Here is a 72,089-nt window from a genome sequence, read left to right on the forward strand (position 1 = left end):
CTTAGTATCTTTTATGAACTGTCTCCGCTCTTCAAGAGACTTTGCAGAGAATTTAGAGCAATCAGGAATTTGATGTTCACTGCTTCGACAGAATAGACTTTAGAGACTTTACTAGTGTGCTTTGGATTCTCATACTGTGTGATTATCTTTGTGTGGAAGACATTGGCTTTGTTCTTACTAACCTTGAGGTTATGTTTATCTGATCCGTGAATCCGTGACCGCATGGTTCCGTGTCCAGTATAGCAATCATAGACATAATAAATACATAGACGCCCTATTGGCCGCTTTGGAACGTTGCTGCGATACGTCAACGTGTCCGCCATTTTGCGGAGGGCAAGACTGCACTGTAATCAAATGCAAGTAAACAGGTGAGCTGTGGTTCCCTTTCAAGGGAACTCGCGTTGCGTCGAGAATGACGCTATGGGGAACGCTTTGCGTGATGACGTCTTGAAGCACATGTAAAATCAGTCCAATGGTGTGGCGGAACGTCAGAGGCGGGTGACGTCACGTACCAGGAAGCTATAAAAGCCGGCCTGAAACAGAAAACGAAAGCTTTCTGAGTCTTCAGTCGCGCTCTGTGTTGAATCTGTCCTTGTTATTTGGTGTTGTCTGTCGATATATATATATTCAGTATGGCGAGCAAGCAGCAGTTTAGAGTGTGTGTTCATCCTTGCCCGCGTTATATTACGGGAGGTGATACTCACACTCTTTGTGTTGTTTGTCTGGGAGAGGAGCATGCCCGGTCAGCACTCGAGGGTGGTGACTGTGAGCATTGCTGTGCGCTTCCATTGCGTACGCTCCGATCCCGCTTGGCTCGGTTCAATCCCGACCACGTTCCCCAGGGCTCGGGTCCCGCCGCGGCTGAGGATCGGCGGCGATCTCAGACCTGGGGTTCGCAAATGGATCTGTCAGTGGATGTTGAGACGGGCTCTGCCTTATCTCAGCCTCCTTCTGACAGATCCAGTGCCTCTCATCAGGGTGTGGAAGCACGCGCTGCGGTTTCTTCCCCCCCGATGGAGGTACCAGTACTGCAACTATCCAGCTCTGAGGAGTTGGATGTTGTGAGTATTGACGCTGATTCTGAGGATTCGCCACCTCAGTCTCACGCGTTTGAGGAACTGCTCGATGTAATCACTAGAGCAGTTGACAGACTTTCTATTGAGTGGCCAGAGGATAGGCAGGACGTTCGTTCGAAAAGCAAGCTCGACGAACGCTTCCTGCCATCTCGTGCGCAGCCCCAGCGCAGGAGCCTTCCGTTTTTCCCCGATCTCCACACCGAGGTGTCGAGATCGTGGGGAAAACCAGTGTCTTACAGAGTTTTTACACCACACACATCTCACTACTCTTCAATTTATAAATATAAAGAGTATGGTTATGGGGAGATGCCGAAGGTGGAGGAGACGCTTGCGAGCTATCTCTCTCCAGCAACGGCATCTTCCCTGAAGGCTCCTACACTTCCATCCAAGCCAGTTAAAATGACATCTTCCCTGGTTCATAAGTCGTATGCAGCCGCTGGTCAAGCTGCAGCGTGTCTGCATACGATGTCCATTATGCAGACTTATCAAGCTGAATTATTGGGGGATTTAGAGGAGGGCGGGGGAATTGGTCCTGACACGGTGGCTGAACTACGCAGAGCCACAGATCTGTCTCTCAGGGCCACCAAGGAGACCGCTAAATCAATTGGGCGGTCTATGGCAGCCCTGGTGGCCACTGAGAGGCATCTGTGGCTCAATCTAAGCGACATAAAAGATAAAGAGAAACATGTTCTCTTAGATGCTCCGGTCTCCACTGTTGGGTTATTTGGTGATGCTGTAAACAGTGCTGTAGCTAAGTCACAAGAAGCTGCAAAACAGACAGCTGCACTTCAGAAAATTCTCCCCCGCCGTTCTTTCGTTGAGGCTGCTGAGCGGGAGCAGCCTCACTCCTCTAAAAAGAGCGCTGAATATCGTGCCACTCAAAAACAGAGTGTGTCCTCTCGTGCTCCCCCACAAAAATCACGGGGACACGGAGGGCGCTCTCAAACCCAGCAGTCTTCGAGGGGTAAAACGGATCTGCGGACCGTTATTACCGCCAAGAAGGCTGCTGGGAAAAAGTCCTGATGTCCGTGGGCTCAGGACGAATGAGGGTAGTCCCCCCCGAAGCAGAGCGGTTAACACCTCTTTTTACGGTGCCCGTCTCTCTTCGGTACCCTCAGGGGACCGTTCTGCTAACTCTGCCGCCTCCGGTGTTACAGGGCGCAGCGGTCTCCGGCGAGCACATATCTCAAGGACCACCCGGAAACGTAGTGGCCTCGGGATGCCCGCCCCCTCTGAGGAGGGTGTTAGAGCAGTCTGTTCAGTCGTTCCCTGCCGGTGCGCCGTTACAGGGCGACGAACCGACTACTCAGCAACAACAAAATCCAGAAACCAGTCTCGAGAGGCTGGTACCTCTAGTAGAATCTTTGACAGCGTGGAAGCTACTGTCAAATGTTTCTCGTTGGGTCCTGCAGACCGTAGAAAAAGGGTATCAGATACAATTCAAGAAACGCCCACCTCGGTTTATGGGGGTCCTGCCCACAGTGGTGGGCCCCGAGCAGGTTCTGGTTATGGAACAGGAAGTAAACACTCTGTTAGAGAAAGGGGCCATAGAATATGTACCTCCCTCCAGCAGGGAAACCGGGTTTTACAGCCGGTACTTCATAGTTCCAAAGAAGGACGGGGGATTGCGTCCCATTTTAGATCTTCGAGTTCTGAACGAGTCAGTCATGCAGCTCAAGTTCAAAATGTTAACATTGAGACAGATCGTGCCACAGATCAGGTCCGAGGACTGGTTTGTCACGATAGATCTCAAGGACGCTTATTTCCACATTTCCATCCGTCCATGTCACTAGAAGTTCCTGAGGTTTGCTTTCGGGGGCAAAGCATACCAATATCGAGTTCTTCCATTCGGCCTAGCTTTATCACCCCGCACTTTCACGAAATGCGTGGATGCAGCTCTGGCGCCTCTGCGCCTCCAGGGCATTCGCATAATGAACTACATCAACGATTGGTTGATTTTAGCTCAGTCGCATCAGTTGGCGGTTCGACATCGAGATGTCGTTCTCGCCCATATGAAAGAGTTGGGGTTACGGTTGAACGCCAAGAACAGTGTGCTTTCTCCACTACAGAGGACCACTTTCTTAGGCGTGGTTTGGGATTCTGTGTCGATGCAGGCGCGCCTGTCACCGCCACGTATAGAATCCATCCTTGCAGCTGTGAAAAGTGTAAAGCTAGGCCAGCTACTCACTGTCAAACAGTTCCAGAGACTGTTGGGTCTCATGGCAGCAGCTTCCAACGTGATACCTTTTGGACTACTGCACATGAGGCCCCTGCAGTGGTGGCTCAGGACCAGGGGGTTTTCCTCGAGGGGCAACCCATTTCGCACAATCAAGGTCACGCGGCGATGCTTACGTGCCCTGGTTATGTGGAAGAAACCTTGGTTCCTGTCCCAGGGCCCAGTGTTGGGAGCTCCTTGTCGTCGCAAACTGCTAACGACAGATGCTTCCCTCACGGGTTGGGGAGCGATCCTGGAGGGTCGCTCATCTCAAGGTCTGTGGGAAGACCATCATCGTTCCTGGCATATCAATCGCCTAGAGATGTTAGCTGTCTTCCGGGCTCTGAGGAGCTTTATCACAGATCTCAGGGGACACCATGTGTTAGTACACACGGACAACACGTCGGTAGTCGCCTATATCAACCACCAAGGGGGTTTGCGCTCGCGCCCGTTATCCAACTTGGCACGCCATATCCTCTTGTGGTCCCAGGGGAAGTTACTGTCACTCAGGGCAGCTTACATCCCCGGGGTCCAGAATATAGGAGCAGACACTCTGTCGAGACAGGGGCCGAGGCCCGGGGAATGGAGGCTCCACCCCGAGGTGGTGGAGCTGATATGGAGGGAGTTTGGCCAAGCTCAAGTGGATCTGTTTGCGTCTCGAGAGACGTCTCACTGTCCACTTTGGTTCTCCCTCGCGCATCCAGCTCCTCTGGGACTGGATGCTATGGTACAGGCGTGGCCGAGGCTACGTCTGTACGCCTTTCCCCCAGTTGCTCTGCTCCCGGGAGTTCTGGAGAGAGTTCGCAGGGACCGGGTTTGCCTGCTTCTTATAGCCCCGCGCTGGCCGGGCAGAGTATGGTTTCCCGATCTTGTGTCCCTCCTCGACGGGCATCCTCTGGAGCTTCCTGTCAGGAGGGACCTTCTGTCCTAAGCAGGGGGCTCAATATTTCACCCCCGCCCAGAACTGTGGAACCTGTGGGCTTGGCCTCTGAGGGGGCCCAGCTCATAGAGTCAGGTCTCTCAACTGAGGTTGTTGAGACCATTCTACAGTCCAGAGCTCCCTCCACGAGGAAACTTTATGCCCTGAAGTGGAGAGTCTTCACTTCTTGGTGTAGTGACCGTCGGTTGGATCCAGTCAACTGCCCAATTGGTACAGTTCTGGAGTTCCTGCAGGACCGGTTCACTGCAGGTCTGACCCCGTCCACCTTAAAGGTTTATGTGGCGGCCATAGGTGCTTACCACATTCCTTTGGGTGGAATGTCTGTGGGGAAAGACCCTTTGGTATCTCGTTTCCTTCGTGGCACTTGGAGGCTGAGGCCTGCAGTTCGCTCTAGGGTGCCACCATGGGACTTGTCCATTGCATTACAAGGCTTGTCCCTGGCCCCCTTTGAGCCCATTGAGGAGGTTCCTGAGAAGTTTCTAACTCTGAAAGCTCTTTTCCTTCTTGCTATTTCTTCTCTCAAGAGAATAGGGGATCTGCAAGCATTGTCGGTTGCTCCGTCATGCTTAGAGTTTGCACCGGGTATGGTTAAAGCTTTTCTACATCCGAGACCGGGTTATATCCCCAAGGTCCCCACTAATGTGGCCAGACCTATTGTTCTGCAGGCCTTTTGTCCTCCTCCTTTTCAGAATGCGGACCAGGAGGCTAATAATTTGCTTTGCCCAGTTCGGGCGTTAGACGCTTACGTCCACAGAGCTGCCCTGTGGCGTAAAAGTGATCAGTTATTTGTATGCTTTGGGTCCCCTAACAAGGGAGGTCCGGTGTCTAAGCAAAGAATGAGCAAGTGGGTGGTCGAGGCTATCTCACTTGCTTATGAGGCGGCTGGGCAGCCTTCTCCTTTGGCTGTCCGGTCACACTCTACGAGGAGTATGGCGGCCTCTAAGGCCCTTATTTCAGGAGTGTCCTTACAGGACGTCTGTGATGCGGCAGGTTGGTCCTCACCGCACACCTTCGTCAGGTTCTACTCTTTGGATCTAGACTCTGCTCCAGGGTCTCATGTTCTGTCTTCCTAGTGCTGCTCTCCAGATTTCACACAGGACAGACACTTGTAGCTATGGAGGCGTTGGTATAGACGTTCCCCATAGCGTCATTCTCGACGCAACGCGAGTTCCCTTGAAAGGGAACGCCTCGGTTACGACTGTAACCTCGGTTCCCTGAAGAGGGAACGAGCGTTGCGTCGCCCTGCCATATCTCCTTCATGCCTGTCAGCCCGACTTCAGACTATACGAAGCTTTCGTTTTCTGTTTCAGGCCGGCTTTTATAGCTTCCTGGTACGTGACATCACCCGCCTCTGACGTTCCGCCACACCATTGGACTGATTTTACATGTGCTTCAAGACGTCATCACGCAAAGCGTTCCCCATAGCGTCATTCTCGACGCAACGCTCGTTCCCTCTTCAGGCGTTTTACCGAGGCGTTTTTCTGGATAAAAAAAAATAAAAAATTACATTTAGCAACCGATTTCAGTGGTTTGTATGTGGTGTACTAAAAGTTCCATCTCTAGTTATTTAAAATCTCGATAGTTACGTTTTTTTTTTAATAAGGAATGGCCACACTTTAGGTTTGTCATGTATTTGGCTTTTTATTATTGGATAAGAATTGTGAAGACCCCCATACTGAGATATAATTAAAATTTCACATTACATTAAATAAAGTTTTCTTATTGTGGAAAAAGCATTTTCTGTCTTTAATCCGATTTTAGCTTCTTTTGTGCTTAGAATTGAGCCATTGAGACAATAAAACAACTCAGCAAATCACACATGCAGGTGCTTTCTGTATTTTTATAGCACAAGTTTTTTTTTTTATAGATATTTACAGATAGATACTCCAAATATACAATAACAAAGTTAACTGATGGATCCTTTATACATATGATATGGACAGTACAACTACAGTGCAATGCAAATAGTAAATAAAAGATAAAGTGAGGGATTTAGTAAATAGTTTAGTGTATAGTCAATAAAATAAACAAACAGTATACAGCAAATAAAATAGTAGTAATAGACAATAATAAAAATAATAAATGATTAATTTCACTGCTATCCATCAATCATCTATAATCACTCATCCTTTGTAGGGTCACAGGGGATTAGAGCTAAAACCCTTTGAAAAGAACTGCTTTGCAGAGCTTTTTTCTGGAGTTGCCACTCTGTAGTGTCAGAGTGTTAAGTTTGGCAATGTGGTGCATCCTCAGTTTGTGAAAGACAGACACAACTAATGACAAGAGAGAAAAATGATGGTTGTCAATTCCAAACTGTGTTTCCTGTATGTGCTCCTTGAGAAAAAACACATCTTCAGAACCAATCTCAGCTCTGACAAACTGATTGATCAAAGAAACTCTTCCCGGTTTCCCACAGGATGACTGGCGAATAAACCGCTCTGCTGATCTGACCACCTTCACAGTACCTTCAGAAGGAATCATCAGCCCTCCATTGTTTTTCAGTGAAAGCAAGTGGTAGTTCTGATCAAAAGACGCAGGTACAGCATCTGCCACCAAGCTAGCACGGCACACATCACAGGGAAGCTTTCTCAAAATCTGACGCACCACAAAACCTGAAATGTACACAAGGGCATTGTCCACAAGGTTACCAAAGCGGGTTGGCAGGTAGCTGTGGTCACACACAAGTGCAGAAACGTTTACAAAAGGGGATGGAAGCTCCTCAGATTCATTTACTGTTAGAGATGACATTTCGACAGCTGATAGTGACACGGTCTCATCCTGTGGTGCCACATTCCCTGATGTGCTTGGAGAGACACCGCACTGGACCATGAGATGCCAGAAAATGCCCTGGAACTGGCCTGCAGTAGGATTGTTATTCCACCCCCCTAAAACACAAACATGAAAATTCACTGATAATGCCAAGATGTATATGAAAAATAATACGTATATATTGCCTCTTTTCAGATTATATATTTTTTATAATTTCTAAATTTCTGAAATCCCTACCTGATGCCCGAATTGAATTGAAGAGGAGCTCCAGGTGATCCTGGCTAAATCGGTAAGTGCAGATGTACCGCTGAAATCGTAACTGTTCAGGAATCATCAACATTAGGGTGTCAATATTGATGATGAACCCCATGACAGACAGGTACCTTAAAAATCAAATGTTTTGTCAGTATGACCATGGCAAAATCAAAATACTCTTAAGAGAGCACAATGTAATTATGTTCACTGAAAGTTGTAAATGGTATTGATAAGGCACAACAACATGGTGACATGCCATTGCGGTGACCAATAGATAGCTCTAATAATAGAAAATTCGCTCCTTTGACTTGTAGAGCAGATTAGTTAGAGAGACTGAGGGCAAATGATACAAAGTTATTTGTAAAATCCAAAAACTTTGGGGCTTTTAAGAAAACATTCAGGGACGATTCCCAAAAAGCCACACCATTGCAATGTCTCTAGTTGGTAATTATATTTTCCTAGTACATAAAAGACAGTGCGTATCGCAAAATTACTGCATGCTCCTTAAGAGTATAAATTAGTGTCAGGGTTAGGAACCTTTAAGTAAATGATTTACCTCTAGGCATTAAGCCAACTAGGAACAATTTCAGAACAGAACTGGAAAGGCTTAAAAATACATACAGGTGCTGGTCATAAAATTAGAATATCATCAAAAAGTTGATTTATTTCAAGAATTCAACTTTTCAGGTGAAAATAATATATTATATAGACTCATTACATGCAAAGTGAGATATTTCAAGTCTTTATTTGTTATAATTTTGATGGTTATGGCTTACAGCTTATGAAACGACTCGGTTCTCTCTAAATGAGGGAACGAGTGTTGCGTAAGCTAGCTTAAGCCATAATCATCAAAATTATAACAAATAAAGACTTGAAATATCTCACTTTGCATGTAATGAGTCTATATAATATATTATTTTCACCTGAAAAGTTGAATTCTTGAAATAAATCAACTTTTTGATGATATTCTAATTTTATGACCAGCACCTGTACATACCAATTTGCCACCTGAAAGAACTTAAAAAATACTGAACATACAGGTGAAACTCGAAAAATTTGAATGTCGTGCAAAAGTTCATTTATTTTGCCGCATTGAGGCAGTAATTCATGCAAAAGGGGCCCAAATCAAGTACTGAGTACATATGCATAATTATACTTGTCAGAGGGCTGACTTTTCTGTATTTTAAATCCTTTTTTTTATTGATTTCATGTAATATTCAAATTTTAAATAACCTCTTTGATTGATGAAGGGTTGTGCCATCTTTCATCACCAAACTGATCAAATATTCCCTGGCTCTCAACAAGAACTCTACTCTATCACTCCAATTCCAAGAACCCAGGGGACTTTTGAACCCTTTGGCACTTGGATTGCGGCTGTTCATTATGTCAAATAGCCTGTCAATAATCTAAAAGCAAATGTTTGCATTACAGTTTTTCTCAGTCGCTTTGGTGCATTTCTCACATCACTATTTACATTTGCACAACAGTTAGTTCAACCTCCACAACATTTAGTCATTTGTGCACATCATAGTAGCAGTTTCTCATTCCTTCCAACAAATTGCAAATGCTTTTGGACATTTGTTTTTGCATAGTATTACCTCAATGAATTCAGCCGTTGCTTCACAGTGTTTAAACTGTGAATAGCCAAGGTCTCTCAATGTGCGCAGAGCTACAGTGACTGAGCGACTTAGTGTCTGTGCAGCCAAAGACACCTTCATCTTCTGGGAATCAAAATTCACGTGCTTGCCCGTTACCTTGTTGGCTGCATGCAGTCCGTCTTTGACTTGAACTTCATTTAGTTGAACAATGAATGTCCAGTTGATCTGACCAGTGCTGCTGGTTATTGGACTGTAAGCCTGCAACATATTTCGAGCCAGCTTCAACATGTGGCAAGCATCCATCATAACAAACACCTTCTCACCAGTCACTGGATGTGCGAAAAAGGTTTTTAAGGGCACAAGAGAGTTTGCCTTTAACTGGCACCCAAGTTGGGTGCACATGCTAATATTTGAGGCATGTCCATCCATTGTGACACACACCACTCTTATTCCACGCTCATGCAGTTCCTCCAAGGCATGCACAATTAAGACCTTCTGTGTATTTGGTGACAGAGAGTTGGTCAGGTAGTAGGCAATTGGAGCCTTCCAATGGTCTTGAAGGCCAACACCATAAAAACAAGCGCTTCGGTGGCAACATCAGTTTCATTCATACCATCCCCCATATCCACAAATCCAGACATTTTCTGTGTATGAGGATTGTACTGAACATGTTTTTTGATAGCCATGGCATCCAACATGAGAGTCACACATCCATATTTAGCTGGGTTTTCCTCTTGTCGTCTTTTCAACATGTCCAACATCATCATGTTGAGGCCAGGTTTGGAATCTACAGAACTCATCCACCTTTGTAAAATGAAAAGTAGTTAAAGGACAAGTTCGGTATTTTACACTTAGAGCCCTGTTTACAGATCGTTTCTGATGAAATAGTGTTCACTGATATGCTCACACAAAAAATCGCCTAAAAGAAGCCTAAAATTCTCGGGCCAGCAGCATGTGTCCAAATTTTAATCTTAACCGTTCTATTTCATCAGAAACGATCTGTAAACAGGGCTTTAAGTGTAAAATACCTAACTTGTCCTTTAATTAATGTATTAAACCATTTTGTGCAATCAAATAAGAATACCTCTGTAATGTATGTGGATGTGGGAGCTGGAGATGGAGAGACTTTCTCAAATAGTTATAGGCTTTGGGCCATGTAAGTGAAGAGTGAGGGCAAACTCCCTCTGCTCCTTTGTGTACTCGTAGTACCGTTTTGACAAGAGGTCTATCGGAAGATCTGAAATTCAGTTATAACAGACTAACTAATAAGTGTTCTTGAAATAATAATGGAAATAATAATAATAATAACAATGGGAATGTGTACACATAAGATATGCATAAAGTTTTTTTTATACCAGAGTAGAAATTGAGCCTCTCTTTCAAGTCTTCATTTATGAGGTTCTTCCCCTTCAGATCCTCCAGAAGATCATGCACAGTGCTCTTTGCCCTCCGTTCTCGGTCCTTCACATTCCTCTTCTCTCGTTCCAGACTCTCCACTCTAGCCAAGGCTTCACAGAGTCGGGCCTTTAAATCAGTGGGAGATGCAGGCAATGCATATGTGTGGTCCTAGTAGAATGAAGGATGAAAATGTTTTGAGTAATGTTTATATCAACTGTAAGGGGGGTACAGTTTCTAGACCCAGGACCAGATATGATGAAAGAAGACCAGGAGTCGTGAAGTTCAATCAAATAAGTAAAAATTTACTGAAGAATAGTTTGCAGTTAAATTGGTAGAGCCAGCGTCAAAGTCTCACGAGGAGGTCGCAAGCTAACTCTACCTTACACAAAAATCATACACCAATTATACCCTTTCCAAGGGCATGCATTCCATAAACATTCACTTCTGATTGGCTAAGAGAACATTGTCTAAACAATAATCTGCAACAGATAGATAAGTGGGCATATCGTCGTTAATCAGGACCGTTGTCGCCCAACTCCGAGATGTAAGTTTGCAGTGACGTCTCCGGGTCTGAGAGCGTTGTCTTCATATCCATAAATCGTACATCACAGAGTTCAGAACCTGCACAGAATGTCAAACGCACACACAACACTAACGAACAACAGTCCTCTTCAAGGATAAAGAATGCCAATGTTCATTATCTAAAAAGCAGCACACCATAACAGACTGATAACACATTTCACTCCTTAGGGAAACAGGAACGACAGTCATCCTTTTTACTCCCTAGAGAAATGCACATGAGGAAATGCACTTAACAAACATCAGCTTATACTATGGATACATTGACCTTTAACTTGCAGGCCTAAGAAATTAAGAGTAAGAAAGTTGGATAAGCAACACCTGGGTGCAGAGTCCTTTAAATCACTCTCTAAATCCCAAGAGAGTTATCCTCAAAAGGCCCCTGGCTGTGAACACAACCCAAGGACACACTTTGGAATGCACCTACAAGAGACTGGTTAAACACTCACAGAGACTACATGAATACATGGATATACTTGATTATTGAGATTTTTAATAACAATAAAGTAATCATTAAAAAGGATATAGTTTTAACTGAAGAGACAAGGGATTCTGACCCCAACCCTTCACACCTGACACACATCCTCAGCTGGTTGGTGAATAGCTAGTACAATGTTATACTTGCTGGCTTGCATTCTTAAACATGCTGTGTTGAATATTCTTACCTGACTGACACACACAAACACAGACATACATACACATACATATGCAACAGGTATACAAAGTGTACTGTTACAGTGAGGAAAATAAGTATTTGAACACCCTGCTATTTTGCAAGTTCTCCCACTTGGAAATCATGGAGGGGTCTGAAATTGTCATCGTAGGTGCATGTCCACTGTGAGAGACATAATCTAAAAAAAAAAATCCAGAAATCACAAGATATGATTTTTTAACTATTTATTTGTATGATACAGCTGCAAATAAGTATTTGAACACCTGTCTATCAGCTAGAATTCTGACCCTCAAAGACCTGTTAGTCTGCCTTTAAAATGTCCACCTCCACTCCATTTATTATCCTAAATTAGATGCACCTGTTTGAGGTCGTTATCTGCATAAAGACACCTGTCCACCCCATACAATCAGTAAGAATCCAACTAATAACATGGCCAAGACCAAAGAGCTGTCCAAAGACACTAGAGACAAAATTGTACACTTCCACAAGGCTGGAAAGGGCTACGGGGAAATTGCCAAGCAGCTTGGTGAAAAAAGGTCCACTGTTGGAGCAATCATTAGAAAATGGAAGAAGCTAAACATGACTGTCAATCTCCCTCGGACTGGGGCTCCATGCAAGATCTCACCTCGTGGGGTCTCAATGATCCTAAGAAAGGTGAGAAATCAGCCCAGAACTACACGGGAGGAGCTGGTCAATGACCTGAAAAGAGCTGGGACCACCGTTTCCAAGGTTACTGTTGGTAATACAATAAGACTTTCATGGTTTGAAATCATGCATGGCACGGAAGGTTCCCCTGCTTAAACCAGCACATGTCAAGGCCCGTCTTAAGTTTGCCAATGACCATTTGGATGATCCAGAGGAGTCATGGGAGAAAGTCATGTGGTCAGATGAGACCAAAATATAACTTTTTGGTCATAATTCCACTAAACGTGTTTGGAGGAAGAAGAATGATGAGTACCATCCCAAGAACACCATCCCTACTGTGAAGCATGGGGGTGGTAGCATCATGCTTTGGGGGTGTTTTTCTGCACATGGGACAGGGCGACTGCACTGTATTAAGGAGAGGATGACCGGGGCCATGTATTGCGAGATTTTGGGGAACAACCTCCTTCCCTCAGTTAGAGCACTGAAGATGGGTCGAGGCTGGGTCTTCCAACATGACAATGACCCGAAGCACACAGCCAGGATAACCAAGGAGTGGCTCTGTAAGAAGCATATCAAGGTTCTGGCGTGGCCTAGCCAGTCTCCAGACCTAAACCCAATAGAGAATCTTTGGAGGGAGCTCAAACTCCGTGTTTCTCAGCGACAGCCCAGAAACCTGACTGATCTAGAGAAGATCTGTGTGGAGGAGTGGGCCAAAATCCCTCCTGCAGTGTGTGCAAACCTGGTGAAAAACTACAGGAAACGTTTGACCTCTGTAATTGCAAACAAAGGCTACTGTACCAAATATTAACATTGATTTTCTCAGGTGTTCAAATACTTATTTGCAGCTGTATCATACAAATAAATAGTTAAAAAATCATACATTGTGATTTCTGGATTTTTTTTTTTTTAGATTATGTCTCTCACAGTGGACATGCACCTACGATGACAATTTCAGACCCCTCCATGATTTCTAAGTGGGAGAACTTGCAAAATAGCAGGGTGTTCAAATACTTATTTTCCTCACTGTATATGCATGTATTGTTTTATAATTCACCCAAATTTGTTCTTTTGTTATATACCTGATGTGACTGTCTGATTGAAAATGTGAGTGCTTTCCTCTTTAATTGATGTGATGGCAGTAAATTGTGACAAAATTGTTATTCGTTTTCATCAAAATGTCATTTTTGGTGGGAGACAGAGAGGTTTGAATATAAACAGGGCCATAATGCTCACAGCATTAGGCAGAGGAGGATCAGTCTCTTGTAAATGCTGAGAACAGTCCACTAACAGGCTTTCCTCAGCTTTCATTGAGGCTTGTGTAGTCCTGGTTGCAACGGGCTAAAAAGGAAATACAAATATAAACAAATAACCATTTAATGGCAAGCTATTAAATCCTTATAATCTAGTGATGAAAAACCTACTCTTTGTAGATGAGTCGGGAAACTGAAGACTGATGGTTTAGCTCCATCCCTAATCCTGACAGTCTGACCTGTCCTGTCAAAGTGATCCGACTTGAAGTGCTCACTGCATAACACAGAGAAATCACTTGCGGAAAAACCTTGCCTTCGTGTAGCTACTTCCCACTCTCTCCTCAACTCTTTGTCTTTGGGAAACCTTCAATGTGTGAGAAAAGTGAGCTAGCCAACTATATAACTAACTAACGTTACAGTAAGATTCACAATATGTCAGTCGCCTACCCGAAACGAGTACTTGTCATAAAAGTCGGTTTTTAAGAAAATATAGATGATTTTTTAGATTTTCAGGAAATTTACTTTATAATATAAAACATAATATAAGCTAAAACTATACTATAAATCATGTCAACTCATGTCTCAACTTTCACAGCAAAGGTAACTAGCGGCATCCCAGTAACGTTAACTCCGGTGGCCAACTACGTTACTATTACTAATTATATAACGACCAAATACAGCCAGAAACAAATGTTCAGTCTTACTTGTGAAAAGTAATCCCCCGAGACCTGGTTCGATTGTGCGGCGATTTGTACAGCCCCAAGCAGCACATGAAGCAGGCATTTTTCTCAACTCCCGTTATGAGAGAAATAGGAATGTTGCCCCCCGCAAAATGGCGGCGCCGTTGACATACGCTCCAGCGGCCAATAGGGCGTCTATGTATTTATTATGTCTATGATAGCAATCTATACTGTATGTATGTGCGCTCTCTGTGCGCAAGCGATCTGTTCCCCTTTCCGGCAAGCTGCCTTTCAAAATAAAGGTCTCTATAGGTTAAATAACTAAGAGTGCAAAGTAAACTTCCAAAATATAGTAAACACAATATTTAGAATATTAAACTAATATTAAGAAATATAGAATTACGCTAATATCAGATTCATATATTAATGCCCAAAACTAATTCAAAGAACTGAGGGTTATTTACATAAAGAGAGACGATGGTATTGGTGCTGCAAGGAAAATGCAATAGATGAAAGGTTGCATTCCATGTGTGTTCTGTAAATTTTGTTTGTTTTTTTCTTGCTCCCCTCACTTGCTCTTCTCCACTGTTTCTATATTCTGCTCTTAGGTTTACAATCATTGGACAACTCAACTGTCAATCATAGATGTGACGACACGACACTCGACCAATACACTGATGTGCCGCCTGGATAAAAAGCCTTATTTGTCACTGCTTGAGTAGTGAGCCTAATCAGTGTCAGGGTTAACTCAATTCTGTGCCTTCAGTCGAGCTTTACCTTCTAGTCGGCGAATGTTCTTACAGCAATTTGCAAACAACTACAGTTAGAATCTTCATTTTTAGTTAGGCTAAGAGCGATCGCCACTTTTTGTATATTTGGTTTTAGTTAGCGTAGTTTATGTAAAGCATCGAATATGATGAAGATTTCAGTTTTGTTTCTACATTTTCTTTTTGGCTGTTAGTTTAGAGGGTGTGGGTCATCAGTTACGGGCATCATTTGGTTCTGATAGTTTCTTTGATTTGGCGACACTCTTGTTTTTTATGTTTGTATTCTATTTTATTTATTGTTTTGTAACTTGTCTATACTGCGTTTTTTCTTCTAATAAACTGTACTCAGTACTGCATGTTATTCCATTTCATTGGTTGCAGGACTCCGAACCGGAAACAAATATTCAAACAGGAACAAAATTAGTATTGTGGCACTTGCGTCTGTCATTATATTATTAACATTTTCCCAAAATCAAGCTCAAATTGAACTTTGAAGTTTTTCACCAGTGAATGTTGAAGATTTGTGTTTTGTCAGTCATTTACGGCCACATTTGAGGCAGTAAGATCAGCATTACGTTGATATTAACTTACAGGTTACAAAGGTTATTGACAAAAGGTTTTTGTAGCTATGTGGGCTCTCAGCTTTTCCTGTCATTTAATACATTTGTCCAAAATCTTGTGTTATAAAAGATGAAGTGTTATGCACAGGCTGTATTGGCTATGATTAGAGGCCAAATACCAGACTATAAACCAGGATCAGTTTGAGGATCCACTGCCTGAAGTTACAAGGTTTAGTCACAAGCTCTAGTATAAAGATATTTAGTATAAAGTTATGTTTAATTTCTGGTATAAAGTATAGGTAATTGTTTTTTTTAATAATGCTATTAATTGGTATTTTTTCTAATCAAAACATTTTTGGAACTGTAATATTAAAGAAGAAACGCATGAACAGAAATGTTAAAATGCTGATTCTGCTCGGAGTGAACCGATTGATTTCCCCCCGCATTTTTAAGCCCTGGTTGATTGTTTCTATCGATTTCACATGTTGTAGCAAATAGCAATTCCTATATCTCACTTAAATGTTTCACAATCATCCCTCTATAACATCAAGCACATAACAAAGAGGAAAACACAAAGGGGGTAAGAGTGCAAGTTTGAAATGTGGGACAAGGTACACTAAAAGCCACGGAACCATTGTAAATATTGAAGGAAACCATGATGACAAAGTACAGTTCATGCTGTACAAAAGGTCAACATGGACCACTGAACACCGCACATACACTAGGGTCAAAAAGCAGTCTTAACTACAAATCTTTGGCTTCTAATAGTTAATGTGTAGTTTAAAAAAATTATCCTGGTTAGTTTGAGTTTCATGTGACACCAAGGGTCTGTCCTAAAACACACACTTGCGGCATGGGCCTCTTAAGAGCATGTGCATGCGGCATGAAGTATGTTGTGTTGAGAAGCATACAATATTTGATGGTCAATTCCAGGGGTGTCATGCAAGCCAAAATTCTGGGGGGGGCACAATCTGAGACGTTGCAATTGTTTTCTGACGGGTGATATGGATCATGTTAGGAGGGGTCAGGGGGTTTCTCCCCCTGAAAATAAGTTAAAGTAAGTTTATGTAAAAGCTTTTGAAGTCTACTTCATTAAAGCATGTTTACACACACACTTACTGTACACTTAGGCCTACTACACATGATTTTAAAAACAGTACCATTGCAGTTTTTATGTTATGATTTTAAATTGGTATGTGACCTAAGAACGATCTTACATTAAAGGTACATAAAGGTGCTGAGGTCTGACTTTGTGGTGCTCTGAAGTTATTTTAATATTAATATGTGATGAAGGACTTTGAAAGAAGTTTGACAGATTTCAGATTTCAGTGCTGAATAAGGTTAACACTACCCCGTTTATTTGAAAATGGTTAATATTTGACAAATGTAAAAAAGTAATCAAATCAAATGTAATATGTAACATTACTTTAGTAAAATCATTGAAATACTGTAGTTACACTGCTCATTATTATATTTTAAATAAGGAACTTGTAAAGAGTAATTTATGAGCTAACAGAAAAGCTAGTAACTTGTAACTTGTACATTTAACCTATGAACCAGACAGAAGGGCTATAGCTAGCCATTGGATTTATCTGCCTGATCCGTGAAGAACCGTGAATAACAGTCTATGGAAGAAACATCAAGTCGATGCCTTGATAACGTTAGGTTGGATTTAGGTTGGATTTTGCAGTTAGCCTACAACAAATGCGCGTAGCGCTCTAGATTTGATATACACAGACACCATATTAGGAAAAAGGGGCGGGCTGATGCTGACCGATTTATTACACATCCAGAAGAATACATTTGAGTCGTCATAGGCTCTGGTATATTATGGAGCATAATAGCTAATTATAACATATTAATGTGGAACTGCACCACTAGGGGCTCTAGTGAGGAATTGTGTTTAGTAAAAGTGATGAAGAAGAATAAAGTTGGGTACGTGAGTTGTACACCGTATGGAGTGTGTTCTGTTAGAGTGTGAAAACACCACAAATTGGCGACGAGGATGAGCTCTTCAGTGCCGAGCCCGCAGGATCTCCCTTGTTAGGGTTAAATTTAATAAGACTGCTGAACCTGAACATTGTAAGCGGAAAAGTAAAGCACATAGACAATGAATGTGGAATCTCACCTGCATCTCTTCATATGACTCAGCATTCCACAAGTATCACCTGTATCTACTACTCACCTTGGATGTATGAAAGGATTTATTCACAAAGTGCAAGTTAATTCAACAGTGACACCAGTACGTCAAAAACTGAGACGCTTACCTCTCAGCATCCGCAAGGAGGTGTCCGCTGAGCTTAATCTTCTCCTTACAGCGGGCATAATTGAACCAGTCGATGCTTCAGAATGGGTTAGCCCGTTGGTGGTAGTATGTAAGCGTGATGGACACATTAGACTCAGAACTTGCAGGTGCTTCACATTACAGTCAAATTGATCTGAGCTCTGCTTACCACCAGCTGCCTCTCCATCCTGACAGTCATAACCTGACAGCGTTCATAACGCACGAAGGCCTTTTCCGTTTCACTCGGGTTCCGTTTGGACTAGCTTCATCGCCGTCAGCCTTCCAAAAAATTATGCAAACGGTCCTAAAGGAGCTGGAAGGGGTAAAGAATTACTTAGACGACATTATAGTGTATGGTAATTCTCAGGGGGCCCATGATAAGCACCTCCAAGATGTTCGTCAAAGGCTAGACGAGGTTGGCTTGCAGATTAACTTTGATAAAAGCTCTTTCAACCAAGCAAGCATTCTGTTCCTGGGTCATGTCATTTCTAAAAAAGGGCTACGTCCCAGCCCAGACCACCTGACTGCCATTTCAGAAGCACCTCGACCTATAGATATGGTAGCGCTACGTTCGTTCCTAGGGCTCACGTCATGGTTCAACAAATTTCTCCCAAACTACGCTACTGTGGTTGAGCCACTGAGGCTGATGCTCAGAGCTGATGCAAAAACGCCACTACAGTGGAGTAAAGAGAGCTTTGACACACTTAAGAGAATGCTGCTGGAGAGCCCTGTTCTTTCTATTTATGATCCTTCCCTTCCAACATTACTACAGATGCCTCAGTGCTGTACTGACACAGCTACATCCTGATGGTGTCGAACGTGTGGTAGCTTTTGCATCCAGGACGCTATCAACGTCTGAGAGGAAATATTCTACTGTGGAGAAGGAGGCGCTTGCGTGTGTTTGGGCGGTAGAAAAGTGGAGAACGTATGTGTGGGGACATCGTTTCACTCTAAGAACTGATCATCAGGCCCTGACCACTCTTCTCTCCACAAAGGGGATGAATAGAGCAGGCATGAGGGTAGCTCGTTGGTCTGCTAGGCTCCTGTAATTCCAGTATGATGTACAGTACCGTCCAGGTAGTAAAAACTGTGTGGCAGATTGTCTGTCCCGTATGCCATTGAGCCACACAGACACCACTGTATCCATTGAACAGGATTTGATTTCTGAAATCGCAGAAATTCAGCCCTTTCTGACTGCGTTGCCACTAGTGGACTTTAAAGCTGAATGTGAGGACTGTCCAGAACTGTCTCAGTTACGTCAGACAATTCAGACAGGTTGGCCTAAACTGCAAAGGTCTGTCTCCAGTGACCTACGTCCATACTTCCCGGTCAGATATGAACTGGCTGTTGAATCTCCATTGATTTTCAGAGGTAATCGTTTGATTGTTCCTATTGCACTGCGGGAACGCCTCATTCACCTGGCGCACGAGGGACATCAGGGGCTGGTTCGAACCAAACAGACTGAGAGAGCTGTATTGGTGGCCGTGAATGGACGATCTTGTTCACACGATCCTGTCCACATGTGTGACCTGCCAGGCCAGTGATAAATCGGCAAAAAAAAATTCAGCTCCAATGCAGCCAGTGGAGTTCCCAAAAGGCCCATTTCAACATGTTGCTATTGATATAGTAGGACCTTTTGAAAAGGGAGCTATTGACTGTAAATTTGCAATAACACTGATTGACTATTTCAGCAAATGGCCAGAAGTTGGTTTTGCTTCATCAGTAACAACAGAGACTGTTCTGAAATTTCTGACCACTATCTTTGCTTGAGAAGGAAACCCCTGTACTATCACAACAGACAATGGGCCGCAGTTCACTTCGTCTGAATTTGCTGATTTTGTGAAAACACAGGGAATAAAACACATAAAGACCAGTGTTTATCACTCTCAGGCTAACGAGCCATCGAACGGTTCAACAGGGTGCTTAAAGAGTGTCTTCAAGCAGCTGAAGTGGCTCGTAAGCCCTGGAAAACTGCAGTCCTGACCATGCTGAAGAGCTATCGAGCGTGGTGAGACCCCTTTTCATGCTACAACGGGTGAGACCCCTTTTCTGCTCTTGAGAGGCCGACCTATGAGGACCCAACCTGAGGATAGCCCTGATCAATTTGCTCAGGTCAGAGCTCGTGTGACACAAAGACAGAACAAAAGTAAACAATACACCGATCGTAAAAGAGGATCTAAATTTCTTAATACTGCGGTTGGAGACAAGGTGAGAGTGAGAAAGCCTTTTCACATGAAAAAAGGAGAAGCCCAGTTCACTGATCCGTTGTTAGTACAACTACAAACAGGTCCGAGTTCTTTCATCTTAAGTGATGGGAAAAGATGGAATTCAGCATGTCCAGAAAGAGAGGGAAACTCTACACAGTATGAAATACCTGAAAGAGGCTGTACAATGGAGAACACTGCTTTGAGTTCGGATAGGGGCTCAAGACAGAGATGCCCACCTTTGTGGACTCAAGACTATGTGTTGGAGTAATGTGTCTGAAGAGAAAGAAATAAGTCAGACCAAGAAGATATGTAAAGGGTGTAGGCGGACCGCTGCCCTATCTAAAAAAAAAATTGAATGTACACTGAATCCTGAAATGTTTGATGAATGTTATTCTGTGTTATGTTAAAGGCGCTGTTAAAGTGATGTCACGCGTTTTTTAGGCCAAAACATTTTTTGTCACATCCAGCAAACATCTCCTCACTATCCGCTAGCTGCCTGTCCCCTGAACACACTGTAAAAAAACGCGGTCTCTAGACACCACAGGCTCCACAAACAGCAAGAAAAACTGTCAGGTTTCATACAAACGAAGCAGTTTGAGTAACGGGGGAGATGTTGTGTTGAGAAGCATACAATATTTGATGTTCAATTCATAGTAATGGCTAACTATAACACATTAATGTGGAACTGCACCACTAGGGGCTCTAGTGAGGAATTGTCTCATCTAGTGACATCATCTAGTGATGAAGAAAAATAAAGTTGGGTACGTGAGTTGTACACCGCATGGAGTGTGTTCTGTTAAAGTGTGAAAACACCACAAAGTAGCTGCACATTACTGTCCTAGAACTGAAAAGGCCAAGCTCAAAGCTCTTAATCTAAATCTATCTATTTAGCAAGTTCTGCAGTTTAGCAACAGTAGACTGTACTTTACGGCAATCACTGATCTAATTTTGGCCTTTTAGGGAGGAACGAAAGCACACCGCTGTCAAGGAAATAAAATAACTAAAATCGCACAGCCCTAGTTTCTTGCTGTCGTTGCTATGTCTTCGCCCTCCGCAAAGACGTTGCAAATGTATTGTCCTTTTCAGACACCTGGTAGTACAGCCAATTGTCTCTCGAGTTCTGTGTCATCTGATCGGCTCTTCTGATCGGCCCTTATAGAGACCACCGATCAAACTATATAAAGCTATTATCAGCTGATAACGATCAGCGCCCGATCAATCACAGCATCATTCCTTCTGGCCATAGGGAGGAGTTGAGATGAGATTGCCCTACACTGCACTGAATAATACCAAGACCAAGAGGTTTTCCCCAATGGGGAACCCACTTCATATGATCAAGGTCACACGCAGATGTCTTTGCACCTTGGTTATATGGAGGAAGCCTTGGTTCTTGACCAAGGGTCCTGTGTTAGGAGCTCATAGTCATTGAGTCACTCTCACAAGCGGTAATGGAAGGCAGCTCAGCTCAGGTTTCCTTCATGGCACTTTGAGGTGGAGGCCTGCAATAAAGGAATAGAGTAAATTGTTCCAACCTTTGGGCTATGTTCCAAAGGTGCCAACCAACGTACCGCAGCCTATTGTTTTGCATGCATTCTGTCCTTTCAGAAATCAGGACCAGGAAAAGCAGAACCTTTTGCAGAACGTTGTGCTTATGTCCACAGAGCTGCCCTGTGGAGGAAATCTTTTCAGTAGTTTGTCTGCTTTGGATCGCCTAAAAAAGGTCTCTCTGCGTCCAAACAGAGCAAGTGGATAGTCGAGGCTATCTCTCTTGCTTATGAAGCTTCGGGTTGGCCGTCACCTTTAGCGGTCAGAGCTCATTCTACCAGGAGCATGGCAGCCTCCAAGGCCTTAATTTCGGGGGTTTCCCTTCAAGACGTCTGTGATGCGGCGGGCTGGTCCTAGATGCTGCTCCAGGTTCACAGGTGCTTATGTCCTAGTTATGCTCTTAGTATTCACACAGACAGGCACTTGTAAGCATGGCATTTGGGCATTATAGTTCCCAAAGCGTCATTGACGCAGCACTAGTTCCCTCGAAAGGGAATGTCTCAGGGCTGTAAACATAGTTCCCTAAGAAGGGAATGAGACGCTGCGTCGCCCTGCCATACTTCCTTCATTCCTGTGATCAACTTGCTTGCAGATGTGCTATTATGCTTTCCTGGTCGTGACGTCACCCACCCGTGATGTTCCTGTCTCGCCATTGAACTAGTTGACACACATGCTTCAGACGCAATCATGCAGTGGCTTCATTAACGCAGCGTGTCATTCCCTTCTCAAGGAACTATGTTACAGTCATAATCTGAGACATTTTAGAGCACTCTGAAATGCACTTAATGTAGGGGATATTGTTAAGGACAGAGAAAGCTCATTTCAGAGCCGTGATGCTGCAACGGAAAAGGCCTGGTCACCTTTATATTTTAAATGAGATCAAGGAACCGTAAGACATAGCTGATGCTAAGCCATCTTTGAATAGATATAACAGCACTTTATAATTAATTCTGTAATGTTTTGCATCGTCTTTCATGACGTTGTTTTACGAGCTCTTTAACCCTAACCAGAGGCGTCATGCCAATTTAACCCGAGGGTGGAACGTGCCCCTCAGATTTTTGAGCCAATTGGATTTACATTTGATAACTCACTAACCCTCTGGGGTCGACAAACGGCCTCTGAGTGAGAGTTCACGTAGTGTAACAGCCAGCCAGCATCACACGCATTACACACATGACCAGCATTGGCCAATAGTGAGCCTACGTTCTGACGTACAACCCAGAAGCGCTGCGCTGTTACACTACGTGAACTCACTCAGAGGCCCACACAGAAGAAAATCAATAGTTGAATAAAGTCGTAATTTTTGTTTGTTTTTTGCGCACAAAAAGTATTCTCGTTGCTTGATAAACTTAAGGCTTAAGAGCCACTGTAGTCACTTGGACTATTTTAAAGATGTCTTTACTAACTTTTCTGGGATGGCCATGTAATAAAGCCATATAATAGGATATGATGGCATTGCAGTAATTATAACAGTGAAAGTTCAAGTAAAGTTTTATCATAAATAATAATAGTTTTTTCCACATGAAACACAAAGCAGTTCCGTCTCATGATGTTCCCCTGTGATAATCAGGATGTGCCATCTTCTAACAGATTAGTCTTGGGTAAAGTTGATGTTTTAAAAGTTCTTTCTACAATTGTGACCACCTCTAACAAGTGTTCTTAGTCTCAAAACCATTTCATTGTGGAGTTAGTTTGTTTCAGACTGCCTGGCATCCCAATTGATAGGTCTCTTATTTAATGGTCCTGGATTGTGGACAGAGTGTGGCTCTCTGCACTGTCAGCACAGTTCTGATCACGTCATCGCTGCCTGATTCGCTCTAAGTTCCGACAATACATTTATATTTAATATGTAGTTATTATGAATAGCACTGAACACTAATTATGCAAAGAAAATACTGGTATATTCATTTACTGTAAATAGCATTAAATGCTTTTTGCACTTAGCCTTAAAAAAAGAGCCTCTTCATTTATAATTGTATAATTGTTTTCCTCTTCAAATCCTTTCATATAAAATAATTAAATATATGTATTTTCATAGAGTAATACACTGGAGGATAAATTGTCAGCACAAAGTAATGATATGCAAGTTTGAATATTTTTATTTAATTTGGAAATTTAGTTATTTATATATCAGACAAATAGAACATGACAAATGAACACTATCGCTTTTATCAGCAGCACCACTATATACATTAATATTACATTACAAAATCTATTATAGTAAATTAACAAAATATCCTAAAATGATATGAACTTGCAGTAACACTTAACAATATACCTACGACACAGCTATCTGTCTGATCAACAAACTACTATCAGTCACAGTAAAGAAGCGTGACAAGTATCCTATGGCTATAGAATATCAGATGCTTTCTGTAGCACATGGCTCACAGCAATGGGATATAAGAGACCTAGACTGTCCAAAGATTTTTTGGAGAGTAGGGCAATGTCCACATAGTTTAAGGCTATGGCAGTGTCACGGTGTTTACGTTCCAGTAAAGAGTGATCACCGAAAGCTGCTCCAGCAGAGAGACGCTGAAAAGCTCTTTTACCTCTTGTGTTCTGGGACAGACCAACCTTGCCAATTATGATCACATACATTCCAGTGCTGATGTCTCCCTTTCTGTAAATATGTTCCCCTTAAAAAACAAAGAAAAAAAAGCAACAATAGATCTTTAGTAATGTTGTAAAGCTTTAAGCTTGAGGCAAATATCTATTCCAGTTATAGACAATCAAAGATTTATCAAATGATTACCAGCAGGGAAACATCGGAAGATAATTTTGGTGGAAAGTTCCCTCAGGACAGTTTCTGTGAACTGGGAGAATAACTGATGCCTCTTGAAATGCTGTATGCAGATTCTAAACCAGAAACAAAAAAGTAATAATAGTGACCAAATTCAAAAACATTTTAATGTTATTTAAATGGAAAAATGGCAGATACAATCATAAGCATCGATATATTGTGCACCCCTATTATTTTCTTCTTAATATCTGTTGGCAATGGTATGCTGTTGATCACCTCAGAAAATAATCTCATCTCTCATTCTGTAAAAAACGAATGTTGCCCAAAAAAACTAGTTAGGCCGTGTGGCATGTGTACACCAAAGCGTTTTTCCCCCAAAGCTAGCATATTTTTACAATTATTTTCAATGGGAGCGCCACGTTTTTAAAAAGCCAGCAGCGCGACGAGGCGCTGAACGACTATTTCACGCTGTGCGCTGAGCATTTTATATCCATCGCAGAGAGTTGAAGAATGTTCAGATTTGGGTAAAATGCAGCGTTCATCACTGTCACTTTTTACCCAGCTGTCCAATCACAGTGGTGGAGGGGCGGGACAAATACCACACCGACCAACCACAACATCTTGCGTGTGCAATGTCAACAGACGAAAACAAGAAGCATAAATATAGCTGCAAGCAGCGATACGGGGCCAAGCTCCCGAAGGGGCTGGAAGTGCAATACAGAGCAGGAAGAGCAAACACAGCAGAAATTTAATGTGCATGAAAAACAGCTGGTTCCAAAGTAAAGGTGAGAATGAACTCAAAATGAACAAAAACACTTGTTTCTAATCCTAGAGAAAGATAAAGTACAACGACACAGAGAAAACACATTTTGAACAATGTTTTTTAAAAATTATAAGCATTTTTGCAAAAAACCTTATATCGCTGGAACACTAGTTGGCACTGTGTTCAAACTTCTCAGGTACCTGTCAATGATCCATAACAAATTCTGTCAAATTGTTAAAAAGAAATCACAATTTATGACGAGATTCAAAATGGCACGTGGTTCATCCGATCCTGGATAAATCAGTATCTACGGATTCAGCACGACACCAAGATCATGATTTTGTGACAAAATGCTGTTCCCACATTTGGCATGTTCTCTTAGATCATGGTTTCGATAAAGTGTACCAATTTTCATATCGATTGATCAAAGTTTGTCTGAGATACAGCCTCTGAACCAATTTTGATTCTGCATTGTTAAGTTTATGATATCATCAATTTTGAACCAGGATGAATAAAAAAAATTGTTTAGTCATGTCTGTGTGGCTTGGTCCAAAGATCATCTGAGCCAATTTTCTTAAAAATTTGACACAATTTAAAGGAGTGGCGAGGGTGGAGTCTTAATGTAAGATGTTGAATGTGATCAGCATGATGAGAGGAATTGGGTATACTAGGGTATACTATAATTTTTCCAGAACAAAGGGTTCAAAAGTGAATTTTTGAATTGGTGGCGCTATAGAGTTGGTAGAGACTCCAAAATGGGCCAAATCACTAATCATTATAATCTCTACAATTGTGCCAATTTAATCATTTTCTCATGTTCAGGTGATAGGGCTGTTATAGACTCCTATTCGGGACGAAGCATAGCAAGCGAAGCGTCTCAACTGGAAAAAAACAAAAAAGAAATGCTGCGCTGCCTAATCGCTCTCAAGCACGCAGCGCTAGGTTTTTTCAGGTGGCTAAAAACGCTTTGGTGGACACACGGCCTTAGGCTTGTTTACCTTGACACAATCTCCATTTTCAAAGAGATGGGGATGCCTTGGAACAAAACCTCTGCGCATGTCCCTCTAGTGCGGTTCCACCGATAATTGTTGAACTGCGTCACCCGATTTTGTATTGCAGAAGGGATTCTCTCATGCATCATGTACCCCTGAATAGTCTGGAACAGATAACAAGGTTATTCGGAAATAAATCATAACTAGAGTAAAAATTACTTGCAAATTATCAAACACTTTACAATGTCATACACACTGTATTTGAGACGGTTGTTCTTCAAGATGTAATGTCAAAAATTACCTGCAGTTTTTCCTCAAAGGCTTCCTGCCGTGTTCTCTTGTTTGTTTGTGTAGCGATGAGAAGTCCAATTTTATAAACCACTTGAATTTTAGACAGAACCATTAGCATAACCAATGCCATCACTTCTCCCAAGTTTGTTGCCTTTATATCACCATATCCTGTTGTTGTGTAAATTTGTAATAACCAGTACGTTGCATATCTATACATTTCAGTGAAGTCATAGATCTCTGCAAAGGAGAGAAAAAAAAATTAGCCCTGCTGAAAAATCTAACATAAACCAGCTTGAATTCCATGTTGGTCCAGCTGGTTTGAGCTGGTGGACCATAGTGATGGGAAGTCCGATCCTTTTCAGTATACTGGTTCTTTCGGACAGTTCATTTCAATGAAGCGATTCAATAAAACAATTCAACAGTTTATGTAATCACGCAATGATATCACATATACGCAGTGATATTACATATATGAAATGCTATTATTAAAGCACCCAGGGTTTTTCCTGAATTGAAAATATTTTGGCACCCACCATTTGAGGATATAACATGAGGATATCTGCCGTTCTGCAGTACCGCTGATAGCCGGCTGCTTTAAAACGCTCCTGTGACTGTTTGTGTACGTGCTCTGTGAAGAGCGCCAAAGGTTTCTATTCACAACGTGTTGCAGCAGCGCTGAGCTTTGTAGCCAATCACAGACATATCTGTTGAACGTGTGAACGCAATGGCCAATCAGATGTGTTTGTTAGTCAGAATCCGCTCAACACCACTGAGTTTGTTCAGCGTGATTTCTGTATAACCAACAATGTATAAACACAATGTCAATAAAAGATGTGAACAGCTTGATTGATTATAACGGGAGTTTTTGCAAGAGTGCAGCTTGTAATTTGCAGCTTCAGTGATTATAATGGCAGCGATCTTTGCTCTCTGTTGGTATATAATATACAGACTGCTAACTACACATTGCAAAGTTTCTGGATTGTATTTAAATGCGCGATTCAAACCGAATAACAGTGATAACCTTAGCAATGGACGGAACAAAACAACTGATACTGTACGTCAAATTACCTACTTTGTTGTTCATTTTATAACTAACTTTTCAAATCAAATCTTTTTTACACACAAATTTACAGATTTTTAAATGTAAAATAGTTAAAAGCACTTTGTTTTATGATCTGTCCTGACAGTGATTATTTTTTCTTTCATGAATAAATCGGATAAGTTAATTTTATACATTTTTTCTTTGCATTTATTCTGGATTTATTGTCAGTTAATGACAATAAATGTAATGCGTGTGCCAATTCCATAAATCTAAATCAATACACATTTTGTCTTCCAGTGCACAATTTTTTTAATTTAATTTAGTCATTTTATTCACCTGTCTCTTGTTATTCTACTTATTAGTTCCCTTTGTTTGCTCATGCTTATAAGCCTTCAGTTCTCCCTTAGTGTTTGTCGGTTCTCGTTAATGATAGCGTCAATGTATACGTGTATTTCTCCTGAGTTAAGCCTGTTTCCTGAGTATTTGTTAATAAAGCCTTTCCTCCTTGAAGTATTCCTCGTCGTGCGAGATTATATACATCATGTTACGTGATACTTAGGAACCGTTTATGTTTATGATGTTGATACCAGCTGCCTCAGTTCACATGATATTTTTTTCATCCTTTTATTTTTTTACTGGTGCCTGCTTATGATGTTAGTCAAGGTTTTAATAATGTAATACCAAATTTAGTTTATTTTAATGCTGCAAAAGCTAGTAAGATAAGACTGAAATAAAACAAATGAACGTTTTGAAAGTTATGGTATATCACGTCATTTCAAAAGATCAAGGGGATTTTGATATCTCATGCTCTGACTCCTTTAAATTGTCCTGTTTTTTATTTCCTCACCTGTTTGGGCAATCCATGACATTATTCCATGACTTTCAACAAATGAAATGCAGAGCACTGCCGCACAGTGGACAAAGAGGATTGAGTGTACAAAGTACTTGATCATCCTAATGGTCAGAACACTGAAAACACAAAAAACATTGAAAAATACAAATGGACATTGTTTTGCAAATGAAAAACCAAGACGTACAATAATATTATATATATTTTAAAAACATAAGATTGGTCACACATTATATCAGGTGTCTTTAACTACTATGCACTTACATAAAAAAAAAAAAATACATATATTTAGGTGCACTTATTGTGTTGATGTTGTTTTGTGAAACACTTGTGCTGCTATTGAGGTGGGATACGAGTTGGATTAGGGATAGGTTTGGTGGTATGGTTAGGTTTAAGGGTGAGTTAAGGTGTAAGGGAAGGTCAACAGTGTAATTACAAAAATTAATTAGGTATTTTAAAAAAAAAAATATCAGTACAATGTAAAAACATGTCTGTACTAGTTTGTTTAAATGTTAGTACACAGTAGTTAAAGTTGGACCAATGGATTTTAGGGACATGCAAGGAATATTAAATGCAAATCATGTTAATGGACAAGTATCACCTAAAAGACATACTTGGATGTTACTGATTGTTCTTCTTTCCACATAAACACTAATAGTGAAATAATGCGTGGCAAGTGACCAATCCGGACATAAATAATCATAGGCAGAAAATTGTCTGGATCCTTATCCATTAGGTGTATAACTAGAAGGCCATATGGAAATGAACAGATCATATCAAAGATATATCCAAATTTGCTCGCCATGTAATTACGGGACGTTGATTTGTAATCTGAAATATCTGTTCCACCGTCATCATAATAAGAAAAGTGAAACTTCAGGTAGACCTGGAAAAAAAGGTGGGAAGAATTAAGTTTATTAAGGTCTACATCCTTAGCTATAATGTAGTTTTTTTGTTCTGTTTGTGGAATAATCTTGAGTTAAATCTGTGATAATCTTTGTCTTACCTCACATATCTGAATGAACTCAACAATCTTTGTGAGCAATAACAAATACCAGTTCACATCAAACACAGCGGGCTGAGAAAGAGAGAGCAGAGGAAAGCCATTTTACATTTAGTTTTTGTGCCAGTACTTGATGTTTAACTAAGAGAATCCTTTAGAGTAAGGGATTCTGTAACAAGGCCCTGTCCCATTTCTCCCCCCTTAAAACTTCCACTTGGTTTTGAGTGCAAGTGGAGTTGAAGATCTTTCCCTATGAAATGGGACACCACTATATGCAAATTATATACATGCACATAACTATCCCAAGTTATGATCAGGATATAAGTATCCATAATAATCAGTAATCAAATGTAAAATAACACAGCATAGTTTAGTATAGATAGATTAATGCTCATTAAAGCTAAAGTTATTCATTCAAGAGCTGGGAGTCATTTTCTCTTTGCCTTTAGTTGTTTTATTCACATTAAAGGTGTAATCATTAGCAGGTTTATTAGACGCTGCCACTTTAAGACCGAATGCAGATCTAATAATACACATTTTCTCCCAACTATTCCACAACTAACTCCCATTTAAGACATAAACTGTGTTAAAGTGAATCTCCAAACCGGTCATTTAGCCATATTTTTGTCTGTATTTGATCGTTTAGACGCGCACATGAAGCCCAAAGTATAGTTTGCTTGTCTAAGTTAGTTGCAGTCCGTTTCCGAACGCGCGCTGTCATGGGAAAAAGGTCAACGTCTCTTGCGCGGATCATTGTGCTTATAATAGCTTTTTTTACAATCAAACACCTCCCGCAATTTATAATCAGCAGACACTGCATTTTACAACAATCACTGATTGTGCTCAGTGCTGTTTGGGTTTAACGTTAGGGAGAAGTGACAGCGCGCTGTAAAGAAAAAGATGAAGCACTAGACGAACGCGGTTTTTAATAGTTTTACCTCACATCTTCTTTTTATAATCCTTGGAAGCCAAAATCGAAAATAAATTTAGATTAACTACCCAGATAAGATGTATATTTGATGGGCAGACTCTCTTGAAGCACTCGGCAGATATCATGAACATCGTCAGGTAGATAGCTTCGTGAAATATTTTCTAACATTAGTGTTCAAAACTTTACAGTCCATTGGATGTGCATCAAACTAACATATTCCAACATATTTAGAAATTTTAACATGCTTATTTGCGAAAATATAATTACAATTCAATTGTTCCTTTCCAGCATGTCCGCCATCTTGTTTAAAAAAATTTACCGGCTTGCTGAATCCGCAAGGTATCCTGGGTAATTTCATCTTCCACTTCGTTTTAAGCCTGCATCGGACCGCACTATGTTTTGAGGGTTGATTTTAAGGGGAGAATAGCACTCCCCCTTGCTCTTTAGAGTATTGGGACACCCTACCCCTACACGAGAACGCGCAAAAACAAGGGTTAGGACAGAAATCTAGAGTAAGGGGAGGTATTGGGACAGGCCCTAACTGTCTTACATAATGTACTTGAAATAAACCCAAATTCAAAAAAGCTTGAAGAGTTTTAAATAAAACTTCTTTTAGTTTAAAGGGTTAGATCACCCAAAAATTCTGTCATTAATTACTCACATTTATGTCATTCCAATCCCACAAGACTTTGGTTTATCTTCAGAACACAAATAAAGATCTTTCTGATGAAATCTGAGATGTTTTCAAATTATTAATCTCTATGAGAACACCACGGCGCATGTCTGTTGTGTTTACACAAAAGCAGGCGTTGTTGCGCAAACAACGAACCCGTCACTTCATGAAATTGAGCTTAAGCCACTGGAGTCACATGGATTACTTTAAGTTGCATTGGCTATCAATAATGGGACAGAAAGCTATCAGATTTCATCAAAAAGATTTGAATTTGTATTCAGAGGATAAACAAAAGTCTTACGGGTTTGGAACGACACGAGGGTGAGAAATTAGTGATGGAATTTTCATTTTTGGGTGAACTAACCCTTTTAAGTCTATAGGATTTATTTCACCAGTTTCAGCCACCATCAATGAACCATTAAAGCTCAAGTAGGAATGATTTTGATTGGCTGTCGATGTTTTTATCATTCATCAGCTGAAAAAAAAAAAAAATTCTGAATGTGATTCCAATGATATTGTTCCTGTTTTGTCACCGTTATAAAGCTTAAAAATCACTCTAACAGCTGAGTCCACTCCACAACACAACTATGTTCATAGTTTCTCTCGTGAGAAGTCATTCCAACAAACATGGCAACAGATGTTGGTAGGTTTACGCAATAGCCGCAATAGCCATTATTTTTAATAGAAGGAGGAGACATAGGTGTGTGATCCAAGCATTAATGGCAAGGAAAGCCCTTTATACTTGGGAGCGGCACATATGAGGTGTTTCTCCCTCCTATCTGCTTCAATGTCTTGATAAATTGTGGCATTTCTTTGTTGTTTAGAATCCCTTATTCCTGTGATACTTTTGTTTTTTATGAGTTTAATAAAAAAATAACTCGTCTTCTGTTCAAACATACCGCGTCATCTTTAAATAATGATCGACTTCTACGTACGCCAGGTGACCTTAAAAAAAAAAAAAAAAAAAATTCCTTTTCCAATATTCCTTTTTCGAATTGCCTGAAAAACCACCACTGTATGTCATATATAGTATAGTGGCCCCAGTAGGTAGTTTGACACTTAAAGGGTTACTTCACCGCTGGCAAAATGGGCTTTCAATATAACTAGCTAGCCTATACAGTAGAAAGACGAAAACATTTGAAATCGGTGCTACCTGACTAGAGAAAACAGAGAAAAAAGCATGTTTTGCCAAATAGGCAGGAAAACTTCAACACCCATAATGCACTGGGCATATTGCCGTTCAAGGCCACTCCCACCAATGTGCAATGTACTATGGATACTCTTATATTGTTCCTGGGTGTAAGAATTCAATGAGTAAACATTTAGCGGGAGTGAGTAACTTTCGGTTTCCGGTGAATGATCCAGCGCGTGCGTTGTAGGCAGTGTGGCTAAAGGCGGCAAAGAATCGTAAATACGGAGATTTAAGATTTGATAGGGAATGGAAAATCTGAAAACCTTTGTGTTTGTTGTCAACATTTCAAACTTTTAGGCCAAACGGGGGAAAAACTAAAAGAAACTGCCGTTCTATTTCACTGACTCCTTCCACGGTCGAACAGAGTGGAAGGAGTCGCGTCTCGCGAGCCATATCGAGAATCTCGTATTGATTTGTCACCTGTGACCCTGACCGATGACGTGTTGGAAGCTATATCCGCTCCATTCATGTCAAGGTCGTTCTCTTTGACATTCTCACTAAGAGATCTCGCTCGAGCGTGCACAGCGTTTTTTGGTGAGCAACTGCTCCCTGCTACGGCTGTGTCTCGGGAGAAATATTTGGATTATATTTGGATTATCGCGCGCATCGGACCATAACGTTATACCCACTGGTTGTCCAGGGTTTTGTTTGGGACCGATCGCTACTAGCAGTGTTGAGGTGAGTACTCACGTGAACTTAGTGGTTAACCAAGGTTCATTCAGACTGCGTGTAGTATTGTTTATTGTCTAAACGACTACTATGTGTATGCTCATTGGTTAACCAGGGTGATACATTGACAAGGCTTATCGTAGCAACTGCAAGCCTTTTTATTTGGAGTGGCTGTTTTTCTTTCTGCCTGTATTGTGATTATAATCCCATTGGTTGACCAGGGTTTTTTTTTTCAACTACTGGTCTGGAAGTTATGGCAGCTTCATGCTCCATCTGCTCAGGTCCAATGGATCTCATGGATGCTCATATGCAATGTCCCACTTGCCTAGGCATTGATCACCTCCGAGAGGCTTTAGTAGACCCATGTCCTGAATGTGGTTTGATGTCCTTGGAGATGAGACAACATCGTCTGGCTGAATTAGATCCTGAATTTCGGGATTCTGCTCCATCAGTTGGGGCAGCGTCACATGTGAGTAGCAAGCGTGTGGCTAGCAAGCGTGTGGCCAGTGGGACTGGAAGGCCTTCGAAGAAGATGCGAACCTTTTCGGAGTCAAGTACGTTGACCCAGCAAGTAGCTGAGCTTGCGAACGCTGTTCAGGGTATTAAGGCCTTATTATCTGTTCCCCCTACTCGTCAGAATATGAGTGAGGGGAATATGGGTATTTTAGCTCCTCCCTTGCCCAGGTGTGAGCTGGCATCCAGTTTTTCCAGAAGAGAATCAGACACCTTATCTATTGCGGCCTCTGACTCCTTAGACAGGGAGGAACAGGATTATTATACGCCCATGCAGGAGACCATACCCTCACATTCCCAGTCCCAACGTTCCCATAGCGACGACGGTTCTAGCCTTCAGGATGCGCCGCCTTCAGTGGTTTTCTCTCTGCAGGACACACTCAAGATGGCGCTCGCCAAGCGGAATTTGGATCCTCCACTTCCTGGGCCAGGCCAGTCAAACCTCTTGCGTCGCTCAGTTTCCCAGCAAGAGGATTTCCTAATGCCGAGTTGTCCTGACTTCACAGATGTTGTTTCTTCTGCGTTTCGGTCAGCTCCTTTATCCAGGCCTGATTGTGTGGCTTGTACACTAGCGGCAATGGCTGAAGCCGAGGAGAAGGGCCTTGGTAACATGCCTCCAGTTGAGCCATGCGTTTCTTCACTGATAGTGTCACCAGATGAGGCTCTTAGACAGAACCTTCGTTGTCCTAACCCAGAGTGTAGACGCACAGATGATCTGTTGGTGAGGATTTATAATACTGTCTCAGGCTTGAGTTGTGTGGGGAATTCCATGGCTCATCTTCTGTTGGCACTTCATTCCGCTTTAAGTACTAATCCACCAGATGGTACTGCATCAGAGTTACTTGAGGCCTCCTTACAGGCCTTGGGTTCAATCGCTTTCTCTAGTGGAAAGGCTCTTGGGCTTATAACACAGGCTAGGCGACAGGTTTGGCTGGCACAGTCTAAACTTCCAGAGGCTTGCCGTAACAATCTTCGTCAACTACCACTGGTACCTGGGCATGTTTTTGGTCCAGCCGCCCAAGAAGCTCTTGAGCGCAGAGTTCGTGCAGTGGAGTCTCGGTCCCAGCACTTTGAGCGCAGTGTGAGTTATGGACCACCCTCACATCGAATGCCCGTTCGTCAGGCAAATCCACTCCAACACAGGCAGGGACAGTCTTACAGGCCTGTACAGCAGGCTACTCGACCTGGGTATGACTCGAGAAGGGAGGCATCCCGTGTTCGTAGACCGCCTGCTCGCCCTGTGGCAACTCATCGTCGCCCCCCCGGAGAAATTGGTGGCGGCTTTTCCTTAAGGGAGCAGTGCGTCTTAATCCACCGGCACGGATAATGCATACCCAGTGGGATCTTCAAATGGTGCTTAACAGCCTGCGTTTACCGCCTTATGAACCACTTGAACAAGCTGATATTAAGAGTCTCTCGATGAAGACTGCTTTTCTCTTGGTTATAACATCAACCAGAAGAGTAGGTGAGCTTCATGCCCTCTCAGTGAGTCCACAATGTCTCAGATGGGGGCCCGAGTACAATCAGGCTACACTCTGGCTGAATCCAGCTTTCCGACCTAAGGTGTTGTCTGATCGCTTTGTGAATCAACCCATTCAGCTTGCAGCGTTTAATCAGGAGGCTTCCCAGACAGCTGTGTGTCCAGTGAGAGCATTGCGACAGTATGTGTTGAAAACTGCTTCGTGGCGCACCACTGATCAGTTTTTTGTCCGTTTTGATGCCTGTCAGAGAGGCTCACCCTTGTCGAAGCAAAGGTTGTCTCATTGGGTGGTGGATACCATTGTACAGGCATATGAGTCGGCTGGTCAGACAGTTCCAACATCTATTAAATGCCATTCAACACGGTCAGTTGCTACTTCCTGGGCAGCACTACGTGGGGTGCCCCTTTCCGAAATATGTGCAGCGGCTACATGGACATCACCTTGCACGTTCATAAGATTCTACAGGATCAATGTGGCCCCTATTCCTTTGATCAGTTCTGCTGTGTTAGCGGACAGTGTCTAGGTGGGTGGCCCTCGTGACTTGGTTGTATTCGTCTTCCACTATGTTCGACCGTCTCTGGCGGTCTGTAACAGTGAAATAGAACGCCGGTTACTGGTGTAATCTTGGTTCTATGAATAGTGGAAGACCGCCAGAGTCTCTGGTCACTCGGACTGAGAGAATGACTTCAGAGAACGACCGTGACATGAATGGAGCGGATATAGCTTCCAACACGTCATCGGTCAGGGTCACAGGTGACAAATCAATACGAGATTCTCGATATGGCTCGCGAGACGCGACTCCTCCCACTATGTTCGACCGTCTCTGGCGGTCTTCCACTATTCATAGAACCAAGGTTACACCAGTAACCAGCGTTCTGTCAGTTCCGCCCAACCTCCCTGAAGCAAAACATATTCGCATTCAGGTAAGAAAGCTGTTTTGCTGACAAATAAACATGAATTTTAAGGCCCAGGTAACATTGAGAACGAGTAAACTTTGTTCATTTACATATACTGCCGACATTAAAAACACAAAGCGGGTTGAAAAACATAAAAGTTACACTTTGTCACCAGGGTTCTAAATTAACATTAATAAAAACTTACTAGCCAGTTTGGCCGGTGATGTATGAGGCATGATACATATAAGGCTCTGTTCCGCTCTGCTCTCGGTCATTTATCCCCCTGGCAGTACTTCCTACATTTCCCATGAACACTGTGCCGTAATGCTACGTGATGACGTTTCATACGGCCATTGGTTTCGCGCAGTTTGCAGTGAAACCAGCGCGAGAAACCATGGAAACGAACGGACACAGAAAACACAAGAAATAAGACGAACGGAGTTGGTAGTAAAGTAGGTTAATATTAAACGAAATGCGGCGGTGGTTGGGACAGACTTCTGGGGGCGAGAAGAGGAACGAGGCAGGGGATGAGGAGGGTATCGACAGAGAAACTAAGAAAAGAACATTTAATGCCAAATGGCTGACGGGTCGTGAATCCCATACAGAAAAAAAAATATACTGAAATATATTTTAAAGTGTCAAAAATATATGTGGCATATATTCCAAATACATTGAAATATATTTGCATTGTTGTTCACTTATATTTATCATTTTGAAATATATTCTGAAATATAACTAAAATATATTTATTGGGCCAATTTCGAATATTTGCATATATTCCAAATATATATTTCAAATATATTTCTTTTGTGTATGGGATGGCTAGTGTTTGATCACAATAATATCGTCATGTATTGTCATGTACGCAAAAGAAAAAAACAAAACAATTTCGTAGTAGGCCTAGGATCTAATAATTTTAAAGTAGAGGCAGTAAGGACCATGAGAGTTCCCGAAGTCATCAGGAGAGCCTAAGGATTAAAACTGCCAAGACAGATCGCATTGCCTTATATGCGTTATTGCCTTATCATTGCACTTATAATTTCTCTTATTTTCACCGGAAAAAAATTTGGCTAGTGGATATTCAGATTGGCTGGTAACTTTAGAAAGTTACCAGCCACATTGGCTGGTGATCAAAAAAGTTAATTTAGAACCCTGTTTGTCACATTTTAAAAAGTATGAATTTCATTGCATTGCCTCTAACTAAGAGAACTGTTAAATTGCACAAAAGATACACACCATGAATGTTATTGCCCAGAAAAGAATTGTGATCAGCAGACAGGATGTGTACTGAAAGACCACTCGAAAACTGTTCTCAGGAGCAATGGTTTTGTTGTGTACTTCTCTTATGTTGATGAAAATCTTCAGGAAAAACCGGATGAGCATTGATGAGATTGATGTGCACAGTCTAATGGCCAAAGGACGTGAACGGAGTTTAGCTCTGTGCTCTTTCTCAGCCATGTTATCCCTATAGAATTTTGCACCTGTAAGAGACAAAAACAAGAGAGTCAAGAGAAAGGTGGGAGATGAATGATAATTGTAGGTGTGTTAACAGCACACTGTATAATTTTTGGCTATGATTTTGCCATCTGAGACCAATTTCAGGAATCGTAAATACTTCTTTTATCTTCAAGTCACCATGAAAAGTATCATTATAATTTTTTTTTTACAGAATGTTGTAGTTGTTTTTTTAAATTATAAATTATTTATCTGCGCACAAAATAATCATATGTCCTCGTAATCTTAAACAGAATACATTAACCTCCCCTTGAAACAGCATCTGTTCTCTTCATTACGTATGTCCCGGCGGAGGCTAGGACTAAATATCCTCCACAACTGACTGCAAACTGGCATTCAGATCTGACTCAATTTAGTTAGAAATTATTTTTTTTCTCATTCCAGAAGCCATTTCACTTGGATATACATCACAATAGGGAAGAAAATTCTATCTCAACTTCTGTTTCATGCTGACTTCACATAACGCAGCAATTAATAATGTAGTGTGTTTGTTTAAGCGACAGACTGAGCCAGATAAACTATATGGACAATTTGGCACGTGCCTGCATACCTTTTGCAGAACCTGCAAGATGTTTATCCTTAAAAAAAAAAAAAGAGGAGGGATCCTAACACAATGCAATATTTCTTTTTTAATACTGGAATGTTACAGAAAAAGTCATTGCTCAACACCGGGTGCTTATTGGTCTTTGTAAATAGTATTCTGCACTGATTAGAGCAAAGATATCGACCTCCTTCTTGTGTTTACTCAGATATTTTTACAATGGCACCATACAACCCATTCTCACTTCCAAGGCATCAACTACTGAAGCATGGTCAAGTTCCTTCAGAGTCACAATTAAGACGCTAAAGGCATCCCTAGGCATCACGGTTTCAACAAACTCCATTGCTTTCAATGAGTATACTTTGGCATCATACATGAGAATGTTATCGCCATGATGAAATTATATATTGGGATATAATTTTGCCAAAAAATTAATGGGTTGTGATTCTCAATTTAATCAGCCAGCATAATTTTATTTACATTTAGTTTTTATTTACACAAGTTTGAACATGTAACCTAACCCCACCCCCAAACCTACCCATTTGTGTATTATATAATATAAAACACAGGATATAACAGGCAGATATGACTACATGCATAATTTATATAAAACAAAAAACAAATATTCCAAGTGTTCCCAGTCCAAGCGATTGATTAGAGTGACGAACAGACTCAAAAGAGATCACCATCTCTGTCATCTGCCGTACATCCTATCTATGCACACATTAAAAAAAAATGCCGCCCTAAGAAGCGTTACGTCAGCTTTGATTGTGAGCATTGGCTGTCGTGTGTCTCGTGACCGATTACATCATGCTAAAGAGTTGGGAATATCTTTTGAATGAGATATGACTGCGTGCGTTCACAGAGGGGGGGTTATTTTCAGTGATTAAAACATTAAGATCCACTCTGTTCTTCACATAAAGATATCATATGGCTTCAGAAGACCTGGAATGCAACATGAGTTATTTGTAATACGTTTATACTGTTTTTGGTCAGTTTTTGCAATAAATACCTGTGACTGTACTTCTGTACTTTTATTTGCCTGTTACTTGTTTTATATCGTTGAGAAGTGGGTAGGTTTAGGGTAGGAGTGGGGTTAGTTGCTCCAAAATATAAAAGTATAAATATTTATAATATGCAAATACAAAGAATTAAATGTGTCTTGAAATCAAATGACAATGAAATCAAAGGAGTTCCCTGTTTTCTAGATACCGTGACATGGACACAAGATGTGCCCACACTGAGAAAACTGACACGATACACTTAACACAATAAAAAAACCAAAAAAAACATGCATATTAGCATATTTTATCGTCTTTTAAGTGATTCTTCTGCTCCTTTTGTTTGTTTTATATATTGGTACATTTTTAGAGACTGTATGATAAAGTGCTAAATTGCCATTACAGAATTGCTACAATTTTTCCAGTCCTTCAGGTTTCCAAGAAAAATTCCCTGATATTTTCAAGTTTTCCATGATAACGGAACCCTGTATATAACATGTGAAGTACACCTCTACACCTCTGCTCTCTTTTAATGTGCATGTCTAGAACATAGTATTAAACTGTTTACCGCATTAACTAAATACACTAGTTTTTATCTTGGCATATTTTCCTTATCTGCAAAAACGAGTACACAAACAACTTGGCAAGCCAGTTGTTTGTGAGGCTCTATTTCATTCTTATTTCACATGTGTAAGAGTTTTATTGTTGGTTGAGGTTATCTATGAAAAATGTTCCTAAAAATGAGATGTAAAGAAATGTTGGTGGTTTAAAAGCCATGTATTGTGTTCCTGTGGCCAGTTGCATAAACTGCTTAGACTAGTTTTACAAGTTACTCATCTAATTTTTTTGCAAGTTTTTAAGTCAGTTACATAAAAAGGTAGATTGGTCTATTTTGAATCTGAAAAGTAAGACTGATTAGCCATAAGTTAACGAATTGCTAGTAGTTCTTAAGACAGTCTTAACTTAGTGGCTATGTTTATGCAACTGGCTCATCTTACATGAATTAAATGCAATAGATAAACTTTAAAAAGGATTTCAAACAACTTACATCCAGCTCGAGAGAAAGCCTCTGCTGTAGAGTCAGGCTTTGGTAATGTTCTTCTCTGATGCTTTTCTTTGTGTAACGGTTCTTTTATTGTGCCAGCTGTCCTTTGCAAATGCGTGTAAATGCTAGGATAATGCTTTAAAATCTCATCAAGGCTTTTCTTCGAAAACACATACAGCACACAGTTTGTTGCAGCCCTGAAAAACAAATGGGCAAATTTTACTGTAATGCTACACATACAATTGGCAAAGTTTTTCATTATATTTCTAGTTTATGTCCATTGTCCGTTTAGCATTTCCTTAAGGCTAGTGTCTGACTAGCCAATTTTCAGTTGTCGGCTTCATTTGTTGGATTCTTTGGGAGAATCAATAAGAGTCTGTGCACACAGCCACACTTCTCAGCGGAAAGCTTTAACAGCCCCAGCTACCCAACTTCTTCATTAAGTTTGAAGACATAAAAATGTCCTTGTTATCTTAAGATAAATAACAAATAAGCTTTTGTTTATTTGTGTTAACTAACATCAGCTATATTACCTCTAATGAATAACAGAAAATCATATACTGATAATTTACAACAATGCCAAGGTCTCTGGAGGGGTTTGTTAAGTGATATTTATGTTCCACGTGGTCGAGTGAGCAGTCCGATGGCGGTGACATTTTCCACTGGTTGTGCTGGGTAACAATCCATTTCAAAAGCCTTGAACACAAAGCTCTGTGGGATGCTGATCTCCTGAAGCACCAAAAGGGTCCTAAAATCTGGGACACGCAGATGAGGCCTTGAAGTAGGTGCAGAAGGTCCTTAACAATCTGGAACATGCAGACGAAGTTACCTTAAAGGTCCCATGACATGAAATTTCCACTTTCTGAGGTTTTTTAACATTAATATGAGTTCCCCTAGCCTGTATATGGTCGCCAAGTTTCTAGAAATTTTAATCGGTGTAAATCGAGCTTTTGCTATTTTTCTCTGCCTTTGAGAAAATGGAAGCTCAACCGGGCTGATCTTGAATCTCCTCCTTATGACGTTATAAGGAGAAATGTTTCCTCCCCTTTCTCTGCTTTGCCCGCCCAGAGAATATTTTCCGCCCATGAGAAAATGAGCTAGGAAGTAGAACGCGCGCGCGCGCAATTTTAGTTTGTCCACGAGAGATATCATGGCTTTTGAGCAAGCGAAGCATAATAATTGCTCAATAATGGGATGTACAAATGAACACCGAATGGTCAATACAGAGCTGGGCTTGCTGAACGTCGGACAAGTAAGTCAACAAATGATATATAAGTGTGTTGTTTTACTGTTTATGGTTACCTAGCTTGTTACACGTAGAATGTGGCTGTCACATTAGCTATGCAGCTATGCAGTTACTTGCGCTAATGTAAAGGTAGACAGCATCAAGTTACACACACTGTAATGCGAGTGTTGTACATTTCTTTGTTATTTGGATAACCGTTTTCCTGTTGGTTATATGGCGCGCGCGATATCCGCATTTCAAGATCGCAGAGCTTGATGTAATTGTAATAAGATAAATTACAGACGTTACAGATCTCTCATGAAAAGGCAACAGTAGGTTCGCGTTAGCTACATGATAATAACTGTAAACCATCCGAATAAAGTACCGTATCCAGACATAATATTTTAAACTAACCATTCGGAAACGTCCTGCTGGAGCCGCTGAGTTGCAACTTCTTCATCCATTGCTTCTCCATCTGGATCAGATTCTGGGTCAAACTGAAATGCTTGAACGACTGCGTGTCTTCGTGCCATTGCAATATCCAACATAAACAAACATGCATGGTACCGTTGCGCAAGATGGTCAAGGCCACACCCACCCTCCACCTTGCGCCGCCTTTCTCCTCCTCATTAGTATTTAAAGCTACAGACACCGAAACGGCCCGTCTGAAGGAAGCTCATTCTCGGACTGGCTTGTAGTGGCTATAATTCTGCACCGAGGCTGAATTTTTGGAAAGAAATTTCAGATACAGTACTAAGGACCACTAAGGACTATATTAAAGCCTACAAAAAGTAGCATGTCATGGGACCTTTAAAGTGAAGGTTTGCTCTCTTGAGCTTAACCTTATTGCAAATGTCTCTGTATGCCTTTTGCGTCTCTGGGCTAGAGATTCAGACTAGTCAATCCGCTTTTGTCTCTCTGGCATGGGGACTCAAAACGTGCTGCAGTTGTTACTGTCTCGCTCAATAAAGACTCTGAATGCAGTGTTTGTTAATATCTCTTTCCTCACAGACTGGAGGTTCAGAGCATGGAACCTGTTTCTGCCTCACCTTTACAGGACGGAGACTCAGGACAGCGTAACTGTTAAAAGGATACTCCACTTTTTTTGGAAATAGGCTCATTTTACAACTCCCCCAGAGTTAAACAGATGAGTTTTATCGTTTTCGAATCCATTCAGCCGATCTCCGGGTCTGGCGGTACCACTTTTAGCATAGCTTAGCATAGATCATTGAATCGGACAGGACCATTAGCATCTCTCTCAAAAAAATGACCAAAGAGTTTCGATATTTTTCCTATTTAAAACTTGACTCTTCTGTAGTTACATCGTGTACTAAGACCGACGGAAAATGTAAAGTTGCGATTTTCTAGGCTGATATGGCTAGGAACTATACTCTCATTCCAGCAGGCATAATGATATGACGCATCATTACGCCTGCTGGTCATTTTTTTGAGAGAGACGCTAATGGTCTTGTCCGATTCAATGACTAACATGAAATAAATAAAAGCAATATTAACCTTGCTGTGGCAGGTCTTGGTTCTCCTAACAGCAAACTTCTCTCACCAAAACAATGTCCAGGTTTTAGTTTGAAAAGAATGGCTGATTCATCATTTGATAAAACCCCCACTTCTCCCTCTTGGATGAAATACATCTAAAAAAAACAAAAACAAAGTGCAGTTTTTAAACATAATAATAAGCATGCTCTGTTACACTTTCAGCCTCATATTATGAACAGTCAAACATTTTTATATAAAATGAAAGTTTTCAGATGCACATGTTTCCAATGCTCTTGATCTTAGTGAGTTCAGCTTGACACTATGAACATAACAGCAATCAGAGGTCAACGTCTCAAGTTTCCATTAACTTTTCATAATGCTTGCAAGAAATTCATTCAAAATGACCTACTGCAAAATTTCGTATGACATTAAACATTAGGGGAAAAGATCATAATTTTACATGTATATTTAAACAGAGAAATAAAAGTTTTGTGGCTCTATAGATCCACAGTACCTAACTATCTGTTTGCATTTATGCCCTTCATAAATAGTAATAATATTAATGATAATTACCTCTGATCCAATGTCATCTTGCCTATATATGACGTCACCGGTTCTGTACAGGCATTGTGACATACTACTGGCTAATAAGCGAATGAAGCATCCATCAGATTCTAATTGCTCCAGAGACTCCTTTGTTAAGATCTTCTCAAACAATGGCCCCTGTAAACAACGCCTTGTAAGTCAGAGTGTTTTAGCCTATTAAAATAGTCAGCCAATTCAACATGTATTTAATTCTAAACCAAAAGTAAAAACAGCAACACATGCACAAGATCGAGCAAATGAAGTTGTCAATCATGTTATTACATAGAGTTTCCCTGCTTTGTCGATTGCCACATTAGACAGATGACATTCCTCAGACGCGTTTGTTGACTTCCCCGGGATTTTTTGACCGAACAGCTAGAAAAAGAGATGATGCATTTACAGAATGAATGTGGCATTCTACAGTCATTGTTATATTAGTAATAGCCAAGAACATATTTTACCTTTGTTATAAAATCAGCATAAAGAACTATTGAAATATCACTGACTAGTGAAGAGGGCAAATACTCAGACAGTTTATCCTGATCAAATCCTTTAGTGTACACCCATCGGAATGTGTAAAATCCAATTACTTTGTCATATAAAGCCCCGGTTATTTTGTGGCCCTTAAAAAAAGGAGGGAAAGTGATTTAATACAAAACACATATTACACTAACATTCCGAGACATCATTTGGAAGAATTTCATTCGACTACAAGGAATTACATATATCTATAAATTACAGAAACGTCTGTCTGTCTGTCTGTCTGTGTGTTATTCGCATATCTCCCGAACCGTTAGTCCGATGGATTTCAAACTCGACAGGTGTCTTGCCACGGGCACGAGTAAGTGCAGTGCCAAGTTTGACGTTGTTTGAATATATCATTTTTAAAAGGTTGTGGTTTAAAAATAAACATTCTGACATAAACACTCAGTCAGCTACACTGTTTACTTCTGAATATTATAGTTTGGTTCCAGAACGTAATAAATCCATCTATCTATCTATCTATCTATCTATAAATTACAGGAACGTCTGTCTGTCTGTCTGTATGTCTGTCTGTCTGTTATTTGCATATCTCTCGAACTGTTAGTCCGATGGATTTCAAACTTGACTCTCGCTACGGGCACAAGTAAGTGCAGTGCCAAGTTTGACGTTGTTTGGATGAGAAATACAAAAGATATCGTTAAATATATCGGTCAAAGAAGCCCCAAGAAGGTTGTGGTTTAAAAATAAACATTCTGACATTAACACTCTGTCAGCTACACTGTTTACTTCTGAATATCATAGTTTGGTTCCAAATCGTGATAAATTTCTGTTTCAAACTTTCACATAGCATCTTTAGGTTATAATAACATAAAAAATTCAAATCCAGATTTTGATTTTCAAAGATTTATTATAAAAATTGATTATTTCCCCCCAAAAATGCAATAAATTCATGACACTTTTTTTTCAAAATGCAAATAATCCATTGAATCAATATAAAAGTTATTTTTTTTATCATATTGAAACTGTTGAAATCAGCCATTGCTAAGAAATATCTCCTGAATTTTTTTTGACTGCAATCAGCTCACAAAAACTGATTTTGCACGGGCACTTTGCACTGCTCCCTGAATCGACGCGCTTATTCATTTGTGGATGTAAACTGAATCTATAAGTCAGCTATGCTGTTTACTTCTGAATATTATATTTCATTCTGGTGCGCTTAAAGTTATCGCTACTGTGTAATAGTAGCCTATGCTATTCACCAACTAAACATATCCTATTCAATGCGTTCACAGTCTCTTTCACAGCCATCATTTGTAGTAGCCTATTCACAAACTGTTTGCTCAAGCATAGCGTTTTCTCAGAGTTCACTGTGTGCTTTCTACCATGCACAAATAAAAATGTCACTGAACTTTTGCTGTGTAATTGTAACAATAAGCACTCAAACACACCAAACCAACAATTACTAAAAACACACACAAAAACTGATTTTGCACGGGCATTTTGCACTAGTTGATCAAAAGTCACTCCAAAGACATTTATAATGTAACAAATAACTATTTCCATTTTATATAAATACTGTATTCAAAATCTCTGTTTATCAAAGAATCCCGTGCAGCGTGGATGTGTTTCTGTTTAGCCATTTTTTTACCGAAATACAACTCGAAAATGAACAGTGATTTGCTAGAAATGCACATGGCATAAACGGCACTGCTGTTTCCAGACTTTATTTTCATCTTCATTTTCTTCCAGCACAATCATTTTCATCATTGCTAATAATAAGGAATGTTCCTTAGTGACCAAAAAAGCACATTAGAAGCATCTCTGAAAGATTATACAACACATATTGTTCTAAATAGATTGGATCAATGATTGCTGAAAAAAAGGCTTTGCCATTACAGCTAAATAAAAAAAACAGAAAAAGACTTTCAAACAGTACTTTATAATAACAGTAATTTACAATATTACTGTTTTTGATTGTATTTTAATTAAACGATACATTAGTTATCAACAAAAGGAATTTCTTTTATCCATATTTCTTTCTTTTTTTTTTTGTATCTTTAATATACAGACTCTGGGTGAAAATAAATACCTTCAAGAACAATTTCATGCTGTCAGTTTTCTCTGTATAAGCAGCTCTCATAGCATCTGTGTTTGCCAGCATAGCAGTTACAGTGCCTGACAAGCAGCCACAAAACATTGCCGCAGCAATCATGAGGAAAATCATCAGAACTTTCTGAAAATGTAGTTTATGCACAAAGAAAAGTCAGTAGCTGGAGATGCATAAAGAAAGCAAGTCTCTATACATGAATATGACAAAGAAACATTGTGTGAAATACGAAAAAATGGGCTTTTATCTCAAATCTGACAGTTTACTTTTAGCATTATAACTAAATCTCAATTTATCTCAATCTAATATATGGCAGAATATTACAAAACCTGGTTCTATTTCTTCTCAAAATGTAAGAGAAAAAATAGCAAAACAAAGCTTATGATTGTTGTTAACCACATCTCCTTCCAATTATCATTACATAAGAAAGAAAGAAAGAAAGAAAGAAAGAAGGTTTCGGGGAAGGGATGTATTTTTCTTAAAAAAAATATATAAATGTGTTTCTTTTTAAAGCAAAATTATTATTAATGTATTATTCATATGTATGTATGTATGTATTGATTGATTGATTGCTTTTACTTCATGGGTGAAACGTCACCTACACGGTCTTGGTGAAATTCATCTAATATTTGACTGCTATGATACTTACCGATGAAGTTACAATTGGATGGATGTCCCCAAATCCAACACTACATATTGTTGTAGTGAAAAAGTAAATGCTCATTAAGTACATCTGCTGGAAAGTAGAAGTCTCTGAAAGAAAAAAATCATAATTTTAAAGCTTTAAATAAACAGATTTATTTGATTTTTTCTAGAAATATGAAAAATATGACAAATAAAACATGAATTAGTTTCAATTGTCAAAGGTTTGATGAACAGCACGTACCAAAATCAATATTAAAATTGACGTCCAAGTGTGTGACCCAGGCCAATGTTGTACAGTTGTGCTTTATCACTGGTAATAAATAATTACTGATGTTTCCATAAAGGTTCCCTAAAGGGCATGCACTTGCAAAGATAATACAAGTGCCGAAGTGCATAAAAAGAGTGAAATATAAAAATAACTTAAAACAACAAATGATGTTCGTTCCTGCAGCAACGTCAGCCTGCAAGAATGAAAATACAAAGGGAATGCGATATAACTGGAAAATATGTGGAATCCTGAAGCATGCATAAAGATGCAACGCTTCGTTATTGGCATAAAATCCGTTCTCACTGTATGGTGAAATCAAAATCCAACCCACAAGTTCCCAAGGAAAGCAGGTTATGAAATCCATTAGGAAACCATTTTTGATATAATGACGTGCTGTTTCTAAGGGGTCAACTTTGAGTTCATTGCCTTCATAGAAAGCAACATGCATGCGGAGATACATGTCCACCCAACAAAACAATCCAAGTATGTAACAAACAATCCACAGCTCAATTTTGAAGTGTAGAAATGCAAAAAGCAAAGAGGAACTGATGCTGACAATGACAGCCAACACGCTCCGGAAAAGCTCCCACTGAACATAAAATGAGTTGCTGGGCAAGATGGAACTCCTGCAACAAAATAAATAAGTAAATACATAAATCATATTGCTCAAGACTGGAAGTACTGCAATGCTTATAAATGATGGTGCTCAAAATCACTGAGTTAAAATAATGTATCAAAAATGTTTTACATTTTTAATAATTGTAAGAAAAATACTGATGCTTCCAATTTTTTGAGGTTTCTTCCTGATGTGAGGTCATCATTTTCAGGAAACATCTTTAACTGTATCAGTATAATTAAAACACCACAGTAGCACTGCATTTACCTCATTAAGAAAAAGGATGGGCATGACCACAAGAAGAAATATACAATGTGCTCCATTAAAGTGCTGTAGAGACAAAAACAAGAATAGTTCCCCCACACGTTTACTCACAATCATAACAGAATTTTCACTTTCGTGTGAACTCATTTCCTCAATAGTTTATCAGTTCAATGCAATGGAATGCATATCAATTAAGCAATGAAGTCACAATGCTTTCAGATTTTTTCTAAACTATTAACAATTTTTTGGACCTGTAAATAATTAAAATAACAAATAATTAAATGATTGCTAAATGAAAGTGGTTTTGCTTTTCCAGCATAGTTATATTTGACAGCTAAATGGACTGTTCAAATAAAGCATTAAGTTACAACAAGCCAGGAAGTAACCTTGCCTAGTTTTGACATAAAAGGGCACTATGTGATGTGTTAATGAAAAGGACAATTACATTACATTTTATGAACTGTATCATTCACATTAAAAGCAAGTCATTAACAGTTGTACATGATGGCACTGCATACATTTTCACATCACCAAAATAACTTTCTGCTTACTTCGGCCTCTGTCTGAACAGTTTCATTTGAATGGCTTCCTCCTCTGATCCAGCATACATGGGAATGTTTCCAAAGTCCTCCACATCTAGAAAGATATTTATATGTAAATTCCCAGTAGGTAAAATAATCTAAGGCTTCTGCTTTGACTGATTTTAAATATGGTAACACTTTACAATAAGGTTTCATTAGTTAAATACTTTAGTTACCATGAACTAAGAATAGACAATACTTCAACAGCATTTATTAATCTTAGTTAATGCACTGTGAACTAACATGAACAATGAACGAGTGTATTTGTATTAACTAACATTAACAAAGATTAATAATGAAACAAATGTTACATTGTTAGTTTATGTTAGTTAATACATTCAAAAATGTTAACAAATGAGACCTTATTGTAAAGTGTTACCCAAAATCCTTACAGCCTTTTCACTCCAAAAACAGAACGGATATTTGTAAGGCTAAATAAAAACAAATTCCTTCCAATTCAATAGGTGGTGCTGACACTGACCAATGTACCAACTCACAAATGACAGGTAGAACACAGTCAAACAGCTTAGCAAGAGAAACAGGTTGCAGAAAAAGCTCAAGACTTTGTCCAATGTTAGTAATAAAAACAAACCTATTCTGAGATAGATCATAATTGTAATCTGTCCAACAAGTGCATCCAAGTGTCAATGTGAATGCTTTAACGTGAGTTTAAATATGATTAATACACCAAAAAAATCCTGGATTATTTTTTTCTACCCAAATGCTGGGTTGAGTCAGTTGGCTTTTTTGGGGTTATTTTTTCCATGGGTAGTTTTTGTGTCACCCAGCCATTGGGTTAGTGGCTGGGTCAATCTCACTGACAGTTGAAACAATACAACCTTCCCCCAGCGGCCATCCGACACAACAACCCAGCTGTTGAGATACACAGAACGCGGGCTTTCTGCATCCTCGTCAGGAGAGAGCAGTTCTCAACTGTGCCAAATTGGGGCATTTTTTCAGTAAAATAAAGGTTTGTATACATCTGACCTAGTCTATAAAGTCTTTATTGTGTTATAAGTAAATATTTTATGCAGCGCAACATTCAGCGATGAAATGTCCATCAGCTAAATGTGCCAGTCAGCATTGATCGTTCTGCATGATAGAAACACCTTTTTCTCCTTTCTGTACCTTACGGCACTCCTCTACTTTTCGGCATTCCTGGGCTAAATGTTCATCTCTTGATTATTACTGTTGTCTGCATTGCTACTCTAGTATTTCTTTGTTTGATTGTAATTTCTCATTTAGTTTTGTTCATTTTAAGCCAGCAATATAGTAATTTTTAAATAATAAATTTTTTAAACAATAGTTCAGTTAAATAAAACAAACATTTAACAAAAAACCCAGTGTTGGTTTTGTCCATATTTGGCCCGAATTGGGTTGATTTTAACCCAGCATATTTAAATGGAACAAATGCGTCCTCGGCTGCATTTACACCTGGCATTAACATGCGACCTGTATCCGGATGTTGTCCACATACACATTAAAAAGACAAGTATAAACGCGCTTCTGATGGGAATGTTATCCGATCAGTGTGTCCAGGTTCGGAGGTAGTTGAGGACGCATTGTGATCGGATCTCAGAGTAATGTAAACGCAATCCAGCCATCGTGTCTGCATTCACAGGTGGACGTCACACAACCCCAACCCCCCCCCCCCCCCCCCAGCAAACATTTCAAATATACTGAAATGTTTGCTTTCGCACCCTAAAGTAGCAGAACCATTCATTTTCTGTAAAGAACGTGCATTTTTCCCACCACAGCTGGCAATGTTCTCAGATACATTTCTCTGTACTGTTTCCATTACGGCATCCTCATTTTGCGAGATTTGTAAAATGTCCCCCGCCTGAAAACTGTTTTTAAAAGAAAACCCACCACTTCAGGTCGACTTTGCACCAGAGCCATCCTTTGTTTTTTTTTCATGGGAATGCGAGATCCGATCTGTTATCCAGATACACTTGATGTGGACAGGTGTAAACTCACCATGTCCTGATTGGCTTACGATCCGATCTGCTTGATCGGATCACGGTGATCGCATGTTAACCCTCTGAGGTCGGCAAATGCGCGGGCGCGTTTTGCTGGATTTTCTCCACATTGTAGCACTATAAACTTAAATTACTCCGTCATTTATGGTCATACAGAAAAAAGAAATATAAAAAAAGAATTGTGATATTTCTACTTTTGTATGTGTCCACTTACAATCAAATCAAAACATTGTGCTTTTGTAAAATAAAGAAAATAAACAGGGTGTGCGTTCTGCCTCTCCGTCGCAGTGAACTTTTTTTTCTTGAGCACGTCTATAAACTGAAACAAAACTCAGCGAATACTTGTCACACATTTATGAGCCATACACCTTTATAAACATTTAAGTGTGTACTTTTAAATGATCGGATTCAAACTGAAAACAAATATTGTGTTTAAGTAATCTGTATAAAACCAACAAGATGTCCAGCTTCTCAAACGCTTCCTAATTATTTTTAATTTGACCACGCCCACTCGCGCAAAAGAGATTCACAAGCAAATCTCCACATGGAACGCGATCGCGCTCATTACCTCAAAAACGAAACACCAAAACACTTCACAAGTCTCTGCTTTTAGACGCGCCTGAGCTTACATTGGATTTACCTCAGAAGAAGAACGCGATTTGAAGACAAGAAAGATGTAAGGTAAGAAATTCTTACATATTAGTTTGTTATTGTTGCATAAATTTCACATTGCAGTTGAACTGTTGCTAGATATATGGTGAATATTATAATATATAGTCTAAACCCGTGTTTACTGTTACTGTGTTTGTGGATATCTGCTCAAACGTAGATATGTATATGGTAACCATAATGTTTTATATTTGAGCGCGTTTGAATGTATCATATTTTGGATCGTGATCGCGTTTGAATGTATCTTATTTTGCAGCGCAATCGCGTTTGAATGTATCATATTTTGGATCGCGATCGCGTTTGAAAAGCAAAACGCACCAAACGGCTTCATGTTTTTACTATCATCTCATTTCATATCATCATAACGAATGGAAACATTTGAAGTAACATGATAATCAATATATTTTTCTCTAGCTTAGTTGTTACTGAAATCTTTTGGAAGATTTATACTGCTATAGGTTATTGTTATTATTATTTTATCCAGCACTGCGCATAGGAGCTTATGCTTACAATGCACAACAAACCTGGTGTTCATTATATTATATATTGTTGGAAACATTTGTGTGTGTGTGTGTGTGTGTGTGTGTGTGTGTGTGTTCTGTGAATTTTAAAAAGCAATTTTAACCAGAAAAATCTAAAATTTATTCCCAAAATCGTGCAGGCCTTTCTCTTGATATCAGTATGTTCACTTTTTTTTTTTCAGGGCCCAGATGCCACTGAGTCCTGCTGACTTCAACATTCACATGAGTCTCTGTACATGAACATGGTAAAGTGAAAATCAAACACCTTGGAAATGAAAGGTATGTACATTGTTTTTAGGAATGGCACAAAGGTCTCTGTCTTTGGATCATTGTTTTCAATAAGTGCTTTTTTGGCATTTGTTGTGTATCTTTGGACTATGTTGTGTTGTAAATAAATCCAAACAATTTAAAAGCCATTCTTTTTTAAATCTCCTCATTTACAGTATTGTGCAAGGTTGCTCAGAATGACAGGGCCTGATAGCTCCTAATAGGGCCGTTAGGGGAGGGTCTTTGTCTTTCTCAGGTGTGAAAAGCTTACATATTAATGACCTTCCGCATAAAGCTTTCTCACACAAAACACGTCGTAAAATTTTTAAATCAATATATTGTCTTATCTGAATGAGCAGTCAGGGTGATTTCCACATAGTTTTAGAGCAAATATTCTAGGCTACGTCATACAATTTTCAAAAGTCTTGTGAAGAAATAATCAGTATGGGTTTCATGGCCTTATTTCAGTGAGAATTTTTTTTTTTGTATTTTCACAAACCACGCATAAATGTCATTATCTCAAAACTACAAACTTTTACATTCATGCTGCTGATATATTATTGTAGCAGAGTTTGTGCTGAATACAGTGTAATTAGACTTTAGCCATGAAAATGTCACAGAAAGTAACAGAAATAAGCACAAATGTCAGAGCATGTCAGAACACCTCCAGGGCCCAGAAAACAGCTCAGACCCCAGAGGGTTAATGCCAAGTGTAAACGCAGCCCTCGACTACCTCCGAACCTGGACATGCTGATCGGATAACATTCCAATCAGAAGCGCGTTTACACTTGTCTTTTCAATGTGTATGTGGACAACAACCGGATACAGGTTGTATGTTAATGCCAAGTGTAAACGCAGCCATAGACAGAACTGAAGAGCAAATTAACAAGACACACCTGAACTGAACTAACAATCATAACTGACATATGACATGTTCAGACATAACTGAACAGAAACAAACAGGAGAAAGACAGAACTGAACTAATTGATAGAACACAAAGAGAAATCAAAACTGACAATGTGACAAAGATATTATACGAAAGGCAGATAAAGAGTAAATAAAAAAAGACAAAAAAACAACAATATTAATAAATAATATATAAGTAAATATATTAATAAATATATATATTTAATATAATATAAAGATACTAATATTAATGAAAATAAACTATTATATAACACCATTAGCCCCTATAACTCTTTCAGAGCATGTTTCTTTATGGAATCTTATAAAAAGGGTTCTATTTAACACCAAAAAGGGTTCTGCTTTTGTTACAAGCCAAAGAACCCTGATTAATACTGTTTAGAACTGTTATATAAAAATATGCATTGAGCATACCCTAAATGACAAATTATCTGGATGGTATTTTGCATACAATACATACTTCTAGTGGAGAAACAAATGAGAGGGTAAGAGGTTAACATTTCCAATAAAAAATGTTTACCCACCAATAAGGGCCATCCTAATGTACATATATTTTATTTATTTTTTTTATTTTTTTATCAGATTTTTTAATGTAAGGATAAAATGACACCAGGTACTAAACCTGGCTGTCCACAATTGTTTTTTTTTTTTTTTTTTTTAAATAAGGTGCATGAAATTAAATTATTTGATTACACTACTTCGATAGTCCACTTTAGACATTCTACTAACTATAAGTAACTTTGCAACTACATGTCAACTAAGGGTGCTTTCACACTAGCACTTTTGGTGCGCACCCGGGTTCGAATGACGTCAGAGTTCGGTTCGTTTGGATAATGTGAACGCTGTCTTCTGAACTCGGGTGCGCACCTGCAAACCGTACTCGAGTCCGCTTAAAAAGGGTGGTCTGGGGTACGGTTCATGTGAACTCCAGTACGGTTCGCTGCTGATATGAACGCAATCGTACCAAATCGCGGAAGTGAACCGCTATTGATTACGTATAATGTGGTGCGTGCGTGTGTGTATACACTTACCTTGACGAAAAGCGGGATTGACTCAATGCAAGCAGAGAGATGATTTCTGGCTGCCTCCGCAAAAATTGTCTTCGGCTGACAGCCCGCTGTCTTTGGAACGATTTTAGTACTTTTGCGGCAGACAGACACGAATGTGTTTCTCTTTCTGTATCTTTTCTTTGAAAACAAAACCAAAGGTTAAAAAAAAGAAGAACAAATGTGAAGCGAGCAATTCTATCCATTTTGACGCCTTTTCATTCATAGCGGTTACCAAGCAACATGATTTCGCACCAGCTGCAACTTGATGACGCAAGCGTACCGCGGTTCGGATACAAATAATATAATGTGAAAACAGTCCATCGGGGGCAGGGGGAGGGGGGAGCAATCGAACTCGGGTTCGGAACAGGCAATCGAACCAAGTGTGAAAGTGCCCTAACTCTCATTAGAATATTAGTAGACTGTAGTAGACTGTCAGGTTATGGTTAGGTGTTAGGGTTCTAATAAGTAGGAGAATAAGTTGACTTGAAGTTTCCAAGTTACTTATAGTCAGTAGAATATCTGTTGGAGGACCAACAAAATAAAGTGTTAGCAGATATTAAGCATACAGCCTACTAATACTCTAATCAGGCATGTGATTGGCTAAGGACAAAAAAGCAGGAAAATATACTGAGATGTGTAACAGTGGGAAAAGCAAAAGCAAGTGTCTTGTCCACTGCTCCATCACCACCTCTCTCTTTATATAGCCTACACTACACTACACAGAAATAACATACAATTAAATTATGCTTATTTTAAATGTATTGTGCAGGCTAGGTATACAAAAATATAGGCTTTTAATCTTTCAGTGCGCAAAACCATAATATGAAACGCTTCAAAACAGAGCGCACAAAGCGCGTATGCGCATCGCGGGTGCAGAATGATGTGCTCAAAGCAACATGGAGTCACAGTGTGCAGCGCTGCGCAAGTGCGCATTTAAAAGTTCACGGCACAAAGCGAAGAAATGTCGAGCGCACAAATCCTAGTGTCTATCTGTCCAACAGTTTATTGATCATTTGTTTCTTCACAGTTTTAAATTCCAGTTATTGTGCGTTTGATGCCGATTCAAGTCTTTGTGATGTGTGATCTAACAGGCACATGGTAGCGAGTCGTTTAAAAACAGCAACAAACTCCAACAAAATAAAGTAATTTTATGCAAATCCACAGCCTTTTCTCTACAGATCAAGCATTATAATGTGAATATCATATTGGAGAGAGTTTTACCGTGCATGTATGCTGCTGTAACCGGAAGAGGCGCGCGCGCTGTTTGAATACTGAATGGAGAATGATTGACAGCCGCAGAGGAGGGAAAACGAGTTTTCGTAAACTTTAATGATGTAAATAGACTTCTGTCCCTCACATTAAGCTATGAAATAGGCTTCAGATGAATTTGTCACCAAAACTGACGTGAAAAAAGCGGGAGGCGCCGAAAAGCGCGCTGTTTGCATCCCTGAAGGGTGGCTAAAATGCATCTCTTTGCCATCTGTAACAATGGTGACGTGCCGCCCGGTGTGGCCCTGTTGCGCGGGGACGGCGATTGTGGTTCTGTCCCGGGTTACCATGGTGACAGCTGTGAGATTTTTTTACAGATCTGCATGATTCACGTAGGTCACATTTTCAGGTCGGAAAATCCGGAAAAATCACATCCCTGTCTAATGACAGTTGGTTGACATGTAGCTGCAAAGTTACTTATAGTTAGTAGAATGTCTAAAGTGGGCTATCAAAATAAAGTGTTACCAATTATTTAACCTATAGTCTTCTCATTTTTGTCTTATGAAGAAAATAAACTTGAGTCAATATTTCATCATGTCAAATACTTTCTAAATTTTACTAAAAAATTGTTTGACTAAAAGTAGATGCCATTTTATAGTTGACAAAAAGTGTGAAATCAAATCAAATATTCAAAATTGTATATATAAAGAGTACACTGCTGTGATCCAATGTTTTGTTATTATTTAGTTATTATTCAGTGTTATGGGGAGAGTATATTCACTTGAGGAAAGAGGAACAACAAGAACAGAAAAAAAGAGGAGACAGACAGAAACACAAAAATTACATCTGACTTATAACACCACAACATTAGATGAAATCAACTGCAAATTAAATGAACACAGTAAATCTCTCAAGAACTCAGCAGTCTGATTAAATAACTCCAAGCACAGCAATACCAGCTTCACTTATTACAAACCAGTTTGTGTTTCTTTCATACGGCTACAAAAGTTTATAATAATTCTTATTAATAATAAAATACAAAATAATAATACTAATAATTAACAGAGATAATAACCTCAAGATAATGTTGTTTTATTGAAATGTTCAAAGTCACTATTATGGTGATTAGTGTTTCCTTTAGTTCTTGATCTTTTCCTCTTGATCCTTCACTTTTTACATTAGTTTTTCCCTGACTGCTGTTAACACAGTTTAAGAAACATTTGTTGTTGCAAAGCAATGAGATCATGATATTGGCTACTTTGTAATGATGACGTGATCTTCATGAGGTGGCTTAATTCACTGATCTCATCCAAAGACTATTTATAAGTATACTACCAACCCTGTTATACTGCAGGATGAGATCCAGAAACGCTGCAGCAATCAGTTGTTTTGAAGGATTTAAAAAAACGTGCATAAATGCTTTGAACTACTGTATAATACAAACACACAATCAGCATATGAAACACAACAATAGTAACAATTAACAAAAAGATTTATGTTGCAATGCATGCTGGGTATCAGCATAGTACAAAACCCAGTATGGGTTTGAGGCATGATTAAATTATACAGCTAAATTGTCCAATTATTTTCTGCCGTTGTTTTTGTTGTGATTTTAAGTAGCTTAGTTTGTAATGATCAGAGTTGATCTGTTCATTTGAAGATTTTGTTGATCGTCACCATTGTTGGGGTTTGTATGATGAGTGTTGATGTCTAAATGTGTCTCATCTTTGAGAGATAATATTTGTCATAATATTTTTCATAGAACAATTTTTACAGATCAGTAATACCTCAACCTCACTAATATTTGCTTGGAGTCAGGCAACAATTAGCTTCTTCAACATTCTCTCTTTTTTTAAGTGTTTTTATTTTGATCATGGCATGTCTTGAAAAGGAAAATGGGGGGAAAAATGTATCGTACAGTGTGCACCAGGCTTTGGTGAAACACTACTGTAATTTCTGAAAGAGAATTACTTTTAAAAATAAAAATGTTAATGGTCAAGAGTCCAACTAAAGGAAACACCTACCACAATAATGATGACCAAATGAAACCAGTAAAACACTGACCAGGTGAACAAGATGGAGGAAAGTTGGCGAGGGAAGGGTCATAAAAATGGACTTAAAAGCACTGTGTATTAATCATTAGACAACTAAACAAAATAACATGCAAACTAGAGGTTCTGAAAAAATGTTCATTGCTTTAGTCTAATTAAAACAATTATTAATTTGAACAAAATAAAAAATAACTATATAAATAACTAACCCCATATTGAGAAGACTCACTCTCTGTGTCAAAATCGAGGGGTCGAGGGTCTGTGCAAATAAACTTCCCTCGCCCACTTGACGAAGTTGAACACCTTGAAAAGCTTAGGGAATTTCGAGAGTATGTCTAATGCTTGCTACACACTGTGCAATTTTGGCAATCCTATAAGATCATTACAAATCACACTGTAAGACATGGATCTAATAAACTCGGTTACTACATGTATGTAGACTGTTTGATGATGACACCTATTGAATTGTAGGCTATGATGCAAGAATAAAACGTCATCAGCATGTGCTAGTGGTAAACTAATGATGTGGTTTTTATGTGCGCTGAAAAAAAGAGGAGGATGCGAAAGAGGAGAATATGGATGCGGTCATGGCTAGGGAAAAGTGGCCAACTTGGCATGCCAATTTTGCAAATGGAGCTTGAGATAAGTAGTTTTAAGTTTTAATAAGTTGATCAATACGGCATTTAATGTTGGCTAGTCAGTGGAGGTAGGTCGTAGCAGCAAACACTGTGAGATGATCATGCTGAATTTCTGACACTGTCAAACAATTATTGCAGGCCATCTTTGGTCGCAAGACCATGACAACTTTCGTCTTTGAACCTCTCTCACTGTGCGACGTAGGACCACCGTTTAGGAGCCACGACCACAGAAATTGCCACAATTGGTTATTTTCGCCTGGGACAGCCCAAAATCGTACAATGTGTACCGGGCATAAAAGTGGAGTTAAACACAGACCAGTTGTTCCTCTTTCCTTCAGTGATTCAGGTGCTCATCACTAATGCTCAGCCATCACTTAATTATCTCACTGCAACACTGCTTCAGTGTTACTTTATGTATGTATATTATGCACATTAAGCAGTGTTAATTTAACTCTGGGGATTGTGCTGTGCAATATTTTCAGTAAAACAGCTTTGAAACAATGTGCAGTACACTGTGTGAAGTGAATAAATAAAACTGACTTGAAATAAATCTAAATTCTCTTGATAGCTTTGGGTCAGCTGTGTTTGCAAGCATTAGTCACAAATAAAAAAAATCTAAATTGATTAGCTACAATAAAGCCCAAATTAATGATATGAAGATTAGCTTAGTCAGATTCACTGATTCATAACAATAGGGAAGTGTTCAGATTCAGAAGATATATAATGTACGGTAATTTGTAACAAAAAAGCAAAACATAAGAGTTATGTCTCAAAATACTCACAGCATTTTGACTTCTTGGAATATCTACGGTCTTGAAATGTCAATGGGATTTTTTGTGCATGTACAGCATCAGATTTTTGTTTTTTGCATGGCTTTTTCAGTACTTTCGCCATAGTCTCTATCAATATCTCACAGCATTCTGGATTTCCTTGGAATTCTTCAGTTTGCCTAAAGGATTGACAATTTTCTCATAAAATATTCTTTAACTTACAAAGATTTTACTCTAATATGCAATTTGTTTCTACTTAGTTTTTAAAACATACCTTTTAAACGGGGGATGATTCTGAATAAGTACTCTGACCTTGTAAAAATCAATTACAATGATTTCACAGCATGTCAGAGCCCGCACTGTCAATGTGGCTGGTTTTCCAAACAAAAAACTTGCCTGAAGGAAAAAAGAAAAGAAAAGTTAATTTATTTAAATTATGTACACAAAAAATTGCTTTTGTACACAGTATAATAACCCAGGTACCCTTTCAGTCAGTCACGTTCGAAGTTACATCAGAATGGAACTGACAAATTCTCGCCTGAGAGCCCAATCACCTTTGAGTGTCAACTAAACGAGCCAATGGACATTGGCGTGCAAGATTTGCATTGCGCACTCCGCCCCACGAAGCAGGTATATAAGGAAGAGCGCGTGCATTCGCACATTCAAACTTTCGCTTCAGAGCAGAGCGGTTGTTGTTGTTCTGGTCTGCAATCATCAACGAGTGTGCTACGAGTTGGGAAAAGCTCTTAATTTTGTTGTTGGTGTGATGGCGCTGCAGCAGTGGTCGCGATCTAAAAGTGCATGTCCTGCTGTTTTTGCAGTATTTGCACACTGCAGCCTGTTACAGTTCCTGTAAGCTATGCTTACATATAAAAGAACAAACATGGGTGTGACACTGCATCTTTTTAAAGGAAAGGTGTCATTCCACCAATGAGTTTCTAGATGCGGTCATTACCTGACCCCGTCTGACAGTCACAATCACTGCTTCACGTGTCTGGGCATAAAGCACCCTGAGGTGGCTGTTGTGGATGAGTCATGTACCCATTGTGGCAAGATGACCATCTCGATGCTGCGATAGAGACTCCAATAACTCCAAAGAGGTGGAGTTCCCTCTGCTATGCCTCTATCTAGGAATAGCCAGAGTGACCTGAGGGTCACCGTCTCTGTGCGCCCCCCACTCCTCTAGCGCATCACAAGCTGTGGAGCTTCCGGTTGAGATTGCTGGTCCTTCGCATGGGGGACCAAGCATTTCATTTGGGGCTCCAGCGGAGAAACAGATGTCAATCGCTGCATTGGAGTGATTGCAATCGCCCTTCGGGGAGAGTAGCGTGACCCAAAGCTGACAGCCATGCTTTCCTGGGCCGCTGAGAGCTTTGGGCTTGAGTGGAATCCTCCACCGTGTCCCGAACATTCAAGGGTGGATGTTTGGTATCTTGGGGTGGGGCACTGGTGGTCTTTCTTCCTGGAAGTGCACAAAGAGGTTCCTAGATCGTGGAAGGGACCTTTTTCTGCCAATGAAAGTCACTACGATGTCCACCTTGGTGGTCCAGGAACGCCATCTCTGGCTTAACCTGGCAGATATGAGGGAGACTGACAAATACCGTTTTCTCAACTCATGATCTCACAGGCTTGCCTCTTTGCCTCTCTCATCCCCTTCTTTTATCGCTAACTGGCAGCTCGGTGCCGTTCGAGGATGCGATGCCTTCTTATGCACCCCCTGCCGAACCGTGCAGCCAGATGAGTGTTGCACCGTGCACTTAGACCCCACTCCAGGACGCTATGCCTTCTGGGTCAGGTCCCTGTGCTCCACCTTGCTGCCCACTGCGGGTACCTCTGTGGCCCCACTGACTCTGCTTGTACGGTCTATGGAGGCCTGGCTAGCGCTTCCTCGCTGGCTCATTCGAACCATCAGACTCGGCTATGTGATTCAGTTCGCCCGCCGCCTTCCCAAGTTCAGGGGCATTCAGTTGACCTCTGTGCTGGACAGGGATGCTCCTTGGATGCTCCAAGGACGCGATAGAGCCGGTCCCTCCAGCTGATATGAAGTCAGGGTCAGGGTTCTACAGCCCCTACTTCATTGTACCCAAGAAAGATGGTGGGTTACGGACAATCTTGGATCTGCATGTTTTGAATCAGTCTCTTCAGAAGCTCCCGTTCAAAATGCTAACACAGAAACGCATTTTCGAATGTATCCATCCCCGAGATTGGTTTGCAGCAATCGACCTGAAGGACACATACTTTTTATGTCTTGTATCACTGCAAAAAATCAGTAGAATGGCCAAGCTGCAAAGCATGAATTTCGAAAAGGAGAATTAAAAACAAAAAAGGAAGGAAAGAAAAGTACCGTATGGGAATGTTTTACTGAAATAGTTAACCAGGACGAATCAGGTAATGAGTATTTGATATGTAACGGCTGTGAAGCGCTGTATGTGACAAACTAATAAAGCCTATATCCAGCCTTTGCTTGGGATGAACGTGTTTAATTTCTTGTGTGTGGTTTTCGGGAAGTTGCAGTGTTGGAAATAGTGACATTTTATGTTTGAAGGGAGTAAAGCCTGTGTTGAGGCTATTAAGGAAATGCAGTTTGGCCAAAGAAGAACTTTTACTATAAATAGCTAAATGTTAATTTGAAAGCAGCCTTCTTCAGTGTAATATATGTTTACCATATCATCATTCTTAACACTGAGGATTAGAATAATTGTAATGTGATGATCGGGTGCGGATATCTAAATCAGAGAAAATCATAGTTTCGAGTGGGTAGCAGATGGATGAATTATTTTAACATATAATAACATTCGCTTGATCTTAGAACCGATGTTATGATCCTCAGTCATTCATGCCCATGCCCAGTTTTTCTCTGTTACCATTTACAGTCGGCCTAATGTTTTAAAATCTGCTCAGATCTTACACATTTTACACGACATATTACTGTACAACATATAACATCAAATGTGTTATAGGCTGCAAAAAAGTAAATGTGCTTTCAGCAAATTCTAAAACACTGGTAAAGTCTTGGCAGACCTAATAGATAAAGGAAGCTCATTCCACAGCTTTGGACCCATTATTGCAAAAGCTCAATAAAAAAAGAAAGAAAGAAGAAGCAGTTTTTGATTTTCTGATCTCAGTGTTCTGGAAGGGTTATATGGAGTCAGTAAAAAGGTGAGCGTGATTATTTATTTATACACAAAAGTCAAATTGTTAAATTTAATTCTAAGATGGATTGGCAGCCAATGTAATGAGCCTAATACCGAAGTAATGGATTTGTGTTTCTTCATCTTCTTCAGAAACCTTGCTGTAGCAATTTGCACTTGTGCTAGGATGAACAGTAAAATGATCTGAATTTCCTAAGCCATGACTAAATAAAGGCTTTTTATATATATTTACTTAAATTCTCGAGTGCCTTGGCTTGATAAAAAATTTTTTTAGTACATTATAGTTAGACACCTAATATAAAGCGGGACCAAAAAATGTAATGCCATCCAAATTTTAATATATTTTAGGCAAGCTAATAGTGAATCCAATGAGTTGATATTAGATATTTAGACATTAGATAGTTGATATTAATGGAAAGTACAATTGTGTCGTCCGCATAGCAATGGAAAGTGCTTCCTAAAAATGCTACCTAATAGGAGAAAATATAGAGAAAAGAGAATAGGAGCAAGGATAGAACCTTGCAGAACCCCCAAAGGAAGAAGTCTTTTACTAAAGGTGGAATAGGAAAAATATCTATCACTGAGTTAGGATTGAAACCATTTCAGTACCTTTTAAACTTACCAATGTTCATGGTGGGAAATGAGGATATTTTGGTCAATATATCAAAGCAAAGGCTACACTCAACGCAACACCAAAATTACATCATCTATAATAGTTTGGGTTTAGTGGCATTTCCAGACATGGAATGGTCTTGCACACTTTCTCTGTGCACTTAAGTGCATGCTGCACTTAAGTAAAGATTGTGTGTATTAAAACACGTACAGAAAATCTGAACAAGGTGGCACACTTACTGTAAATGTATGTTGAGACACACCTCAAAGAGCAGTACATAAGTGTCATTTGCCAATAAACTGGTCTGGCATTATTTTATCCAGTTCCCATAGCATTAGACACTAATGCGGTGTGAAAGAGATTGATATTAAGCGAAACAATATATTTAAATATTACCTCTCCAAAATACATTCCCTTCTGATATTGTCCAACCACTTCTGAAAGGTCATCACTCAAACACTATAAAATATGCATAAAGAAAAGTATTATTATAAAAAACAACAACAATGATTAAAATAATCAAATTATAGGCTGTATTTTAATAACAAAGTTTTTTTCTTGAGTGTTACCGAGTTTTATTGTTCAGTAGTCAACTAAAACGCCTATTACTGCCACAGGGACCACTGCCGCAATGCCACGCCGTTAAATACAAACCAGGCACATGTGACACTAGTTGTTGCAAAGGGGGCGTTAGTTGGTGCAACATTGTTCAGTAAAGCTGGAATTTTAAAAATTTTACTTGTAAATGAAGATAAAATAAAAATAAATTACTGGTTATAATAATAATAATAATATAGCATTGTAAAATTAATCTCGGCGAATTATATCATATAAATGCTAAATGTTCCAGCTATTTGACATCTGTTACAGTGAAATATTACAGTCACGGCAGTGCATAAAGTGCGATTACTTTTTATATACAGTACTAGCCAGATAAAGTGTGCATTATAAATAAAACGTTTGAAAAGGTGGATTACTCTTAATGGGAATGAGGGATATAGCCTAGTTGTCTAACACATGGATTTATTTACTTTGTCAATATTGTGACCGAATAATTTAAAAATAAAATGTTTGAAACTACAAATATTGTGACCGAATAATTTAAAAATAAAATGTTTGAAACTACATTTAACAATTTACTGATGTATTTCAACAGGTCACGCATATTCATTCACTATAAAAAGCTACACTCGATGCTGCGTTTCATAATGCTAATCAGAACATTCTTTGTTCGACCGGTTGTGAAGCATGTGTGGCAAACACGGCAAGAATTTGGCTAAAAATAGCCTAACCTCTGACGGTGACAGGGCCCGACATTAACGCTTGTCCGGCACAAGTGGATTTTTTGAAGGGGCAAATGAAAGTGAATTTTACTTGCCCGACAGGACAATTAGCCTGATTGAAACAAAAACAAATCACGCCAAAACATAACTGTGACGATTGATAGTGAATAATAATATAATGTACTGGCGGTAACAAGGTTGTGCTGTTGAGGCTCATGTAGCCTCTCGAGGAGAAATGGAAACAAATGAGCGCAGCACACACAAAGAAACTCAGTAAACATACTGCGGTAATAAAATGTATGTGGAGTTTTTATATTTATAACATGATACAGTTCAGCAACATCGCATGACCAAGAGTGCTGAAAACCACCATGATTGAAAATGTGACACTGATTTCATATGACAGTTCAATAAACAAGTAATTAATATTAAGTCACTTACATTTTAGACACAATATTGACTGTATTTGTTCTATTTCAGCAGCGAAAATAGGTTCAAACAAAGATCACAGCAGAACCATAACGCGATTGTTGCACAGATGATAATAATAAATCAGTTTTGTACATCTTACATTACATTTACATAAACCTGATCTATTGTTAATGCTTGTCAATTATCAGCACAAATAATTGGTTTATGAAATTTAGTGTACAAAACTGTTGATTCCTCGGCCAGATATGATGCTAACTTTGCTTAAAAGTGGATTTTCCCAAATGTGTGTTTTGATATAACAATGAGGTTTAGTTTGTGTTAGCTTTAATTTCAAAACCTACAAACATAAAACAGAGATATAAAACTTTTATAAAGAAATTAACTTTATATGCTCACCTGACATGTTCCTCTAAGAATGAAAAATAGTTCTCTTGTGAGAACATTACTGTACTGGATGATTTCCCCTTTAGGAAAAAAGTACAAAACTGAAGATAAAGCAAGGTCCTGTATAAATGACTGTCCAACTTGTGCGAAGCAAGGAATCTGTAAGAAGGAAAAACATTTTTTTATTAATGAACCAACCCTCATGATCATAATATTCTCTGGCAAATGAGTAAAAGGATTCTTGCCCCTCAATTTTCCAGATTGATAAACCACTCCTGTGCAGTAAGCAGCAAAACAGTGCTCATTCGATATGTGCACACGCTGTCTGAGAGACAGGTTCTGAGTGCAGTGAGTGGCAGCGCATACACCTGGAATGCACTCACATAAAGCTGATGCTCATACAGCGTGTGAGGACTTATCTTACGGGGCTTGAACGGTGAAATACACACAATTATGTGTCAAAACACCCATCTTTGCGAGTATCTTCGTAAACAGTCGTTTATGTCTTAGGTGAATGTAAACAGTGCATTCGGTGTTAAAGTGAAAGCAGGCTAATAAAGCTCCTTGCCGTTCATGTTAATCAGTCTCTCATTGCTCACAACTAAATCACTTATGAATATTATGCACTGTTTTTGTACATTTGATTATACAATTTATCTTGTATTTCTAGTTCTAATGCTTTAGGTTTATGTCTCGAATGTTGATGGTGAGCAACTATTTAGTACAGCTGCATATGTTTTGGATGAAAAGAAATGCTCTAATTTATAAAGAGAATCCTGCCTTACCTACTCAAGTAGGACATAGGAAGGAAGGACAAAAATACTCAGCACTAATATTTCTGATAATTTTTGTATCAGACAACTCATTTTGTTCATTTAGGAGGTGCAGTGTTTCTATTTGTTTTTGTCCTCCGTCACATATTGGACAATGTTTAATTACACCTTATGGGTTGTTATTATGTTCAGTTTGACATTAAACCTTTTAGGCTCTTTAATAAGCCAGAGTATCCTAATATGGATAGTGTTTTGCTTAAGCCCTGTTATTAAAGGCCTAAAATGATCATTGTAAAATTAATATTTGTTGTGCTTATTTATTTGATACTCAATTAAAACAATCAATATTATTAAATAACATCTGTGGTATTACTGTGCATATAACCCTGCTTAGTGGCATTTGGTTTAGATTTTCTGTCTTCGTGGTTGTGATTGAATCAGCGAGACAGAAATGATTTTCTTCTCCTTTTTCCCAGGGTTCAGACTCTGCTCTTCTCATTCTCCCCAAAGAAAGCCTTTGCAACCTGCCAGATTCATTAAGTACCGATCCCAGGTTGCAGGGGTTTGTCACATTTTTTCATGTCAGTGAACATGAAGAAATGGATATGCTGTCTATCAAGGCCTTGGGCAGTAAAAACTGGTCATGTGCACCTTCCCTCAGAGAGGGTTTCTGCCACCGAAACAGATCTTTTGCAAGGTCGAGAAATTAAGACTTGAAGACTTGATCTCGGCTAGGGATGTCAACGATTAATCGACGATCGATTAATTGTCGATAATACATTTAATCGATACAACTTATCGATCATCGATTAAGCAGGTCTTAATGCGCGTGCGTGCTGCTCAACCGCGAAACATGTAAAGCGAGCGTGCCGGAGTTATGTTTGGGACCATTTTATACCTTCATCATGACTATTAGTTTGCGTGTGCATTCGCAGCCTTTTGTTTTGTGCAAATGTAAGTTGTAGTACTGTTTATTTTGTGTAGGCCTATCTATATCTGATTTATCTCATATAGGATGCATTTGGTTAAGAATTAACTCTGTAGTAAAGCGTCAGCTTCAGCACGTGCAGCTCAAACGGCAGAGCACGACTAATAATGACTATTGGGACTGTAATATTACATAACATTATAAAGAGAACACTATTGTAATAAAACATTGTGAATTATTTGGGTTTAGTTGCCGTGTCGCGTTGCTCCAGGAAGAGCGCGTCCAACAACATGAGTCATTCTGAATGAATCACGTAATTTAGTTCAAGTTCACTTGTGCATGAATTTGCGTCATTTTGTGCAGATATAATTTGTAATATTATGTTTATTTTGAATGTATCTGATTAATCTCATATAGGATGTGTTTCTTTTAGATAAATAACGTGCTAGCAAAGTGCTCCAGTTTAACGGTAGCAGATTCATTCAGTGCGTGCAGTTGTTCCAGGAAGAGTGCGTCCACAACAGTCACACATTCTAAGCGCATATGAGGCGGCGTTGGTGACACATTGTATTAGTAGTTATATTTGATTATTAAATAATTAATTTAATTATCAATCACATCGAAACATTTTACAATCCTACTAGCCCTTTATTTATATGTAAAACCATTCTCATTGATTTGGTGAGGAACATAGCGTTTTGAGCAGCATTTGCACACCCTCTCATGCTGTTGGCCATATCCACTGCAGTAGACGCATATCGCAGTATTAAAGCTTACGATTAATCGATTAATTGATCGTTAATTTAAATGGCGATCGATCATGGGAATTTGTGAAAATTGACATCCCTAATCTCGGTTAGATTAATGCTTTCTGCTGGGTGCCTTTCTTTCCCAAGTAGCACAATGAGAATGTTAAGACCTGGAAGTTTCCCTACTTTGAAAAACCCAGATGTCTGAAGTGTCTTTTTTCATGGCATTCAACTTTACTGAGTGTGGCTATATATTGTAGCCCAACTTTGCGGCCACATGAAAGCTTGTCCATCCGAGCCGTCAGTGATATAAAGGGATGCCTCACCAAGTATGTGATGGGCAGCTTTTGCAGGCATTACTTTCTGGGCAAGAAAAAAAAGGTATTTTGTGGACTTTAGGACATTGAAAACATACATTAAGGATTTTTTTATTCAGAATGGTCACTCAGAATTACTTTTAGAAGCTTTCATGAACAACTCAGGCGGAGCTTTCGAGGAATCTGCCAACAAACTCTATTTGGATTTCAGAGGTCCCATAGCATAAGCTGCTGATGTAGCCTCTCGTTCACCCATTCAAGTAAACAGGGTTATATCCAAAACCCATACAAGTTTTTTTTTTTTTTTTTTACACATACAGACAGTTAGTTGTTTTAAGAAACAAAAATAGGTTACTTTTTGAAATTCATTTAAAAAATCCTGACCTGTAACAGAAGCTTCCCTCTCTCTTCCATTACGACATTCCGTTTAAGTTCATCTGGCAAGTCATGCATTATAAAAGGTCCTCCTGGGAAAGCTTCACCTCTGATAAAAAAAAAAGATCCATAAACAAGGCTTCTCAAAAAATTGTCATATCATATTCATGTCATATAGAAAATCTGATGAGAAGCTGAAGTGCAAAATGATGTAATCAAAATCCATATGGGTGGTAGGGAGAGAACACAGAACGCATTTTGTAAAATGCAAAGTTGAAGATGAACTGAACTGAAAATTTGAGTAAAGGTGATATAACAGATTATTAAAATGGCAGAATTTGTTAAAAGGGATAAAATGGTATGTTGAAAATGTTGTTGTTGTTACACGGGCGCCGCCATGTTGGATTTCAGCATTCCGCTACTGGCATGGTAAGCTACTCTGTTGCTAACCAACACAAGCAGAGCAGCCATAGCATGTACATAGTCTGAGGCTAGCTGACATGGCTGAGGAAACAGAAACCAACAGGTCTAGGGGGGGTTCATACTGTATTGCCCCTGGCTGTAGTAATGAATTGTATAGGGCTAAGGCAGCTGGGGTTACGATACATTTTCACAGGCTACCTTTGACAAGGAAACCAGGCTTTATAGACAAAACTGTTCAACAAAACTGAGACTGACATACTCGGCATTCATTGAAACTGAGTCACAAAACCAAGCTAGATACCAAACGATCCAACCTAGGTAAAGGGCTAGCAGCTAAACGCGTTGGAAGCACTTTTGTCAAACTCCACAAGCTAGCCACCACTCCGACCATATAAACTGTATAAATAAATCATGACTCCGACGTTATCACAGATCGATAATAATGCGTTTACTAGCAGCTAACTAAACCGCAGCAGGTCTGTAAACAGAATCTAATGTCCCTCTCAACTCACCCTGAAGCTAGCTGATGTTCATCGTGTCAGGAAACATTGTTGATGCAGGGAGTTCAACTCGCAGAACTAACGTTAGCTGCTAGGTCCATAGTAAGAGGTATCTGTGCAGTAACCGGCCGTGCAGTATTTTGATTTTAACATTTTGCGTGCAGCTAACTTAACAAGCGATCCCATTGGATGAATTCGTCCAATCACATTTGCCATTTATCTGCCTCGACTTTCTAAAACCCACAGTACCTCAACCATGTTTTAGTATTTTTCTCTAAATGCACACAACATATATAAGCAGTCTCTATTTACTAAAATGCATAATGTGCTTGTATACAATAAATGAGACAGGCTACAGCAGCGTTTCTCAAACTGTGGGGCGCGCCTCACTGGTGGGCAATAGAGATGTGACAGGTGGGGCGCGCCAAACGGGAGGAAATTTTCCTTTTTTTGCCTTATATGGTAACGTGAGATCAAATCTTCCGGAATCTGGAGCAAGACCGCGCACTAGACTAGAGAGTGACTGCGGTGTGTGTTTGTGTTCGACACATCATCACATGAAAGTGCGTATTTATACCAGGCCCGCGGCGCTACGATTTGTTTTGTGATCTGATTTGTGTCCCCTCAGTTTCATTTTTGTATTCATGGTTACAAATGAAATGTTTAACCTTTTGAGCGGTATCCGGTTTGGTCCCATATATGGGATTTTTCTTTCTGTGCCCCTGAGACAGGGTTCCCACACCTTGGTTGACTTCAAATTCAAGGACTTTCCAGGTCCAATACCCTCAAATTCAAGGACTTAATGAGGGGACACATTTGTTGTGTCCAACAACAAACGTTGAGGTACCATCGTAGTTTCATGCTCACGTGAACTTCATGGCAACTTACAACACAAGTACTTACAAGTACTTACAAGTACTTACAAGTACCTCATGCGGGAAACACTTAACATAACTCAGGGTTTTTCCTGGCTTAAAATGAGGCGGATGTGGTAAAATCCTATTAATGTATTTTAATAATAAGATAATAAATTTTTTATTTTTTGTAGATCATCATATAGCCTATTGTGTTTCCCACATTTTTTTGTGGGTATAGCTTGGGACCTCTAGGGGGGTACGGGGGCATGCCCCCCCGTAAGAAATATTTTTACATTTTAAAGATAAATTCATTAATCTGGTGCACTTTGAGTCACCCAAATCCACTGTTAAAAATAGATAATCCACCCGCAAACCGCCTATATTCTTTGATTTAGATATCTGCATCTGATCATCACATTACAATTATTCAAATTCTCAGTGTTAAGCATGATAGTATGGTAACATATCACACTGAAGTAGGCTGATTTAAAATGAACATTTATTTAAAATAAAAGTTCTTCTTTTGGCAAAATTACATAATTCCTTAATAGCCTAAACAGAGGCTTTACTAAATTGTTTAATTTCATTGTTGTTTCAATCTTTCATTACATTACTGTTTGAATACACTAATTTTTTGTACCTTTTATAAAGGGCATTTTTTCCCCTAATTTTATTAAATGTATGCTCCATCTTTCATTTCAAATTCTTAAATTTGATCAATATATTCAATTAAAATAAGACACTAGGCTGTTACCAACTAAATGAAATAATTTACGTTGAAAAATTATAACTGTATTAAATTAGATTATTTTAAATATTTTTGAATATACAAATAAGGAATGTTGAAAAGAATGATACTTTATGAAACTAAACCGCCAGTAGGAGGCGGCAGGCGACCGTCTTAATGAGCGAGTCATTGAGTCATTCATTCAAACGATTCGTTCAAATGGCTGATTTATTCAGAATGAGGCAGTTTATGAATGGGTAATTGAATCTTTGACTCAACCGATTCTTTCAAAACGCTGAATCATTCAGTAATGCAACAAGTGTTGCTGTGAGATGCGCTATGGTTCTGCGGTGATCTTTGTTTGGAACTATTTTCGCTGCTGAAACAGAACAAAAACAGTCATTGCGTCTAAAATGTAAGTGACTTAATTTTAACTATTTGTTTATTGAACTGTTATGAAATCAGTCTCAGTTTCAATCTTGATGTCATTCAGGAAAACAGCTCTCTGGTCGCGTGTAGCCTAGGCTATATATTGTTTCTTAACTATAATATGTTATAAATAACTGCGCGAGCCTCAACAGCGCAACATTGTTACCGTCAGTACATTAGGTAGGCCTATATTATTATCAACTATAGGCTATCAATCACCACTTACTTTAAATGAAATAAAACAGAATCATCCTCACGTTTTCGGTGATTCCCTAGTTATTTTTTATTGTCGAGAGCCGGAGGCGGCACAAAATTTGACGGAGGCGGCCGCCTCATAATTCTCTATGCAGGAAAAACCCTGGTAACGTAACGCGTAAATGCGCTTAACTAGTGTAAATCAAGCAAGCTAGTATGCAAAGGTCATGAAGTGTTGGCGAAATAACACATTAGGGGACTGGAGTGAATATGGAATTATTTCCAGAAAACTTCTTGCACAAAATAAATTCAAGCACTTTCAAGCACCTGTCTCTATGTATGTTTATTTTCAAAAACTTTCCAGGGCCTTAAAAACATTTTTTCAGATTCACAAACTTTCAAGGATTTCAAGGACCCGTGGGAACCTTGCTGAGAGTACGGTCCCACATATGGGATTTAGAATGTTCAGTGACGTGACACAACGGCCAGATTCAAATTGTGCTTTCGCGCGTTGGTTGGCGCTGTCATATATCACAACTATGCAGTGTTTTCAACCTAATAATGTTTATTTTAGGTTTCAGCCATTTAAATACACATAAGCACTAGTAAAACAATACATTTGGAGTTTGTAAAATACACACTGATGTTTGTGGAAGCTGCAATAACAATCTATTCAAATATAATTTGACGACGTGTGTTATTCACATCAGACAAACATAGTGGAAGTAACTATAAAGTTTACTCTATTCTTCTCGGAGTTCACCGGCCACTTTCTTGCATGTATTTCGGGAGAAACTGATGACAGACAGGACTCTCTGAACTGCGTCGCAAAGAAACATGGTGGCGCCCATCTCACGTTATAGATCAAGATTATTTATAAAGGTTTTTAAACGACCAAACACACTCACTTACACATTTTTGAGAATCGGAATATCAGATAGTTGATGACATGGTAAGCAAGTTTGTGAATATTTTGAAATAAAAAAGGAAATTAAGGCGATCTGTCAAACAGTGTTATTGTGGCTGCGGTGTGTCACGTGACAAATATGATGCGTCGCCATGGAAACATTAAGGGGGAACGTTCTAAAATAACAGTCGCCTTGAAAAAACTCACTCTGGGGAGTCAGTTATAATATTTTATAAAATTAATATATGCATAATAAATGATGCTGGCTTATCTTTTTATTAAGCGAGTTATCAGTGTGTTTTGTTCATTGATGGTATAAAGTTAAGCCCCCTTAACAATCACATGCCCCCTCAGTCATTTCATCCTGCAGCCGGGCCTGTATATACAGATCTCAGCTGAACATTGAGCATGACTTGAGAGTGGCAGTATCAAGCATGCAACCCCGCTTTGAGAAATTGTGCAATGCAAAACAGGCCAATTGCAGCCACTAATGCAGGGATAACCTGCCGAATGGATTTATCTTCTTTTCTTTTCTTTTCTTTTTAGATTGCAAATTGGCACTTTTATATCTTTTCTATTTTTGAAATTAGTAAAAATTTACACAGCTGCACTTTTATTTTCTCTATTTTTGAACTTTCTGTTTTTTTGATGTATATAGTTTGTATTTTAGATACAACTTGTTACTCTGATACTACTTGTTAGTTCAATAAATTGGAACATGTTAAGCTTGTTGCACATTTCATTAGCATTGTGTTGGGGCGATGGGGGCAGGTGGGGCTTGAAAATTCCCCCTTGTCTAAAGTGGGGAATGACCAAAAAAGTTTGAGAAACACTGGGCTACAGCCCTCCAACCTCCCACCACATTTTCCTCTTATAACACCATGAACCACTATTGCTCCATTAATAATTGACTATGTACATTGCAAATACAATCTGTATCATACCTGCATTACTTTTATTTTGTGTAATTTACAACGTAACGGCGTTGCATGCTCATAGTTTCTTTTGCACTTGATCAGTGAGGCGATACAGCGCACGCTGCTGTATTTGCGCGTGCATTTGAAGAGTGTGCGCTATGAGAACAGGATAACGGCTGACAGGACAAGAAAGTCCGTTT

At 39.6% G+C, this 72,089-nt stretch overlaps 1 protein-coding gene, 1 long non-coding RNA gene and 1 pseudogene across 3 annotated transcripts; all 3 read right to left on the reverse strand.

Moving 5' to 3' along the window:
- Window positions 1-6,675: 6,675 nt before the first annotated feature.
- On the reverse strand, window positions 6,676-9,684 carry LOC311097738. Its single transcript, XR_014609312.1, has 3 exons — window positions 8,854-9,684; window positions 7,238-7,383; window positions 6,676-7,116 (listed from the first exon to the last, which is right to left on the reverse strand). It is a non-coding gene; the product is annotated as an uncharacterized lncRNA (long non-coding RNA).
- A 213-nt stretch (window positions 9,685-9,897) lies between these two features.
- LOC311097973 (THAP domain-containing protein 6-like) lies at window positions 9,898-14,313 on the reverse strand (annotated as a pseudogene). Its single transcript, XR_014609509.1, has 5 exons — window positions 14,103-14,313; window positions 13,570-13,762; window positions 13,382-13,486; window positions 10,209-10,419; window positions 9,898-10,090 (listed from the first exon to the last, which is right to left on the reverse strand). The product of XR_014609509.1 is annotated as a THAP domain-containing protein 6-like (transcript).
- A 9,205-nt stretch (window positions 14,314-23,518) lies between these two features.
- Window positions 23,519-39,773, reverse strand: LOC311097788 (cyclic nucleotide-gated channel rod photoreceptor subunit alpha-like). Its single transcript, XM_084137645.1, has 9 exons — window positions 39,586-39,773; window positions 36,717-36,961; window positions 29,129-29,200; window positions 28,737-29,008; window positions 28,120-28,241; window positions 26,241-26,467; window positions 25,946-26,103; window positions 24,197-24,300; window positions 23,519-24,080 (listed from the first exon to the last, which is right to left on the reverse strand). The coding sequence occupies exons 2-9, from the start codon at window positions 36,936-36,938 to the stop codon at window positions 23,794-23,796; spliced, it is 1,464 nt and encodes a 487-aa protein (XP_083993771.1). The 5' UTR covers window positions 36,939-36,961; window positions 39,586-39,773; the 3' UTR covers window positions 23,519-23,793.
- Between the last annotated feature and the right edge of the window lie 32,316 nt (window positions 39,774-72,089).

This window comes from Abramis brama, assembly GCF_963993115.1.
Source record: "Abramis brama genome assembly, chromosome: 15".
NCBI lineage: Eukaryota > Metazoa > Chordata > Actinopteri > Cypriniformes > Leuciscidae > Abramis > Abramis brama.

Excerpts from the sequence above, each read along its gene's own strand:
- LOC311097788 (XM_084137645.1), bottom strand. The coding sequence starts at position 36,938 with ATGGCTGAGAAAGAGCACAGAGCTAAACTCCGTTCACGTCCTTTGGCC. Across the intron at positions 29,201-36,716 it reads TCTGGGCAATAACATTCATG|CCCGCTGTGTTTGATGTGAA; the intron begins GTGTGTATCTTT and ends TCTCTTTCTCAG. Across the intron at positions 28,242-28,736 it reads GAACAATCAGTAACATCCAA|TGTTCTGACCATTAGGATGA; the intron begins GTATGTCTTTTA and ends TTGTGTTTTCAG.